The sequence below is a fragment of the Dipteris shenzhenensis genome, chromosome 17 (genome assembly GCF_047967505.1).
Source record: "Dipteris shenzhenensis isolate YYH24624 ecotype China chromosome 17, Dip_SZ_1.0, whole genome shotgun sequence".
NCBI classification, from domain to species: domain Eukaryota; kingdom Viridiplantae; phylum Streptophyta; class Polypodiopsida; order Gleicheniales; family Dipteridaceae; genus Dipteris; species Dipteris shenzhenensis.
This window is the reverse complement of record NC_141612.1, coordinates 48,819,943-48,892,031: the sequence shown is the minus strand read 5'-3', so window position 1 is coordinate 48,892,031 and position 72,089 is coordinate 48,819,943. Positions and strand designations below refer to the sequence as shown.

Here is a 72,089-nt window from a genome sequence, read left to right as displayed (position 1 = left end):
TAAAATTTGTTGATTCATTTAACTTCTCTTTGTTATGGCAACATTGGTTGCCTTCATATTGAAATTATGTAGAAATGCAATTGTTGAGTTTTAAAATGTAAATTGATCTATACAATCAAGGTTCACAGTCCGTGTAGCATTGGTTACAATCGGAGTGTGAACCTTGATTGTATGTCATTGTCATTCTACCACTAATCTAGATGACTAATGAAAGCAACAATATCACTCCAAAAGGCATTCATGACTATGAATTCATTGAGTTTCCACCCTCTAGCCAGTTGAACCATTCCAATGTCCACCCCTAGTGGAGGATCTAAATGTGTCTACTAGGAATCTAATGTTCAAGCTAGAAGTAGAAGTAGTGATACACTTTATCTTTGTTCTCTTTGGTGCTATCAAGATAGAGCCTTGTGAGTCCACTGATGCATGTGGGTGGGGTGTAATCACACTTCATCAAAAGATCGACGTTCGAACCCCTCGTCGACTTCCTCGAGCAAGCAGGGGAAGTAGTGAGAGTTCCTTTGCAATAATTCAGGCCAACATAGCTTTGATTCACAGGCATGGTAACATTCTCTTAGCCCTATGAAGATGTTATGGTGCATAGTGCGTAAAAGTGACGGCCAACTTAATCACTAATCATGGTGATTAGGTGAATCCATCATACGACCGAGGTAATGTCATTAGGCCTACTGGTAGTCTTACTTCAATTTTTGGGATTGGCAATACCAAACCATGTTTTTAAACAATTTAGGGCGTGAAAAGTGTCGTTCTCTAGATGGTGAATCACTTGACGCAGAATCAAGTTTGAAAGGTGCTTTCAATCAGTCAAAACATCTTCAATGCAAAGCATATTGATGTGTAAGAGCATTTGGTCAGACAAAGAGTGCTACTTGGTGGCACAATATAGCATTGTCATAGCAAGAATAATAGATCTTTTGGAGCAGCTAGTCCACCAGCAGCAGGAGCAGCATCAAGGCTACCTTTGAGTGTATAGTTAGGAGGAGAAAGAGACCTTGAAGTTGTAGACCTAGCTCATAGGAGGTTACCCACTTAGGCTGTTACCAGGTAGTAAGGTGGAGAAGAACATTCTAGATGGAAATTATGCAGATGCTCGAGGTGGAGCACGCGGGCTCGAGTGCTCGAGAGTCTAGAGATATCCGACAGATAGTAGAAGTACCTTGTGGTAAGATCAGAGGACCACATCATTGGTGGGATTCTAGATCTATCTCTTTTGTATTGTGTCCATAGCTTTGGAAGGAAATATATTATTTTAGTGTTTTATATATCTGGCTGAATTATTCTCTATTAATGAGTCTACACATCTATGTGGTGCACATCAAGTAAAGAAGGTTGTGATTCCACATGCTCAAAATTTCAAGATAATGTTGTAAATAACTTTACCAAAAGACTCAAAAAAGTGCTTTCAAGAAACATCAACAAGTCCTTGGTTTGCTCCCTTCTTTAAACCCCATATTTATTGTCATGAGGCGAAGGCCTATGTAATGATGTTGATCTTGTAGAAAGGTGTTTAGGAGCAATCTCAGCATCATGTGCAGATAAATATGTACTGAAACTTAGAAAACAATAAAATGGCACAAAGGGATAGCAAGGGTTTCCTATCCCCAACCCTAACCCTTAAAGGTAATGGGAAGCTATATTTATTTGTCCTTTTGAAACTAATTAGTGTATACATAGTCATTTGTGTGTGCACGTGCGCCCTAGCTATGCCCTCTCCCCTTTTGTGTATACTAATTGCTGTGTATACTTAGTCATTTGTGTGTGTACCCCCTAGCTACGCCCTCTCCCCTTTTGTGCCCTATCCTCCCTGTTATTTGTCGTAACTTTCATTCAAAAAAATTGATTTAAAAAACCCTAACATAATATAATTGTTAAAAGGAATTCGGGAGCAAAGTAATTGAACTAACTTGGATACATAAATTAGTTGTTAGCATTATCCAATTACATCCCAACTAGTATTTAGCCTTATTCAATTTTATGACTCATAATTCTGCCGCCAATTTGGCTAACCAGTTAGTTATCTTATGTAGTTGGCACAAAATTTCATAACTACTACTACTGCTCATGGCTTTGATAGGAATAAGTCATGGTTTTTGCTCATGTTTTAACAATCCATGGTTTTGTTTCATGTTTTGGATACATAGATCTGGAAATCCATGGTTTTCCATGTAACCAATCTAGATGAGCTGGATGGACTTAGCCAAGCTAGATGAACTTATTTCATGTAATTGTACTAGATCAACTAAACTACGTAAACTTAGTTACCATTCAACCGAAGTAGGTGAACTTAGCTCCATCATTAACAAAATAGATGGCCTTTGGTCCTATTGAACCAAATTAGGTGCTTGGTTCCCATCCAACTAAACTAGGTGCACGTAGTTATACCCAATTGAACTAAGTGGACTTAGTTTCATTGTAACAAATTGTTGGAAAGTAGTTCCCAAGGTCTAGGTTTCCCCAATCAAAGTCTCTAGTCTTTTTTTCATAACTAATGGTTTTCATTAAAGTTCAACTTTGCATTGATTATCCATTTAAATGTAATTATGTGAATTGTCAATGTTTACCATTTCTCATTTTTCTAAATAAACTAGTTACCATTTCTCCATTGGCAAAATAGGCTACTGGTGTAACCAAAGCCTTGGCACATAATTATTGTAGTATTAAACCAATTCTTTTCCTTCTAGACCTTGGCTAGGATTTGGCTTAATATCCTTAGAGAGCATATAGCTCTTAATATCAAATTGTCACCCTTACTGGGGCTATGGCCATTACCTATCTTTTCCTATGATATGGCATGTCCCAATGTGGGTGATGGAATATGATGAGCTAGAGTTTATATATATATATCTTCTCATTCTTTATATCTATTTAGGGCATATGGAAGAATTATAGGGTATCCAATATTCTTCAATGGGATATGCCCATCATCAAGAACCCATCATGGCATTTCATAGCAATATTCATGTTGCAGATATAGATGTCCACATTAGTTGAAAGTCCTGTAGTCTGGCAATTCAATGGATTAAGGACTATTTATCCAATTGAATTTATAGGAGATTATAGGGTATCCAATATAGATGTCCACATTAGTTGAAAGTCTTATAATCTAGCAATTCAATGGATTAAGGACTATTTATCCAATTGAATTTATAGAAGATTATAGGGTATCCAATATGGAAATGTTCCTGAATAATTTATGTTCTTGCATAGGAATTATGGCTATTAAAGTGGAAAATACTAAGACTTGGCAAATTTGAAAAGTTAGCACTTGGGTAAAAAGTGGGAGGTAATGTTATGTGAATGGCTCTTGCCTCCATGACCATACATTTACACCCCAATAAGGGTGAAAGCTACCCCTAACATGGAATTCATATGTAAATCTTAACCATGGGTCAAGTTATTATGATGAAAGTCAGATTAAGAATCTGTAATCCATTAAATTGCTAGCGTAATGGGACTAGCAACTAGTATGGGGATCTATATGTGCAATAGTCTTTAATCCATTTAATTGCTAGAATGATAGGACTTGCATATATATGTGCATAAGAATGTGGCATACTATGGGATTCCTCACGGGCTATGCTTATCATCAAGTATCCATCATGGCACTCATGCAACATTCCTATTGCACATATAGATGCCCATACTAATTGTTAGTCCTATCTTTCTAGAAATTCATTGGATTACTAGTTGCTAGTCCCATCATTCTAGAAATTCAATTGATTGGCTCTAATATTATTTCCATTATTGTAACGTAAACCATGGTTAAGATTTGCATATGAATTCCACACATAAAGGGTAACTCTAATCCTTATTGGGGGTAAATGCATGGTTATGGCACCATACATGTAACATTACCTATAAGTTTTGTATCAGTTTAGCCCAAGTGACAAGTCTTAGGATTTGGCAAGTCTTAGTATTTTCCACTTTAATAGTCAATAATTTATATGCACACACTCAATACCTTGGTAGGTCATCGTGTACAATATCTTACTAGCATCACTATGCTAAATCAATGGTTCTTACTACCTTTGTATCATAACCCTTCTTGGTTTTCTCATCACCTGCTACTTTTCCCTAATCAAAGATCATAGGATCTCATATGAACCTAATAGCTCATCTTGGGTCTACTATCGACCTTCTCACATTTCTCTTTGTGATTTATAATACTAGCAATTAGCTAGTTTATCTTGATGCTAAATGGGCATCTTAATCTGAGAGTGCTCTCAACAGAAGCAAGAACGGAAGAAGGAGAGAGAGAGACAGAGAGCCACACAAGTTTTGGTGGGTGCAGAACCACCCTAATCTTCTTTTTCATTCATTTATATATGTGTTTTGAGTATTGTACATAACCGGGGTAAAGGCACAGTGACCTTTAACCCCCACAACTCCCACTTAAAGGACAATGTGCCTTTAAGGGAGAACAACCAGTGAGCATACTATCCAATGCCCATCAATACATGACAATACTCAAACCGCTGACTAGGTAGACTCTTCATCAGCATATCTGCAGAGTTATCATCTGTATGAACCTTGACAAGCTCTATGCGCTTGTCCTCAAGTACCTCCCTGATGAAATGGTACCTGACCTCAATGTGTTTGGTCTTTGCATGAAAGACCGGATTTCGTACTAGTTGAATAGCACTCATGGAATCACTATGCAATGTCGGTACACCTATATGAATCCCCAAATCTCCCACTAGCTGATCAAGCCATATAGCCTCCTTGCAACCCTCTGTGGCTGCAACATACTCAGCCTCTGTGGTAGACAAAGCCACCCACTTCTGTGCACGAGACATCCACGACACTGCACCACCTGCAAAGGTGAACACATAACCAGAAGTGGATCTCCTACTATCCACATGCCCTATATAGTCTGAATCTGTGTACCCAAGTACACGCATGTCTCCTTTACCAAAGCAGATGCACATCTCCTTGGTACCCTTCATGTACCTCATGATGCAATTAACTGCCTCCCAATGCCTCTTTCCTGGATTAGCCATATACTGGCTAACAACTCCCACTGCAAATGCAATGTCTGGTCTAGTAGCTATCATAGCATACATAAGACTCCCAACTGCTGATGCATAAGGAACCTTGGCCATCGTGGCCCTTTCCTCATTTGATTTGGGACTATCTGTATGACTCAGTTTCACATATGGAGGCAATGGAGTACTCACTGCCTTCCCCCCCTCCATATTGAAACGCTACAATACTTTTGTAACATACTCTTTTTGTGATAGCCAAAGGAGTTTCCTACTCCGATCACGCGTGATGCACATACCAAGAATATGACCTGCAAGTCCCGAATCCTTCATATCAAAGGCCTCATGCAACTTGGCCTTTAATGCATCTAGCTCATAAGTATTCTTGCTAGCCAATAGCATATCATCCACATATAGTGCCAGGATTATCAGGCTACTATCCTTAGCCCTTTTAGTGTAGAGGCAGTGATCAATTTCACTCCTAAAACCCTGGGACTGAATGAAAGCATCAAACTTCTGATACCATTCTCTAGGCGCTTGCTTAAGACCATAGAGACTCTTCTTTAGCTTGCAAACTAAATGCTCTTTGCCCTTTTCTTCAAAGCCTTTCGGCTGCACCATGTAAATTTCCTCATGCAAATCCCCATGCAAGAAAGCTGTCTTGACATCCATCTGCATAAGCTCCATATCCTCTTATGCCACTAGTCCAAGCATGCATCTAAGTGTGGTCATCTTTACAACCGGAGAGAATATCTCATCAAAGTCCACACCCTTCTCTTGCTTGAACCCTTTAGCGACCAAACGGGCCTTGTACCTAGGCACATCATCACCTGTGACCTTCATTTTGTAGACCCATTTACATGGCAATGCTTTCTTTCCATGTGGCAATGAAACCAAGTCCCAAGTCTTATTCTTCATAAGTGGACTCATCTCTGATTGCATAGCATACTCCCACTTGCGTTGATCCTCGCACATCGTAGCCTCTTTGTAGCAAGAAGGCTCCCCGCAATCAGTAAGCATCACATAGTCTACCCCTGGAGCAAACTTATCAGGCGGTCTAGACACTCTAGAAGATCTTCTCAAGGGCATTTCAGCTTGCTGTCCCACCTGCATATCAGCCACATTTGGCTCATCGTTTCCACCAATAGATGATCCATCATCTACCCTTGATTGTATACCTGTGGGAGTACTTGGTGGCACCATTTCTTGCACATTTGGTGCATGGACAGCTTGCTGTCTATCAACATATGCAGGTGGATTCACATCCTGGAAAGTGATTCTCCTCATTTCCACATCCCTCATGGATGCCTTATGACATCATGGCTGCATATGATCTTCTTTGCTTTTGGATCCCAGAGACGATAGCCCATCTCTCCACTTTCACCATAACCCAGAAAGATGCATTTCCTAGACTTAGGATCTAGCTTCTTTCGAAGCTCTTTTGGCACATGTGCATATGCCTCACACCCAAATATACGTAAATGAGAGTAAGAGGGCTTCTTGCCACTCCATGCCTCTTTAGGAATACCACCATCCAAACTCTTACTAGGTGATCTATTGATCACATGCACTGCAGTCTTCATTGCCTCAGCCCAAAAACCACCAGAAAGACTTGCATTGGAAAGCATGCATTGCAACCTTTCTTGAATGGTACGGTTCATCTTTTCTGCAACTGGATTTTGCTCTGGAGTACGAGGGGATGTGAGCTCCCTCTTAATCCCACGTGTATCACAGAAATGCTGAAAGTCATGAGAGAGATACTCTCCACCATTGTCAGTCCATAGGCATTTAAGCATTCTACCTAACTGATTCTCAACCAAGGCCAGCCATTTCTGAAATACCTGGAACACATCACTCTTCCGAGCTATAGCATAAGCCCACACTTTCCTAGTTGCATCATCAATGAATGTCACATAGTATTCAGCCCTGCCTAATGACCGTGTAGGCATGGGACCACATATGTCTGAATGCACCAAATCAAGCATTTCAAACTCTTTCTTTCCCCTTCTTTTATGGGCTGATTTAGTCTGCTTCCCATAGAGACAATGCTTACAAAATTCAAAATCAGAGAAACTCAAATGCGGTACATAACCCAAACGGCATAAGAGTTTCATTCCATTCTAGCTCATGTGCCCAACCTGCAATGCCACAAAGAAGTGCTTGGCTGCTCGGTTATTGCAACAACATGATCAAATACCCCTGATACACGTAAGGGATACAAAGTCCCACACTTAGCACCCCTGGCCAAAAGCATAGAGCCTTTCTGAATTTTCCAACTCTGAAAGCCAAAAGTGGTGTGAAAACCAGCATCATCTAGCTGACCCACTGAAATAAGACTCTTGGTCAGCTTAGGCACATGTCTCACATGTTTCAAAACAAATGCAGACCCATTTGCAAAAGAAAACTTTATGTCACCTGCTCCCACTATGTCACATGCATAGTCATTTCCAAGATGCACACAACCTGTCTTTCCACTGTCATAAGTGGAGAACCATTCCCTATGGGGAGTAACATGGAATGAAGCACCAGAATCCAAAATCCAATCCTGGGAATATGCATCATCTGAAGTGGTAAGCAACTCTGCAGATAAACTAGACATGAAGAGGACATCATTGTCACTATCATGTGTGACTGCATTGATCTCCTCGATCTTCACTTTTCCTTTGTCCTCCCTTGGACTCTCTTCCTTTTGATTTGCACCCCAATTTGCATTCTTTTTCTTATCCTTTTGCTCTCTTTTCAGCTTGTAGCAATCCTTTTTCATATGGCCCTTCTTGCCACAATGGTAACACTCAATGTTCCGTGCCCTAGATTTGCTATGAGACTTCCCTCTTTCTTGGGACTTCCCCCTCAACTGTGATCTGCCCCTTTGCACATTTAAGGCTGCATCCTGCTTATTGCCATCCATAGACTTCTGTCTAATCTCCTCGGCCAACAAGCTACCCACAACATCATCAAATTTCAGTACTCCACCAGGTGCAGAGTTACTGACAGCTGTACGGAAGGTATCCCATAAGAATGGCAATGAACATAAGAGAAATATTGCCTTAGTCTCTGCATCAAAATTCATCTTCTGAGCCTGAAGCTGGCTGAAAATAATATTGAATTCATTCAAGTGAGAAGCAATGGAGATCCCTTCCTTCATCTGCAGCTCAAACAACCTCTTCATGAGGTAAACTTTATTAGAGGCAGTTTCCTTTTCATAAGTGGCACACAGTTTCTTCCACAAATCTTCCGTTGTCTGCTCATTTACTACTATGAAATAAACTGACTCTGCAAGATGAAGTCTAATGGTAGATTTTGCTAATGCATCCAACTCATTCCAATCATCCTCAGACATATTTGCAGGCTTAGCTTCAATCCCTGCCAAGGGTTTAATCTGCTCACACCTTGTTCATGGGATAGATTGACCTTGGTCATAGGTTCACATGCAGTAATACATGTAGTAGCATGTCAGGATATGTCAACAACATGTTAGGATGGATTGGAGCAGCTCTGGAGCAGTCACAGTCACAGTCACAGTCACATGGTTGTTGTCCATTGGAGCACAGGAGGTGCACAAGGTGATGCACATGAAAGTTGTGTCACCAATCCAACTCGCCACCAACTACTATCAATTTTGCATATGGAGTATAGAGAGAGTGTACATGCAGTACTTAAGTCAATGTCTCAAAGGGGTTTGCAAGTGGTAGAAGCCATCAAGAGGTGCGGTAGCAAAATGGCTAAAGAGACAAGAAGACAACCAATAGAAAGTAGGGAAGGGGATTTCCAACAAGAAGGAGCCACTATAGGTGATTGTTGTTGTGAAGAGGAGGTTAGGGGATGGGATTGGGGGCATTCAAGCATAGGAGAATTCGAGCATTCAATCATTGAGCATGAGTGGAGGGAGAGAGACTAGAGTCATGAACTTGCCTAGTGTATCTCCATTGGTTGTATTTGCTATTAGGTTGTATTTTCATCTTATATGCTATGCTCCCCTCCATCTCTATTCGTAGCTCCAACACCACTTCATTGTGTATTATCCTCCCTTCATCTTCCTTTACCTGCCTGGTATAGGACCATGTGTTATGTGGCTTGAGTCATTCAGCCTTGTCCATATTGAGGGCTGGCTCTTGTGAGTGTGTTCCACTTTCATGCTTGTCGTTGTTGACACTGCTCCACTTTGCACTTGTTCAGCATTGCGCATGCACCATCATATGTATCACAATCATTTGCACTATTGTGTGATCGATCGCATTAACATTCATGAGGAAGAAATTAGTAATTTAGCCTCAACACCCATTGTTACAATTGTTACGCACTCATTGCATCCCACGCCAATGGCCTTAAGCTCTAGTAACACCTTCAGCAACAATGATTGAACCTCCCCTTAAATAGGTTACGGTGGGATAGATTGGTGTTGTGTAGCAAGAGTGAAGTGGTATCCTAGCATCTTAGAGGAGAGAGGTCTTATGAAGAATAGTTTGGATACCCTTGAAGGAGCTAGTGAGAGAAATAAGATGTGCTTAAGGAGAGTATAGAGAAGGCTTCATGTAGACTAAACTCGATACAAGAAGCTTTTTGTGCAACAGAAGTTCCTGAAGTCCTCAGGACGAAACACAAAGTTAACTTATTGGAGCAGTAAACCAGAGCATGTAACTTCATCAAAACTCTCATTGATCTAGCTAGACCAACGGGCTCCTTGGTGGTCAGATCGTGACTCTGGAGAAGAAGAAGTGCAAAGCAGAGAGTAGGTGAAAGAGGAATGTACAAAGGAAAAGGGCTTGTCAAGGTCAAGACAACCCCCTTCTCCTCTTGACAATGTCTTCTTCAACAACCCCTTCTATGGGAGTGGTGAGTCCTCCTACATTAGACTCGACATCCACTGGTTAATCTACTATTTCATCTATTATGCATAATTCAGGTCTCCTGTCAAGCCTTGGGGTACTCATTTTGCCCGAGTCATGTCCTTACCTTCCATGAATGTTCCACTATTTCATCTACATCTATGCTACCGTTTTTACTATCTTTGTCCCGACGGTCATGTCCTTACCTTCCATGGATGTCCCACCTACTTTTTCGTCTACATGTATGTTGCCTTTTCCACTTTCCTTTTCATCTATGCTACCTTTTCCACTATCTCTGTCCTTCCTTATTGCCCACCCATCACCTATTTTTGGCCACCCTCATTATTCTTGGCCACTACTCCCCTTCTTCTCCTTGGCACCATCTCGACCTTTGTACCACTTGCTCGATCCAATCCACCATAAGCCCTTGGAATGCAACCCATGTGCCCCTCTTGGTGATGTACTAGTCTTGGTGCAATCCATGTGCCTTGCAATTCTTCCCTCCTTCCCATCGCAATCTTCCACCTCCATTTGTTCCCTCCTTTGGTGCAAATCTATCCCCTCCTTTCCATCGTAACCTACCCCCTCTTTTCCATCTCAATCCATCTCCCTTCACGATGCAATTTACCCCTCCCTCCCATCGCCATCTACCCTCTCCCCTTCAGCGCACATCTACACTCCTTCCCATCGCCATCTACCCCCCTCAGTGCAATCTTCCCCTCCTTCCATCGTAATATGCTTCTTGCTCCCATCCATATCAATATACACCCCCCTTCAACGTACATCTGCCCTCCTTCCCATTGCCATCTGCCCCCCCTGCAATTTTCCCCTCCTTCGATTGCAATCTGCCCTCTTCTTTTGACCATCAGAATCTACACTTCCCCTTTGGTGCAGATCTTCCCCCTTGCAACGTAATCTACCCCTAACAAAATGTACCCCTGCTTGTCTTGCAAATCTTCCCCTCACATGAGCATCTTCCTCACCTGGGATCTCCTCCCCCTCATCTTCAGATTGCATAGCTTCCCCATCCTCACTCGCCCCTATTTTGACTACTATTTCCCCTCTGTCCATGCTAGAGAAAAAGCACAAGTACATGCCTTGCCTACCCAAGGATAAACCCTTCACTCCTTTCTATGCCACCATGAATCCATAGGGAACCTTTACCTTAGTAGACACATGTTTCCATGCCAACAACAGAGTCCACAATGGTGACCGGTGTCCAAATCCACAACAGTGTCCACTCTAGTTGTGGTGTCCAAATCCACAAGGGTGTCGACTCCACTTGAGGTGTCCATGCCAACAACGCATCCCACAATTATGTCCACTCCACCTATGGTGTGCCTAGCAGCATAGAGGCCCAGACGACACAAGGTAGCAAACTCTTCCCCATCTAGCATAGAGGTGATGATTGTTTTAGATGGTGATACCCCGCAAGCTCGAGAGGAAGAGGCTTCTCCAAACTCCTCTAGTCAGTCTTCTAATCATGGTGGCTCTGACTATACTCCATGTACCCAGAGGGTAACATTAGCGGGATCATATAAGGCCATATCAAAGGTGGTGATTACTTCTTCACTCACTTCTACTCTGCATCAGGTCATTAGTTCCTTACAAAGGGTATCTGCCCTGCCTTGAATTTGCTCTTCACCATCACTCTCTATGACTTTGGCTTACTATTCTACTCAACCTTTTAGGGCATCGTATGCAACCGCACATGTAGGGAGTCACACACTTGCACATGTGGCACTGCCTCTTACTTTTTCTCCCTACCTTGGTATCGTCTCTTCTACTGTCTCCGCCACACCCATCCCTTTCACAATAGCCTCTCTGGGAGTCTCTATGGTCTCCGCATTCCTATATCTGCTTATCCCTCTACACCATAGGAATCCTCGAGGTGCTCTACTCAGGCACTCTCTCTTGTACCAACCTCTCACACCTCACCTTCGATTTTTATTCATGCAGAGTCAGGTTTTGAGGATTGTCTTTCTCAAGTCACTTTTGGGCCATGTTTCTTAGGTTTTCCTCGTGGAATGACATCAACCATTGTTTTCTTTGTGGTGGTTACTTTCACATATCCTCTCATATCATCTAGTTCAGAGGGCTACATTGGCACACATGTGTCATCATCATCACAGGATCCGTTGGGCATATCTATTGGAGCTGTTAGAGGAAACCTTATGTCTCTATGGGCTCATGGATCAGAGATAGGTAGTGAGCTCTTCTTTTAACTCTCAACCTAGGTTTGAGGAGGACATAGATAGGCGGTGAGCTCTTCTTTTGACTCTCAGCCCAATTTGGTACAGGGTTAAAGAGGGCACAGACTACTTGATCTAATCTTACTTTGGGGACTAATTTTGTGAGGAAGACACCTCTGAGGATATCTAGAAGACTGACACTCGACCCTGCCTTGCAAGGTACTTAGTAGGACCCCCAAGGTACTAGCTTGACCCATTGGACACCCGACCTAGTGACATCAACTTTGCAGGTGGCAAATTTCCCTTTGTTGTGGACTACTATCCTCCCTTATAGGAGAATGATATGCTTGACCCTTATTATGCTACATCATCAAGGCAACTTTCCCTTTGTTGTGGACTATCCTCCCTTATAGGAGAATGATATGCTTGACCCTTTAGGAGAATTGGGATAGGGTGGTTTTCAGAGGCAGCATTCCACACTTGACCACATCTTCACCCTATGGGCCATCATCGAGGAGGTGAGATCGAGATAACAAAATGTCCATGCTTGCTTTGTAGATTGTCAAAATCCTTTGACACAATCTCATAAGCACGTACGATATGGAGGATAGTGGAGCATAGTATACATGTAGAACTACTCATGGTGGCATACTAATACTCATCTCTCTCTCTCTCTCTCTCTCTCTCTCTCTCTCTCTCTCTCTCTATGTCTCTCTCTATTTCTTCAACATTTTCACTTTTAAATGAGAAACTGTTGCAAATTTATAGGCCTTATGGTTGTTCATTTGACAACCAGAGAAAATGTCTCATAATAATCAATAGCTTCTTCATGTTCAGGCCCCCCACAACTTATCTACCATTATACTTATCAATACTCCCCATTTGAATTGCACTCAGCTTTTGTAGATCCATTTTTCCCTTGTGGCAATCCCGCAAGATTCCATCTATTATATTTCATGATTTGATTATACTCTCCTTGCATAGCATTCACTTCAAAAATTTATTTGAAAGGGGGAGATAGTTTAACATCATAACCAAATGAATTCTATAAAGCTCTGGAATCTCAATAACAGGTTTGATTTTGTTGTTTTTTGGGGTTTAGCGGGTAATGTTTGTAAGTCTATAATATTATGGAACTTTATTGTTCTTACATCATCTAGTTGGTCATAATTTATCAATATTTTTTCTTGTGAGAGTTAATGCCATTTGCTTGCTTCTACTTCAAGGTCATGTGAGATGGTCCTCATCATGCATATGAGGCATCACAAAACCTAACATTCTCTCTTTGACTAGTCTTCTACCACCGATGTACCACATGGGGTTGATGTCTCTTTTGTAACATGGCATCTTCTCTCTTTCCTCATGCCAAATCTTATCCAAAATCTTCTTTTGTGTGACTGTCAAGAGTATCCAATCCATTTGTCCTCTTGAATAGAAGATTGTTTTTTGGCTTAATTATTGGTATGCACTCGTGAAGAAGCCTATGTTTAAGTACTCATAGATTAAATAATGGGTAATGATACATGGAGAGAAAAGGATAACATATATCCTTGAGCTTGGCTCCATTATGTAGTACATCCTTTGAGCTAATATATCATGTTTTTTAGTGGTAAGTCAACTTTGAGATTAGTCATCTACGAAGTGAGCTCTACGTAGAAAGTCATGCATCGCTATAAGAGAGTTATGCAAAGCCTCGGAAGACAAAAGTGGTTGTGGATGATCACAAGCACCATGTAGAATTTATGTCCACTTTAATGCCATGCAAAAGTCCTAGAGCTTTAGTACAATATTCACAAGACTAGATAAAATAATTTGGGGGACTGCACATATACACAAATAGGAGGAAGTAACCATAGACTGATGATATCAAAGTCTGAAAATATTTATAAGGTACTATTTCAATGAACAAAGTTGTATTTCATACTTTTATTCAATTGGGTTTTTGGCAAATAGCTCAAGTGAAGCCCATGTAGTTTTCTTATCCTTTTTGGCTCACTTTAAGTATTTTGTTGTGCACGTGTTCAACCCTTGATGATGTTGTTTGTGCATTACTACTTTTTAATGTTACCCTCTAGAGAAGTTGATCTGCAAGTCGCATTGGAGGTTATCACACTGTTGACGTAGAAATCATGTCATAGAATAAGGCTAAATCAAGTTAATGGAACTTATCCTCAAGTAAGTCTTAAGCTACTTGAACAAAGATCGAAGAGAAGACAAGATGGGAGCATGATTTGAAAGAGAAATGCATGATGGACACGATGAGAGCTTGAGCAAGCAATATCTTTCATTAGGTGATGCCCCCATATATAGACAAGGTTACATTTCCACACAAGTGCATTTGTTACCATCTCATTGTTGCAATATACCGCATCCAATCAACTATTTTTCTCTCCCTACTATTCTACTCTAGCTCTATCTGCATATAATATGCGCTTTAGCATCACATCTCCAACACCCCCCTTGATACTAACATGCCTATTACCTAGATCATGTCATCCAAGGTGTAGCGATTACAATTTTGGTTGTCCCCTCTTGGTGCCAGCATGGCCTATTACCCAGAGAGCTATCATTCAAGATGTAGAACCCCCCCCCCCCCCCCTTAATGTCTGCCTTGCCTCTAGCATAGACATGCAATTTTTACAACATGTGCCCTAAATTAAAGGCTCTAAATTTGCCACCCTTCTCAATGATGCCCACAATGATGCCAAGATCCTTAATTCACATTTCTCGTGAAATGTTGTAGCATTGAAGCCATCGATACACGCCTTGTAACAACACTTCAATTCTCGATCGGCTAAGAATGTGTCTGCTAGGAGAGCATCGGGAAATGGAACAGCGACATCAAGGTAGAAGTAAGCTTGAGGGAGTTGGTCTTTTGATTGCACGTCAGCTTATTACTCCCTTCCACAAGAAGTTTTGGAGTAGCCTGAGCGTAGAGATTGAGAATGCAAATAGCATGAACAATTCGATAGCCTGCAAGATTTTCTAAGAGCCTAGCGGCAGCAGGAAAAATAGAAGTCTATGGAGGCTCAAATGCTAACAAAGCTTGAAGAGAAGACATGATGGAAGCATGACTTGAAACAAAAATGCATGATGGACATAATGAGAGCTTGAGCAAGGCGATGCCTCCATATGTACACAAGGTCACATTTTCTCCCCATCCACACAAGTACATATGTCACCATCCCATTGTTGCAATCTACTCCATCCAATCAGCTATCTTTCTCTCCATGTTTGATGAACCAGAGCTTGTTGTTGCAATCGTGCAAAAGACTGACATTGAAAGTAGAGTCCTCACTACAATGATCTCACGTACATAGAAAGCCTTCTCTCCTCCCCATTTTATTAGAGAATAAAAGACGAGCAGACTCTGCCTACAAGAAATCAACTTTTTGCTTCAACCCCAAAAACAATTACTCTCACACGCTTTGCACAACATACACAGGAGTATCGCTTTCACCCCGTTGGTCTTGCACTAATCCAACCTTTTGACATGTTGGGGAAGCTTAGCACAAGAGAAACCTTTGCATTTACTCTCTATCTAGGTTGTCTTCCACTCATGGACCTCCGCTCCATGTGTTAAACCAATCTCAATTATGAGTAAGTCTTAAGACAGCCTATGTAGACAACAACTTTATCTAAGACCGATGTCTCAAGTGTAATAAGGATCTTCCTAATGCTGACTCATGCCCTACACCTAAATGAAATAGCCATATCTAACAAATAAATTTTTTGAGATACATCACTAACAAACATCTCATTAAAGAAACAATCAAGCACCACAAATTAGAAACACACAATGGAACAATGACTATAGCTGGTTTTGCAAAAAGATTACAGTCTTCGTTATTAGGTCAGCCAATGGGCTGTCAAACAATCCGTTCAGGCTACTCAGATCCTTAAGAGAAGCATCTACATGAAATTTTCCATATCACAATGTTGATGTCCTGACATCATATCTGTATACTAAATGGGCATACTGATTGATACATTGCTCAAACTAAAAACATTGAATGCGTATGCCCATCCCTAGAAATGAAAATTTCTACATTCCAAAGGAAGACACGTAACTAAGAGAAATGAAAATTTCTACATTCCAAAGGAAGACACGTAACTAAGAAGAACGATGAAGCTTAAATAACTATCATGATAGAAATTAACCGGTCAATAGGGGTCAAGTCTTACAAGGTGCAAAAGTGCTTCATATATCAATTTTAAAAATATAGAAATTAATGATTGCCAGCCAGACATAAGTGGGATTTAGCACTATGTGAGCAGACCAGAAACACAATGAATCCTTGGTGTGCTTGAGCATTAGTCCATATCTTATGGTATATTGCATTTGGAGCTGCTACATAAGGGCCTTCAGAAAGAGTAATAACAATGCAGAGAAACTGCTGTAAAGTTCTCAAAAGTGAAAGCTGGCCCAAGAAAAGCCTCAGCTCAAGTAGTTTTTATTATTATTCCTGTTTATTTTTTATATTTTTTAATCTAAGATTCATCAAAGTTGGAACAACCCATAACTTACATGTAGGGTATGCTTCAAGAGAATAAATCACTTTGTGGACATCAAGACTTGCTCTGATACATCTGATCCCTTTAGAAACAAATCAGAACAAGTAAAGAAATAATGCATATGTACAATTGCCTTCACAACCTCTACGACGCCTGCACAAGACTTTTCAGTTTGTCACAATCAATCTATTTACACCTGGGGTCGAATAATATACAGACTGGGATATTTCATTCTGCACTTACAGGACAAAGCTCATGGGAAGAAATTTGTGTGGAATCTTATATAATAATGACATGCATTACTATGGCATTGCATTTGCCTTCTTCATGTCGTGCCAGACCATAAAACCATCTGTACAGGTGGAGCCCACAATCCTTTGAACTGTATTTGCAGTCTCTTTTTTACTGAATCCGCACCACAGTAAGATTTGGAAGTGAGGAAGCCTGGAGCTTCTCCACAGCAGGCCATGTTACTTTGCATGATTGCAGAGAAAGAGAGGTTAAATTACGAAGTGGCCTCAAATGTTGAAGACCCGAATTTGTGATCCTTGAATTCGAGACATTAAGAGAAACAAGGCCAGTCATCCCTGCATTCTGAAATGTTAGCTCTCTCTCTCTCTCTCTCTCTCTCTCTCTCTCTCTCTCTCTCTTTCTCCAACTGTGCTCCTCTGTGTGTGTGTGTGTGTGTGTGTGCATGCATGCACGTGCGTGGCGTGTGTGTGCGTGTATGTGAAAGGAAACATGCACCTGTAAGTGTGAGTGGACATCTAAGACGGTATTTGTGTTAGAGTGTGTGCGAGTAGGTGAGTGAGAATGTGAAACCAGCCTTCAGCTAGCTGAAGGGCAATAAACTGTAACTAACTCAGCATTCACAACCACATTGCATATCTTTCAGCCACTTCATTAAGCACAAAACCACTTAGAAACAACTTTGAAAAGGAAAACTGGATGGAAGCTAGAGTGCCCATGCTCAATGGAACCAAACACGAGACACCACACTGGCCCCAAATACCTTGGCGCCCCTTTCAGTATTTGTTTCATTCCTTTGGCAATGGAAAATAGTGTTATTACAACAAGGGCTCACCCTTGCAATCTGCTACACTAGCAGTCCACTGCACAAGCCAACACTTGGCTTCAAAATGCATCGAATTCCAGTGCACCCCCTAACACCCAACTGCCACGCAAGGCTAAGGCATTTTCTCACAATCATGCTTGGGCAACTCAACAAATGCTTGAAAAAAGGGCTGATTAAATTATTCCCAAGAAACATTTGTGTGAGTCTTTTGAGGCCCATTAAACCCATGCCTGTCATCTATAAGCTCGTTGCTAAGATGATAGTCAATCATATCAAAGGCTATTTGCATGAGGGTTTACACCCAACCCAATATGGGTTCATTCTCCGCAGACATATTACGGATAATATCGCCAATGCTTGTATCAGGATTAAATATGCCAAATAGACTAAGCAAGATGTTCTCTTATTGCAGGTGGATATTGCTAAATCCTTTGATAATGTATAGAGGGCTTTCATCTCACAGACTAGGAAATCTTTGGGGTTTGTTCCCAAATGTAGTCTGTCCTTTTTTTGTTATATCAAGACAGCAAAGCTGTTGGCATACTCATAGGTGACATTATTGATGAATGGCCTCTTTCTCATTCAGTCCATCAAGGCTTCCCTCTCAGTGCATCGTTCTATGTAATAGCTACTCATCCCGTGCTTTGATACATGGATCATTTAGTCGCTACAGGTGACTTGCATGGACTGTAGATACATGACAACACATCGCTCATCGTGCAAGCGTATACTGATGACTCCTTTTTCATGCCCTTGAACACTAAAAGGGATCTTTCATGCCTTATGCTTTCATTATCATTATATTGTTTGGTAGCTGGATTACACGTCCAAGTCTAAGCTTCTTCCTTTGCATGTCAAAGATTGGCATCATATTTTATAGCCGGACAGGGGACTGTTTTACCCGCACAGCTTGTGCATCATCTTGGTTACCCTTTGGGGTGGACAATCACTCATCACTAGCAATTGTACTCGGTGCTTGCCAAGTTGCGGAAGAGATTGGAAGACTGGAAGTTAGCTACATGGCCCTTACATGTCCATTTTCACATTGTCCAATCCATTCTTGTTTGCCTACATATAGTTTTATTTGCCTCTTGGGATAGCGGCCCTAAGGCACTTATTGTTATAGATGCTCCATGATTTTCACTAGTACATCGTCTTGAGATTTTAGGCTATCTCAAAGATAGGGCTCTTCAATCTCATGATCCTTATTGTCACTTGCTACAGGTAGCTAATGTCACGGTTGCATCCTTCTATAAGTGCTGGGACAGCCCCGCAAGTTAGCATCGAGGAAAAAATAAGTATCTCAAGAAGAACCACCACCATGTACTAAATATACAACTGACCTCGATCTAACATCGTTGCATACCTAAGTTAGCATCAAGGAAAAATAAGTATCTCAAGAAGAACCACCTCCATGTACAAATATACTACTGGCCTAGATCTATCATCCACGTTTCATCAATTCAAGAATAGTCTCTAGCATCGTTGCATACCTAAAAATGGGCTGCTCCAGCAGATCTAGGCTAGACTCCTTGCTCTAACCAAAGCTCTCTCTCTCTCTCTCTCTCTCTCTCTCTCTCTCTCTCTCTCTCTCCAGGTGTAAGTCTCTTTTCTCACACAAAGCTAATAGGGGCATCCAAATAGGGGCATCCACTCAGCCTTTAATCAAGATTGACTTGATATAAATATGCAATTGACAACTAATTGAGCAAACTTTGCTACTGGTGCCCTAATTTTCTATCTGGCTAAGCACAACAACAGATCTCACTAAACTTTGCCTTCTGGCTAGACGCTGTGGGTAAAAACAGATGTTATAAGCATGCAGCTTTATGCTTCTCAACCTAAAATTTTTGAAAAGCAATACAACCTCTGTCATTCCTCTCACTTGTGCCTCCAAAATTTCAAGAAACCCACAGATTTCCCGAGTATTGAACGGGTCTTAAATCAATCTTACAAAATTAAAACAAAAGGAGATACAACTCACCACTTAGAAACTCAAGGGCATGGTCGGTAAGGTGACAATTTTGTGACAGATTTAAAGAGGTCATAGCTGTGAGATCTTTGATGTTTCTGACACCAAAGTCTGTTATGCCGCCTCCACAAAGCTCTAGAGACTGCAGATTCTTAAAAGCTGCACGGAAGACTCAAAGATCAGATACACTGCGCTTCATTTAGGAGGGACAAAACAAAGAGGATGTCACACAAATTTCCAGCATTACAAAAGTATGTAGGGCAGAGGAAATACACTTCAGGCAAGCTGTGCCATGATTTGTAATCCTGGCTCCAAAGAGATCCAACTGCTGGAGATTAGTCAAACCTTCAAAGACAAATAGGTTGGACAATATTAAATTCACCAGATATTCAGACTTGCAGCTATTTTATTTGAAATCCTCATCATTGAGAAAAGTGGACAATAAGATGAGCAACAAATTTAAACAATCTTACTTGTAAGAACAGCAAGTCCTGTATCTGTCACTTGACGCGTGTCAAGATTGAGGGAAGTAAGCGACGTTAGCCCTGCTATCCTTCGCAGACCACTATCAGTCACATTGGTAAATGACAAATTAAGACATCTTAAATTTGTTAGGCCTGCGAAACAGCAATGCAGAGGAATAACCAGTTATTAATCCACGGAATTACTATATACAAATCATTTCTTTGTACTGGTATCCTTACCCTGGAACACACACAGAAGATGTACTTTGAAAAACAGCATAATTAATATTTAAAAAAGATACGGGAGAGCGCACCGGATAAATAACGGAGACCATTGCTGCCCACTTCAGAGTCTGAAAGATCTAAGCTCCTCAAATTCACAAGACCTGCGCCCAATAAGAATGTTAGACAGACCAAAATATAACCACTGTCTATCTTAGTCTATTACTGAGATTACTAATCTCAAATGGTTCAAGTACCTATTATGTAATCTGTACATGAATTTACAATAGAAAATAGTGGAAAATGAGGTATAGTTTGTCCACTTATGTAGCCAGCACCTTCTGGTAAAAGGAAGAAACTTTGAGAATATTGGAATAGGAGACTTTGGTGGGATTTTAATCTAAGTACAAAGAGGGATTACTTTTGAAAAGTAACAGCAGACACAGCTTCAAGAAGATATTAATGCTATAGATGATGTTTGATGGACAGGGAAGATAACTCAAGAGATAATGACAAAACCCAAAAACCAGTGAGACATAAAGCAAGAAATAAGGTTCAAATCAAGTCACAAAAGGAAGGAGGAAGAAAGAGGGGGCGGGGGGGGGAGGGGGGGGGGGGGGGGAGGGTTGTAATAAATAAATCTCATGCCATATCCATGAGAATATAGGGAAAAAGTGCTTCCACAGGATACAACTTCCTCAAAATACAAGATTTTCTTAAGGCTGATCCTGAGCTGCCATCCAAGTACGAACACCTTGAAAGAGGATCGATAGTAAACTTAATGCCTACTTTGAGCAAACTGAGCCTGAGGTGTCATCCACGCACCAACAAGATCATTGCTATTTGCAGATAGGTATATCCACTACCACCACATCCTGGATAACATCTTCACCTTCTAAGAGGTCACTTGGTATGCTTAGGAGACCAATGGTGGGGCGGTGGTACTCTTCAATTTTAAATAGAGTCGAAAGCCCCATGCTTCACCTACGATTTTAGTGAGCAGTGGATCGAAAGACTACCATCTTGTACAGCCATTCTTATTACAAATTATTGATGGGAGGGGATAAGCGTTCCGGAAACCGGCCTCTAGCAAGCTAAAGGGCAGTAAACCATAACTAACCTCACATCCAATGTACATTAATCATAGCCACAATGCATCATTTCCAGCCACTTCCATTAGTTAAATACCACTGAGAAACAAACTTTAAAAACACTGAAAGGGAGGCTAGAGTGCCCCTCCTCATAAACCATACACTAGAGATGCAAATTGGCCCCAAATGCTTTGGCGTCCCTTTCAGTACTTATTTATTGCTTCTGTCAATGGAATTTGCTTTTACAACAAGGGCTCATCCTTGCACTTTGCTTCACTGGCAAATCCACTCCATTTTTGAAGCTTGTTGTTGCTCTATTGTTGTTCGAAGTTCTCTCTTGGCCATTCAGGCTGTGGACAAACATCCAGACACAGAGGGTGTGCCTAGATTGGTGCCAGAGGGACAATGTTGTGGATTTCTTCCTGCCTTGAGGTCACTTGTGTAGTTTGGGATTTGTGTTGTTGCATTGTCGTTCTCTCACCTATACTCTATCCAGGCCCCCAGCAGTGCACAGAGGACCTTCAATCACAAGCAAATGAAGGAACAGTAGCAAATGAGATCAAACCAGCTCCAAATGGCATCGAAACGGCTCCCAGGTGCTCTATTCCAGGCTAGAGCACCTCCAGATGACAGCAGATCCACAAAGCAAGAGGCAACAGGAGAAATGGGTAGCTTAGAGAGTGAGAGAAAAGAGTAGTGGTCGGTGTAGAGATGATCACAGGCAGGAGAGGGAGATCCATACAGCCAATTAGTGCGCCTTGGAATGCGTACAACAGGTCCATATGATCAAAAAATAGCCAGATCCATACTTCAACCAAATACCTTGAGATGCGTGCAAATAGGGTGTACAACCAGCAATTAGCCTAGAAATGCGTGCCATTCGATCCATATGACTGACAATCTGTCTCGTTAAGCGTGCAACAACGTGGAAATGTTTATGGGCTAGCAAAAATGAGCCGTGCAGCAATTATGGCACCTTACGATGCATGGAAACAGCCGTACAACTTTGGAATACATGCAGCAAGCCTCAAAATGCGTGCAATCAGATCCGTACAGATGATCACGGGGGAAAGAAGAATCTCGTACATCACATGAGCAGCCTCAAAGTCCAAGGTAGAGAGAGAAAGCCACACATGCCATCACATGCAAACAAATGACTGCCACGTGGTTCATTAAAGCCTCTAACCAACTCACCAAGGACACACTTATGCCTTCCCTTGGGCCCAACTTTTTGAGCCCTCTTTTCCTTGCCTTGGCCTAACACTTGAGCCTAGTAGGTGCACCTAGGGATTGGATCAACTTCTAACATCAAATCTTAGGGGCTTTTAGTATCATCCACGGTCTTATTTGCACATAAAAATCATGTCCCTGCGCCGTGACACTTCCTTTTGTGATCAGTAGACTAGTCAAACACGTATGTCATTTAGATCCATATTTTTTTCTCTTCATGGAGAAGACTTTGGGCTAGCTTTTACATTAAAGAAGTCAGGGCTCATTAGGCATTTCACTTATATATCAAAAGAGATGATGAGCTTCTAGATTCAGGTTTTACTTATTTACTCAATGGGGTGACGTGGCTACTTTGGAATAGGTAAGAGCCGTAATAAATGGCAAAAGAGGAAAAGATCTCTTATTAGCTCAAAAGAGGAAACTATAGCTTGGTTGCTCGCTTGGTTCCCTAGACGTTTTACACATCTATTTGGGATTTCAAGCAGGCCTTGAAAGTGGGCTTTGTCTCTCTACCAAATCCTACCACAAACACCAAGATTCTTGTTCCATCTTTGATCCTCAAAGCATTAAGCAAGGCCCACAATCTTCTTAGGACTTGAAGACAAGGGACAACACTTATTCTAATCGATTCAAAGCTACGATTAACTTCATTTTTCATGAGTTGGCATTGGAGCTAGGATTGAAAAGGAAGAACAAGGAAAAGACGTTGAAGCAAGAAATGGTCCCAACACTACTTGCTTCCGATGCACATTCAAGATACCTTGACTATTTAGCATCCATGGTCTCTCAATTGAGGCAATAATGTCATTATGCCTTTGTATAAGCTGCTAAATCCCAGAGTGGATTACCAAAGCATGTGATTGCAGTACAATAAAGAGGCCCATTACAATGTTTCAGCTAGAGTCGCAAGAGACACCATGGCACCTCAAAGATAGGCCCCTCAATCAAGTGTATGATGTTAGTGATTTGGGAGGTTTGGGCGAGCTCGCCCACGCAGATCGCAGAGGTAGGAAGGCCTTGTAGCCCTTTGTGATCCATATAGGTGTCGATTGGCTACGTGGCAACCCAAACCCAATTGTGGGGACCCCGTGATTGAGAGATCATGGAGGCTTTCAGTGGTGAGGCAACCCACAATCGGCCATGGGTAGCCCTAAAGCTTCGAGGAATGGTTCATGTGTTGGAAGTCAACATCTCCTGATGTCATTGTATAGAGAGAGGGCCTTTGTTGTGGGTGCCGCCCAGAGAGAGGGGGGTAAGAGGAAAGGCCTTTGCTTGTGGGTCTACTCGCCCCTGTGAGGGTAATCTAGGGTAGGGCACATATGCTGTTGGGTGGTGTGGCCATCCTGGGCTCTTTCCTGGTCCATCTGCTATCTCATAGCAACCCTCATCTGCTTGTTAGCCAGAGAGGCCTCCATGGCCATGTGTATGCTGCAGCCCTAGCCCCTATGGGCCCTTTATAAGCTGAGGTGGACCAACCTCCTGGTCAGCCAGCTAGGCTTGCTGGCCAGGGCATAGGGAGGGGGAGCAGCTCCCTTATGTAGGGCTGGGGCTGCCTAGCAGCCCCTATTCATAGAGGAAGAGGTCGGCTCCATGAGCAGGTGGGTTGGCCCACACATGCCGCTGGTTGGCTAGCTCATACAGCCGACTAGGGATGGGGAGCCAGGCTATATATAGGCCTCCCTCCCTAAGTGGTTTGCATCTCAGTGTGTCCTATCTATAGAACAGGGTCTTTCCCACCGGATGGGGGTTTTTCCTGAGATCACTTGCGGTTCTCTCATCTCATTCTCTCCTTTCCAGTTTTTTTTGTGTGAGGTTTGAGGTTTTCAGGAGGGATATGGCTTTGGCCCACTCTCATGACTGATCCACTTCCAGGACCAGGTCTGCATTGGGCTCTACCTGATGGAGATGTGATGACACAGGGAGATACTACTACAACATATTAGAGAGTAGGAGGATGGGACCACCGCACCACAAGGTACCGAGGTAGACCGAGCACAGAGACAGGTCGTAGATTTCTATGCATTTGACTCGGCCCCAGGGCACTCTGGGCCAGAGGAGGAGGAGCTAGTCGACATGAGAGATATATGGATCAGAGGAGGTAGCCGACACAGCACTGCCAGATGAGGGACACAGAGACCGTACACGACGCGACAGACGACCAGGGCACACACGATCGAGGTTCGACCTATCTCAGCTCTCCTTAGGGGTGATCGACTGAGGCGAGGCATCACTCTTGACATAGCCCATCGGATCCAAAGATCGAGGAGACCATGTCCTCCACCACCATGGGAGACATCCCGACAAATGCAGATACATGAGCTCTTTGCATCTCATCAGAGAGCCATCATGGAGCCTAGATACGTAGGGCCGGTCCACACACTTGGGACTCTAGCTCTGAGCACTTGATATCTTCATGTCACTCTCATTTTGCATTTTTACTTTGCTATTTTGTACTAGTACTTAGCAAGGGCCTTAGTGAACCCTTTGCCCCAGCCCACAGTGGTCTGTATGAGCTACTTGATTCCGTACTTTGTCCCATAGGCCCGCGAGGCCTCCCGCTGACGTTAATCTCTCTCTCTCTCTCTCTCTCTCTCTCTCTCTCTCTTCATTTCAGTTCAGTTCCGTTGCACTTCTCACATGGTTCAGAGTGACACCCGGAGTGAGGAGGAAGTGGTGAGCCAGCAAACAGGAGGAGTTTTAGGGCGATGGTTGGGAAGTGTTCGTAAGGAGCATTGTGCTATGGACTGTTTGGGAGTCAAGAAAGGTATGCAAACTTTAAAAGGTGCTCTCAGATTCGAAGGGAGGTTTTCTCAAGGGTGGGACAGCGAGGTGTAAAGGTCTTGTGGGCATATCGCCTCTTCATCACCATATCCATCTCCTTCTCTCCTTCTATCCAATCCACCCTCTCTGTTCGATTTCATTCCCTCTTCACTCCGACATGTCGACCTCACAGAGATGATGGAGAGCAAGGCCAAAATTCCAGTTTTGCCGACCTTCCCGATAGACCATCAATTGGATGGACTCAATTACAGTGTTTGGCGGGTCATGATGGAGTCTGTGCTATAGTTATATGATCTGGCGGACTTCATTTTGGTGGGTGTTGCCAGGCTTAATCCCCTTGTGTCAAACCTTGGCATCTTGGAGCAAAAGGAGGCTTTGGGACCGTGTCAATGCAAGGGTAGGGTTGTTTATCTTTCTTAATTGTACTCCTGAAAGGACAGAAGAAGTTGACAAACTAAGGAATGGGAAGCCCTCAAGGCACCACGTACATGTAACTGATGTGGATAGAAGGATCATTATTGGCTGCACTGTCATGGTGAGGGGACTAGTAACCAGCAAGATGGTGTTACCGCCGCTACGGCTTTTATTCCAGCCTTCTAGTATCACACGGTAGGATGCGTTGCCAACAACAGGCTTGTTGAATCCAAGAGGAGGATTGATTGCTTGTTTGTGGCAGCGTTACCTGCCAAACAGGTGCAGTGGCGATGTAGTCTTTGACTTTCAGGTAGGACCTCGAGCCACGAGGAGTTGTTCACGCTGACTCAGGGGACAATAAGTCAACAGTATGTATCTTGCTTGTATGTTCAGACTTGGCACATCCAGAGGGGGTTTCCTTGTATTCTGTTGCAGCGATTGTGTGATGAGCTGCACGAGATCCGGATGGGTCAGAAGATTTCTAGTGTGGGAATCTAGACACAGTTGATTGATCCTTGTGAGCAGACGGAGGACCATTGTTTCTAAAGCCTAGAGGTTCATTGATATGGCATCAGAACACCAGTTTGGACCTGAGAGGGGGCTTTAGAGGGGGCTATCCAGCTCTGAGACACAGGTGCCCAGGCAGGAAAGCAGACCTTGCACAGGCGGCAGTATCAGTTGGATTATTGCATCAATACGTTCTGTTGGAGTGATGTATCAGTACCAGCAGTTGGATTGCTGTACCAATTGTACCAGATGACTTAATGTACCACTACCGGACCAGAGGAGCGTATCTAGCACCTGTGGCCTGGGAGCAACAGTTCCAGGTTTCCAATGATAGTGCTGAGGCAATTCTTGCCAAGAGTGGGCTTCGTCAACGGTACCTGTGGTGGTCTTCAGCAATGGAGCATCACACAACAAATTCTTCTGTTGTGGGTGTGCCCGCCCAGAGAGAGGTTAGGTTTAGGTTCAGAGAGAGGACCTTTGCCTATGGGTGTGCCCGGCCCCATGAGAGTAGTCTAGGGTAGGGCAGATATGTTGTTGGGTTGTGTGGCCATCCTGGGCCCCTTGCTTGTCCATCTGATGTCTCATGGCAGCCCTCATGGAGGCGCACCTTGCTGGTCAACCAGAGAGGCTTGCATGGCCATGTGTATGCTACAGCCCCATGGAACCGCACCCTCCTGGTCAGCGGAGGCCTGCATGGCCATGTGTATGCTGCAACCCTAGCCCCTATGGGCCTTTTATAGGCTGAGGTGGACCGACCTGCTGGTCAAGGCATAGGAAGGGGGGAGCAGCCCTCTTAGCCCTTGTGGAGGGCTTGAGACAGCCGGCCCTAGAGCCCTGCTAGTCGGGCTGGAGGGCAGGGGGTTAGCCCCTTATAGGGCTGCCTAGTAGGCCCTATTCATACAGGAGGGGGTCGGCCTCCTGAGCAGGTGGGTCGGCCCAGCACATGCTGCTCGTCGGCCAGCTCATACAGCCGACTAGGGAGAGGGAGCTAGGCTATATATAGGCTCCCTTCCCTCAGTGGTTTGCATCTCAGTGTGGAGCTCGGTTCCTATCTATAGAGCAAGGTTTTCCCCAGGGGACGGGGCTTTTTCCTTAGATCACTTGCAGTTCTCTCATCTCTTTCTCTCCTTTCCAGTTTTTTGTGTGTGACATTTACTCTCTCTCTTTTCATTTCCGTTAAGTTCCACTGCACTTCTCACATCATGGCTGGCCATAAGATTGGGTCAGCAAGTCGCAGAGCAATTGTGTGAGCTCTGTTCACTGACTTGGTTTGTGACGTTTTCAATGTCTGTATTGATCACTCCATAGATTTATGTGTTGTTGATGGTGCTAGGGAAACACAATCGGAGAGTGGTTGGACATCGTTGTGCCAGCCAAGCTGCTACTTAAAACTAGCATGGTGGTCTCGTAGCTTTTTTTATAGCTACTTTTGGTGCAAAGAAGTAAATCAACCACTATTTTATCTTATGATGTAAACTGAGCCTAGGGAATCTCAAAATAAGGGACCAACAACCAACGGTGGGGGGCTATACAACCAACGGATGCCTTGATCCGTGAATAGGTAGAATACACTAAGAAGCCAAGCCTTGCAAAAACATGCATGCTTTGGCAATCGTCTGAGGGTCCATCGTCCCTCACTCCGATATGGTGCGCAAGGGATAGATGATATCCTATCAAATGGAAACAAGGGTGGCCGCAGGAGGTACTTGATGGCCTCCCATCACCAGAGTGCAACACGTGATCATATATTCTAAGCAGTAATGTTGCACCCATCTCCCAAACACTATCCTTGGATGGGGTACAGGCCTCTGAGGGGATGGAGGAACCCCACCTCTTGACATTATGACACGCAGACATCACATCTAAGGATGGGTTTCTTGGACTAGTGGATTCGGTCTACCCTATTTATAGGGAGTTCCAATCAGATCCTTATAAAAAGTCATATAGGAGAGGCCTTTCTCTTTCTTGCTTAGTGCGCCAAGGCGTCCCTCTAGCCTCTATCTTATTCCTTTGTGCCAAAGACTTGGGCTATTTTCTCTGGTCTAAAGCCGCATGCCTCATAGGGATCTGCGGCAAGAGGAGTTACTTGACGCAAAGTTTGCCAATGCTACGGCCCTTGGAACATTTTTTTGAGGTGGTTCAATCATACAAACACCTACTAGTCTAGATCATACAAACAACTACAAATGGAATGTATGTGTGGAGATAAGAAAAGCCCTATACCACACATTGGTAAAAACGGAAATTCTCTATGGATGCCAAGGTTGGGCTCTAGGACTTGCTAGGGAGCATTGGAGAAAGTTGAGAGAGTGCAGAAAAATTTCGAAATAGTAGAGTTGGAGACTAAGGTTCAGACCCCCTACCCCATTCTACTAGCAAAGACAGGCATGCGTCTTGGAGGTCATTGCGATCAAAATGATGTAAGAAGTTCCCAATTCTAAGAAATTCATATTTTTGGCTCTCTAGTGGACACAAATAAACTTCCCCTCAAGGTAATGGATGCAACAAAAGATGGGTGTAACTCAGAAATTCCTAACAAGGTATGGCTCAAACCAAAGAAAATATGCCTTCTACAACAAAAAAATTAATCCCATGCTCATTTAAGACAGCAATATCTCAATGACAACATCTATTTCTTCAAAAGATGGCTCATATACATAATGAGAACCAGCTTCCATGAGCTTGAAGAGAGGATAGCGTTTGCAAAATATGCTCCTCATGATGAGAACCATACTCTTCTCTTATGTCTGCTTATCAGCACATCCGGAAGAAATACCAGATACAAATTCTCTTTCCCATGAGCTTGCACAGCCTCTTGGACAGCCAGCAAAAATGGTAGGATCCTACATAAAAGAAGCCTTGGAGCTACCATAGTAGGGACTTGGGCTGGGCAGATACCTTGGCCGGATTGATCATGAGCACAAAGACATGAAAAATATAAGCTACTAACAACTCTCTCAAATGCTGGAACTTTGTAATTTTATACAAGACCAACCTTTTTCCCATAGATCTTGTTGCGTCTCCAGAGTGGACATTAATAATACCATATGATATGCACTCCCCCACCCCCCCCCCCTCTCTCTCTCTCTCTCACTCACACACACACACGCGCGCGCATGCGCATATGCCATGCACATGCATACACACACCCATAGATCCTGTTGCATCTCCAAAGTGGACGTTGTGTGTGTGTGTGTGTGTGAGAGAGAAAGATATAAGATTTCACTAAAAAAGTGTGTGTGTGTGTGAAAGAGAGAGAGAGAGAGAGAGAGAGAGAGAGAGAGAGAGAGAGACCTTTCAAATGTTCTAACCCATCGTCACCAATTTTACAAGAGTCCATGTTAAGATACTCCATATTTGTCAAACCTTTGTCAATAGTGCAACAAAAAAGTCAACAATTTATATATGATTAAAATACTCATGGACAGAAAGACTTTGTGCATATGCAAGTCCATGAAGGTGGGTGAGGGTGAAAACAATAACTAATGCGTCCATGAAGGTGGGTGAGGGTGAAAACAATAACTAAAGAATGTAAGAAAAAAGAGATGGAAGGAAACAAGTATTGATCTACAGCCTAAACAATGCACCACATATAATTCAAATCAGCAACCGGAGACGTGGCCCATTTGGGCAACCCTATCATATCCCACTTGCTTTGTCATTGGTTTTCATACGTGTTCTAAACTTTTGCAAATTTCCTTTATTATTGCTTAGGTGAACGCAAGTGAACTTCTATATAGGGTGCACCCTTTGGCATGGGCTATAACGGTGAGTCAAAACCCTTTGGGATTTAACTTGACACACGTATCAGTGACTTGCCGATGCAGATGTGGGCCTTAGTTTGACCAAATCACACCCACCTACTACTGAAAATATCATGCACATGAGACTGAAACTGTCTATCACATGCTCTTTCCAAGACATTATTATTGATGGCCTTTGGTGAGACCACTAGGACTATGTCCCAAGTGATAAATAAGTGAAATGCAAATCTAGGTGGCTTTTATGTTCAGTTGGAACCTCCAAGTTCAGATTGCAATAGTGCTTCAAAGCACGCCTTACACATCTTAGAGTCACCAAGCTAGTGATGAAAGTGAGTTTACATCTCCAAAAAATATAAAACTTTCTATGCTAATCAATGTGGATTAGTCAAGAGAAGAACGTTGGATAGGGAGGAAAAAGGTTAATAGGTTATTACCTAGGGGTAAAGAGGGATTACAAAAATTAAAGAGTAGGGAGAGTCAAGGAACATTAGAAACTCTAGTCCCTAAGGTATAAGGATTAACCTAGGTCTTAGGGAGAATTGAAAGGGCACATCTAATGAGGTGCACCACTCGTGTTGTCACATCCCATCTTCCGACCCTTCTATTCAAAGGATGCTCCTCTCTCATACGGGGGAGTAGTATCCGACTAAGAGAGCACCTAGGATATGTCCTACACACATAGTTCGTCAGCCTAGAGTAGGAAATGAATAGGATAGGGAAAGAAACACCAGATGCTATAGGAGGCCTTGGTAAGCAACCGTAGGTCCTAGTTTAGATAAAGCTCAGGATAGTTGGAGATTCTAGTTCATTACATACACATCTTCTCAACACAAATATGAATAAATCCTTAAAACCCCATACGCTTAAATCTACAACCTCATATTCATTAGTTCCACAAAAATCAATTAACATCCAAATTTACTTCACGTCTGAATTGAAGCATTTGAAAGTATGTTTCCTCATAGAGGATTCTAGATGATGTAGTGTGAAAGTGTATACTCTCATAGTGGACAAAATATATGTTTGGATGGACATGCTGTGTCAAGCTGAGACGCATCTCGATAGGGTTCCACCCTGTAATGCCTCTCTCTAATGGCCAAACTGTCTAAATAATGATCAGGTCAAGACATGCCCAATTACTAATGAATTTCCACACTCCAAAGCCAACTTCATGATGTCTGGGAGTCTGAAAATCAAACTAGATGATGTAGACTCCATGGTGATTTGTGCTGGTATGAAACATCATAGATACTATGCCAGGATGTATAAAATTCTTGTCCTTTAAGTCATGGAATTTGTGACATACCAATGGGCCATAGATCAAGGTTTTATGCAGCACATAGCTGACATAATTTAAAGTGATCATAGGTGAAGGAAAAGGAATCCTTCACAAGGGCTTGGCCATTGTAAAGTTGATCCCTTGGGCCTTTACACTGTCCAAACACTTGAAAACTTGTATGGTAAGATTCCTTGGGAATTACAATTGTGACATTTAAGAGAATGGATGGTAAAATGTTCCTGGAAGGAAAGCTGCTGCGGATGCCTTCCTATTCAGTTCAATGGTAGAGACGGCCAAATGATGTTTTTTATGCTTTACATTCCTCACTCCTATTGTCTTGATTGGAATAGGAGACGTCACATGCCAATACATGCATGGATTGATAGATTTTATGCTAACAATTGGGCATTGGGCAGGATTCCCTCACGGGTCTCCACTTCGGATCACTTTTCGGTAGTCTTGACAGTTTTCTGAGCCATGGCTGCATGCCTGTCACGATTTCAGATTTGGGTGTCTCATGTACAGGGTGGTGTGCCTTCACCTTCAGATGTGGCAGCAGCCCTCAATGGTATTTGTGATTTTTATCAGGAGACATGAGATTGGTATGCATCAACAACTAGCAGTCCTACAAAAGTGGCCTAAGGATGCTTAGATTCAAGAGCACCTTACGATAGCAAGGGTTCAACAACACACACCTTTGGATCAGAGAGATGAGTATGCTTTTCATGCATGGGACTCTTTTTGGATTCAGACAAGTGGGAGAGTCAATAAACACTTTTCTCTACTCTTGGCCCCACACAGGCAGAGAAATTATTTCTCAGCTGGTTGATTCTGAGGAGTTTTACAGTCAGATCTTGATGCTGTCATGTTTACCACTTCAAAATTTTTTGCGTCCCTTATTACTGCAGACCCATTGTTAGGTAGAGGGTCCGGCAGGTTATTGGTGAAAGCGGATACAAGGGCTCTACTCGAAGCACCTACCTTCCACCAATCAACCCCTCTTCTTGCCCTTCACAAGTGCAAATATTCTAGTTCATATGGCTAGCACCCTCTTTCTTTATTACTTTATGAGGCATGATTGGTGATCATATCACCGTAGCTTAGTAGAGCATTTAGGAATCAGAATCTGGTGCTATGCCTGATTCACACAGAAACGGCCTCATTCATCTTATCCCAAATGCAGAAACTCGATTACCCAATGGAGGCCCATTACTCTCTTGGGCCGATTTATAAATAAAATATCATGCCCCTTCTAACTAGCAGCTCATGTACCTAAGATCTTGGCAAAGGCGCTCAGCTTGCATTGGAGCCCATTCTCCTAGATCTTCTCCATGATATGCAAATTGGTTTTGTGAAGGTTGAAGCAAGTTTGATAATATGTTTTCCTCTTTGCAGTCTTCAGAGTGGGCTATGCATAGCAGCCATAGCGTTTGACTATTCTACTCTTGAATTTCGAGAAAGCATATGACAAAGTAGACTGTTGTTTCTTGGAGGTTACCCTGCTGTGCTTTGGTTTTTCAGACACTTGGATCCTTGTACAGATCGACATTCAAGTGCTAATCAAAGGACTCCCATGCTCCAATGCCACATATCCTGCAAGGCATGAGGCCACTCAGCCCTTTAGTCTCAAATTTTCCATTATTTCACTTAGTCTAGGGTACCAATGAGGGAGTGTTAAGACCACATGAGGCCATATTTCAACAACCCTCCTTGGTCCTACCACCTTGACTTGACCAAGGTGAACACCAATCACAGAGCATTGATCAATTTGAATTCACACAGTGCAGACCAGTCACATGCAACCAATCACAGAGGGCCACCGCCATGCAGATACCATGACAGCGCAGACATGAGCTGCCACCTTCCACGCATGCGGCCACCCAAAGCGAATGCATGCGTGGATCGTCCCAGCACGTAGTCGCATGCATTCATTGCATGCTTCAGCACACACAATGCAGATTGTAGCAAGCACCGCCACCAGCCGCCGACCACTGCAGTTCACACAGGTCAGGTCACAGAGAATTGCCGCACAATCGCCACGTGTTGTCACCACCAAGTCCCACGGGATTCACCCGCTCTGATACCAGTTGTTTAGTGTATTATTCCTTATGCCTCTCCTTATAGACTCCCACATGTTCCGCTGGAGATCTGAGTCAGCATTTCAGCCTGGTATATCTAGAGATACTAATGCACAGAGGCACTTGATGATTCCCATGTCCACCCTTATCACACCATGGCCAATATTTGGATAGACATTGTGCACGGTCATTTGGTCAAATATTCAAGCGTCTTCCAAGGCTGCCTGGGGAATGGAGAGGTAGTACCTTCCTGTCGAAGGTGATTGCAAACTTTTATATAATTTTGAGCAAGTTCATTTTGGAATACCCTGTCTCCTCTTATCTAAGAGACTCTCACATTAAGAGATTGATAATTGCAAGTGCCTTCTTTTACCTTCCAAAGGCTATTATTTCTTTAGCACCCTATCTCTAACTTTTTTTCTGTGCCATCCATAATTTCTCAGAAGCAGTTTTTCTTTTGGGCAAAAAATGCACCTCTATCAACTGTGACCAAAATAAATAGAAGTACGAGCAAAATACTTCTACATGCTTAAAAATCTAGAAAAGCCTCAAAAGATGTTATTTTAAACCTTGTACTTCTAGATATGCTAGTTGGATGATGACTAGAACTTGTACACATCACTAAGCATCTAGGCAAGTCATATTCACATCAAAACTTGAACAAACTATAAGAAAAAATGAGGTACATAATCTGCAATTATCTTCACACACCATAAATGGAGCCATTTGTTGATGATCTTAAAATGCACCAGCCCCAATTTTTTACAATAATTTTTGCAATTTCAGTGAATTTAACTCTAAATTTCCTCTTGGTGTTGATGATGGACCTCAAGAAACAGGTGAAGCACTTTATGGGGCTCCACCGCTGGTCTTACAAAGTCAGTGGGACACATGCTGTCAGACTGTTAGAAGTAGAGCAATGGCATTCCTCTAAGTACAACACAAAATATGGTTCGAGGTAGCATCACAATATGCCATATTTGGCTGTTTCTGCATAGAGGTCAGGACTACAGGCCCATCCAACCTTGCATGAAAGATCCAAGAATTGAAAAATTATAACCTAGAATTGAAAAAGACACAATTACATCACACAGAGAGGCACCATTGGACTTGCTAACCATTCCACCAGTCATAACTTATTTTTCTTCAAAGCTGTCAAGTTGAAAGTGGACTTGCTTTTACTAGCAACAGCCAATTCTTATTAGCAGATATAGAACACCCAAGTCAGAAGGAAAAGTTCAAGTCGGTAAAAGAAATGACTTGAAGACATGGACTAACATTTGCTGTTGATCAGATTACAATCTGGAATAATATATGCCTTGGTTTCTTTGTATGTCCAGGAAGCAGTCATGCTAGAGCATTTATTATGCCAATGTTGAAAGGTCCTTGCTTTCCAAAATTGATTGCAAAAATGAATCAACTTTACAGTGACTCTGAATCTCGATGATATCATAAAAAATTGCAGTCCATGAGGCGGATACCGTTTGGCACACAATCTGTCATGGCAGTGTAATCTCTGAGTCTGATCTATACCAATGAAGACAGACAGGGCTATGTTAAGGGAGGCAAAGGTTGCAGACAGCTAACACCCAGCATCAGAATCAAAGCAGACAGATAGAAGTTCATGGCAAACAATTCTGCAATTAATTGCGACAGTTCTCAGTTCAGGATGATCTTTCTTCTACATATTTTTTGAGCACTTTATTCCTCGTGCAATGACAATGTTTCCAAAGCAGAGGTGAAGGTTGCAGACAGTTAACACCCAGCATCAAAATCAAAGCAGATTAAAGTTCCTTTATTCCTCAGATATAAGTTCAGGCAGGCTTTGCCAATCGTGAACCCATAGATTCCATCATAAATATACTTCAAAGCAGCAGCATCGCAAACAACTCAGGATGATCTTTCTTCTACAGGAGGAAAGCAGCAGCATCGCAAACAACTCAGGATGATCTACTAGTCCAAGCAAGATGTCTTGTTAGTTCAGGCCGTGTAGGTCAGAATGGTGTAGGTCATAAGAAGGGAAGGTTAACCAAAGAACAGTCCAAGTAATTTGAATTCAGATATCTCGTTAAAAAGTAGAGAGTAACCAAAAAAGAGTTAAGTTGGATTGATCAAGACGATGTGGTTTTAATATAGGCAGCGCGTTCATCCTAAAAGTGGTGATTTATCTTATAAAGTTGGCACGGCAAGTATAATCTAAGTGCAAGCAAGCAAGAGAATTTTGTTGCGTTCTGAGTTTCCCCTGGCGTACATTTCAGAGTTTCCACTCCTTTACTGCATGACTTAGAACCACCACAGTACAAAGGTTTGTGGTTTCAACTTGTAGAGATTCTAATAGTGTGATGTTGTTAGTTATAATGGTCTTCTTCTATGCCAAGTCTATAAGGAGTAATGAATTCTTCAATTATAAGTTTGCCACCACAAATCTCGAAAGTGCTTATGCTGAGATTTTCAAAATGTCCCCCCCTTCCCCTCCCCCCCCCGCCCCCAAATAAAAGGGCAAGATAACAAGAGACCATGCACAGCTGACAGATACCTTTGAGGTAAAGCATCCCTGCATCTGTTATGTCATTATAGGCAATGTTCAGACTCTGTAAGTTCACAAGTCCTGCGAGTAAGCCAAAAATCTTCTTAGATATATACCCCACAGAATAACAAGTTTAAAACAAAGAACACCCACTAACCAGCACAAGAAAGAGAAAAAATAAAATGTTAAAAATTACCTGGACAGCAATATCTAGTAGCGAAGAATGCACAAAAGTCACCTTGTAGACCAAAAAGGTAGCCAGGACACCGAGGCTGCAGCGATACTTCACTTGGAGGATAGTTATGTGGATGACAATCACGCCTTCTCCATCAACCCCCTTCTCCAGCTTACAAGATCTAGGGTATGCGAGTCTTCCGGATTGAGGCATAGGACGTGAACCCTCACTCCCACCACCAGCGCTCTATGCTATCACCAAAAGACAGCTTGTATCCACAGCATCACTGCTTGCAACATCTGAGTTGCCCACTACAGCTTAGTAATGGGAGGCCACTAGTTGCCATCTGCTCTACACCCTATGCACCATATGGGAGCAAGGGACCTCATCATCTCAGACAACCGCTGAGAGGCAGGTGCGTTTATGTATACTCCTTTTCTAGCATTTTTCCACATCAGCGCCTCACGGATGACCGATATGTATGGTTGTTTCTTAAGCATTAACAGAAATATGTATCCTCTGGAACAAAAGAAGAGGATTGATGCTACAATTTTGAGTTCTATACTCACATCCCATTCATTGGCTAACTTTTGGCATCGTACATCGGCTATCTATGGTTCTACTTGCCCCTTGGTTTTCCTAGGAAATCCTTATCATGCAAGGCAGCCCCCCTCTATCTTCCACCATGAGTGGGAAGAGTGGTTTCTTAGCGAGAGGTCTACGAGTGTAACCAAACCTTAACATACTTGAAAATACTTTAGCAATAAAATCACTGCTATTATGACACTTTTGAGCAGTTTGCAACACACAAAACAGCTTCTGGAACAAATCACAATATGGCTCTACTCCTTGGAATAGCTCGTAGAGGATCTTGGGCACCCTTAGACCAAATTGCAGCAGTGCTAGGCTCCTTGGAATCAATTTGCAGCAGGTCTGGGTTCTTTGGAGTCTGGGCACTAGGTAGGGCTGGAACCCTAATCGCAGCAAGTAGATGATCTTCCAGAAGGCTGGGAACTGGATCGCTGCAGCTGCACTCTTTCTGGGCAATTGTACGCATCAGAGAGTCGAAGATATGATGCTGGAATGAATCGCTACTCAGTCTGGGAGGAGTAGAAGTGAATTGCAACAATAGAAAGAGGGGTCTGGGAGAGACAAAGAATACAAGACACCACACTAGGACCTAGAAATCAGGATTGGACCCCCCCGAAGGTCTTTATTGCAATAGAATAATCTTTGTACAACTGGCTCATGAAAGAGCATAAGTTGAGTACAATCTTCAATGAATCTGGGAGGCCAGGGGCCTTTCTTTTATAGACTAGGCCTAGCAAAAAGCTAGGGCCTGTTTTCTAAAAGCTACTTTTACAAAAGCTTTAGTCTTTTTCCTTCTAAATCTGGTGCTCTGGAGCTTTTAGGCGCTTTTTAATCTTGTGGGCCCTCCTTTTAATGCTTGTCTTTACTTTTTGAGCCTTGTGGGACCTGCTTTTTCCACTTTTCTCCCCACTCTTGGTTCCTTTTTGCACTCTCTTAGGTCCTACACATGGCACAAACAAATTCCAACACTTTAATCCATTAAAGGTTAGCCAAATGCATGCATTCCTAGTTCTTAATCTAATCCTAGTCCCTTGTGGGTGTCCCCACAGTTCTCTTTACAAATGCCAAGCAAAAGTAGTAAAACTTATTCTAGTGAACCAAAGTCAATTTTCTTTTACTATAGTCAATCCGATAAAGACTCTTCTTTATTTCGTGGGAGAGATACCAATTGGTGACATCCCCTCAGCTTATAATCAGTTGTCCTCAACTAAAAAGCTTCTTGATACAGCTATAAAACTTGGGGATACCTCCTCTCTTGGCATCAATTGCCTAATAGTTCTGGTACTTGACAAGATACCCGCGGATAAACTTGCCTTTGTGTGCTTTTCTTCTTTGTGCAGTACATAGTCTGTTTTTGTTGGAGGGTCTCCTCCATCTCTTCCATGTAAAGTGAATCTTGGAATCTGGTAACTTCCGATCATTCGCTTAGATCAATCTTGTGGCATTCTTTGCTCCTTTTGGCCGACTAGCCTTCTAGGGCACTAGGCAGCCACACGCCCCTCTTTCTACATCTAAAACACTTGCTTTCCACATAAAGATTCTTGCTTTTCTTTGGCATTTCCTGGTCTTTAAGAGCACTGGGCAGCCATAGGCCCTTCTTTTTCTTGGCATTTCCTGCTCTTTAAGAGCACTGGCAGCCATAGGCCCTTTTTTTTACTTGGCGTTTCTTGCTCTTTAAGAGCACTGGGCAGCCATAAGCCCTTCTTGCTGATTCTGGATTGATTATTCCATCCAGGCATTTTCCATGCCACTGCTATGCAATAATCCTCTTACTATGATCAACCCCACTGAGTCCTTTCGACCTGGTGCCATTCTCAATCATATCAATATTCTTGGTCCAAATTCTTTGGAATGACAAAGCTCTTGACATCTCTGTTTCTAAGAATCAACATAATGTCTGTAGATACATTCAGAGAAGTTCCCCATCCAGTACTCATAATGTCCTTCATTCTTGGCAAATCCATGCCCATTCACTTGGAGTTGACTGCTGCTTCTTTGACTTTCACAAGCTGGACTAGAGATAGTTCTGAAATGATTGATTCTTCCAAGGGCTCTATATTCCCCTCGGCTTCTTTGGCTGCAACTCCATCTTTAAATCCGAATAAAAAGGAAGCAATAAATCACATGGCCAATATTTGGGCATATCACACTCATTGACTTCTCATTCATGAGAGATGTCTTCCTGAAACAAATTCAAGAAAACGGTCCACTTTTCTCCTTGCATTGCCATACAAGGGTTAGATCTTCATAAGGTAAACTTTATAAAGGAGATACTTAGCCTTAATAAAACTGTTTCTTGGAATCTTTCCATATCCTCTTTCTTTGAGAATCCTCGCAAATCTTTCTGAATGAAGTGATAATCCCCATACCGATACTCATGCTCGTCACACACAAACTTGGAGGGTTCTCAAACTTTCCAAAACTGATAGATGAACTGTAAAAATTCTTCGCTTTGGCCATAATAATCCATGAGAAACCATAAGAGTTCTTGTATTAAAAAAATCCCAATGGAAACTATTGAATAATAGAATCCTAAAGAAAATACTGGGTCAATACTGACCATAAAAATTTGCCATATTGAGGGCTGGTACTTGAGCATGTCATGCTCCATAACAAGAAAACAACAAAACTGAATATCATAACTGAAACTCCTCTGAAACTGAGATAATATAACTTGAAACTGAAATACTTGGTCAATAATGACCACATGGAATTCCGCCATAAAGGATCGGATGCTTGATCATCTCATCATCCACAAGAACATAACTGATGATCATGACTAGCTATCATAACTCAATTCCCTAATTGAAGATCATAAAATCAGTCGCATGACTATCAACTTGCCAACCTTGATTATACTACCCTCAAATAGGGTCTAATCTTGAATCTGTCATGAATCTAACTCTTCAATTCATAAAAGATATACAAGTAGTCTCTGACATTTCTCCTCTTTAGCTAGCCTGCTCAAAACCATAATCTGGATTTAATAACTTTGAGATTCTTTTGTCTTGGTACTATGTATACAAAAGTTTGATAAAACCAAACAAATAGTCCATAGCCTTGGCCACATAAGTCAGATTAGTCCAAGAACTAGGAATGCATGCATTTTGCTAAGCTTTAATGGGTTAAAGTGTTGGAGTTTGTTTGTGCCATGTGTAGGACCTAAGAGAGTGCAAAAAGGGCCCATGAGTGGGGAGAAAAGTGTAAAAAGCTATAAAAGAAAGCCCCCTGGCCTCCCAAACTCATTGAAGATTGTACTTAGACTTATGCTCTTTCATGAGCGAGTTGTAATTATTCTATTGCAGTAAAGACCTTCGAGGGGTCCAGCCCTTATTTCTGGGCCTAGTGTGGTGTCTTGTATTCTCTCTCTCTGATGCTGCGAATTGACTCCAAAGCACCCAGACTTGCTGCGAATTGATTCCAAGGAGCCTAGCAGTGCTGCAATTTGGTCTAAGGGTGCCTAGGATCCTCTACAGGCTATTCCAGTGAGTAGAACCATATTGTGATTTGTTCTAGAAGCTGTTTTGTGTGTTGCAAACTGCTCAAAAGTGTCACAATAGTAGTGATTTTATTGCTAAAGTATTTTCAAGTATCTTAAGGTTTGGTTACAGTGGTATCATAGCATAGGATTCTCACTTTCCTTGGTGGAAACAGTCCAAGGCTAGCACGCAGCTATGAATCAAGGTGAGGCACACCCGTTTTTGTATTAGTTCGAGTGCTGGAGGCTGAGGCGCAACGATTGTGACATGATTTCTTGCTCGAGAACATGGGATGCTCCTGTTTGTGAACTAATACACATCCAAGAAGGTGGGGCACTCCCGTTTGGAGGCTCGTCACTAGGAGCTGAGGTGCATCTTTCAAGAGGCACAAATTCTTCTTGGCTAGACGTTTGTTCTCTCTCTATGGCCCTATCTCTTGGGGCTATTTTCTTCTCTTCTTTGTGATCTATCGAGTAGGAAAGACGTTCATCCTATCGTCATCCTTCGTGATGTGCTTCCGATCTCTTGCTTAGAATTCTCACAGCAAAAAGCACTTGCTTCTCACAAAAAGCATCTGCTTCTCTTAAACAAAGCACCAGCTTTTCACAAAAAGCAACCGCTTTTTATGCATACGCGGCCTTCTTTTCTCCAAAGCGGCATAAAAGAAGCAATAAAAGCAGCATAAAGCAACGAAAAGCAATAGTTGCTATTTTGTTTTTCTCATCATGGACGTGGCCTCTCAGCCCTCACAAGTACAAACACCTGAGCAAGATTGCGAGATGAAGGGGAGAAGGTCCCAGGATGAGGATTCCCATAGAGAACTATTGGCTCAATTGACAAAATCAAGAGATAATCACTTCTTAGTTGAAGCTTGTCCTTGGACAAAGTGGCTTCAGAGATGTTATGGGACATCTAAAGATAAGTATTTCTTTCATGTTTATTAAGCTTGCCTTATTCTGATTTAAAGATCTAACCCTTGTATCTTATTACGAGGACAAAGTGGCTTCAGAGATGTTATGGGACATCTAAAGATAAGTATTTCTTTCATGTTTATTAAGCTTGCCTTATTCTGATTTAAAGATCTAACCCTTGTATCTTATTCGTGCTCAGCCCCACTAGTGGCAAAGAGGAGTTCGAGCGTCAATCCCTCGTTTGGCACTCGGAGATCAGGGATCAAGATGGACGTATGACGGACAACGAACTCACATTGGTTGGGCACAGTGGGACAGTGGACCGCCGACCAGCTCCTTTAACAGATGGAGCAGATTACCCATGGAGGCAGAGGCGAGGCTTGGCGCCATAGCGCATTTGCGAAGGGCAGGGCCGCGGATGAGGGAGATTGACGTAGCCATCCCTAAGTCCTGGTGGGAGGGACTTCGCGTGTGGATGGACAGTAGATGGTTGGGTCAGTTTTCTCGGTCTGAAGTCCCCTTGACGATGATGATGCAACGAGCAGCAGAGCAAATGCAGGTGGAGGGGCAATGTCATTGTTGCTCTACTGGATTTCTGGAGAGGATCCCTCACTGCCTCTGGAGCTATCGTAGCGCAGCAAGGATTTGGACGGGAGCCCTCAGGATTATGACCCGTATGCACAGCCTTCAGAGGGACTACACATAGGGGATGGTGACCTGGTTGACTGAGGGAGGACATGCGTTCCAGATTGATGAGGTCTCCCCAGCTTACTGGATACAGGGTCAGAGCATTCAGAGGATAGAGCTCCATGAGGCGGTCCCTCCTGATAGCCCCGATCCTCATTCACCCTCCGTTCCACCTAGAAGCGTGGGACCCCAAGCTTTAGGCCGATTGTCGCAAGGTGGGCTTGCAAAGCTTGGCCTGCAAGAGTTTTGTTACATATTCACTCCGCGATGGATTCACTCGTTGTATAGTCCCCCCACCTGGCTGTTGGGTTTCTCAAGAACAGGCCACGTTTTTTTACCTTCTTTCAGCCTTTTTCCAGTTTTTTCCATACTCAGCACCTTCGGGGCTGTTGTTGTTTTGTATGAATCCTTTCAAGCATTAATAGAAGGTTCCTTTTGGGCGTAGTGGGACAGTGGACTAACCAGCTCCTTTAACAGATGGAGCAGATTACCCATGGAGGCAGAGGCGAGGCTTGGCGCCTTAGCGCATTTGCGAAGGGCAGGGCCGCGGATGAGGGAGATTAACGTAGCCATCCCTAAGTCCTGGTGGGAGGGACTTCGCGTGTGGATGGACAGTAGATGGTTGGGTTAGTTTTCTCGGACTGGAGTCCCCTTGAGGATGATGATGCAGCGAGCAGCACACAGCCGGGTTTTTTCCGAGTAGGACCTAGAGGCCTACTTTAGACACTCACTGAGAGAGACCCAGAGATGGATGGGAGTCTGGATGGGATTCATTGGCAGATGATCATAATGGTGGGATGATTGGGGAAGGAGTGGCACATTGATCCTCCCAGTATCCCAGAGCAGGATGCCCCCAGATGGCACTTCTGGATTTGGGAGGGTAGGCCCTTCAGGGAGGTCCAGTGGGATCCGGGAGAGTGGTTTTGGCCCTCCAGGGGGCGGCCTTGCCGAGCAAGTGGACGAGGTGCCCTTCTTTTTCCTACACCACACGGATTGGCAAGAGGCTTTAGATGAACTCTTCGATTTGAACCCCTTCGAGGGAGAGGCATTGGGTGGCCCAGAGAGTGCCTCAGGAGCTCCGTTCCAGGTTTTGGAAGAGGTTATGGTCCAGTTTGCGGCCGAGGAAGATCTCCTACTTCTTTTGGCTGGCCGCCCACGGAAGCTTGCCCATTGGCCCATGGTTGGAGCAAATGCAGGTGGAGGGGCAATGTCATTGTTGCTCTACTGGATTTCTGGAGACGATCCCTCACTGCCTTTGGAGCTATCGTAGCGCAGCAAGGATTTGGACGGGAGCCCTCAGGATTATGACCCGTATGCACAACCTTCAGAGGGACTACACATAGGGGATGGTGACCTCGTTGACTAAGGGAGGACATGCGTTCCAAATTGATGAGGTCTCCCCAGCTTACTGGATACAGGGTCAGAGCATTCAGAGGATAGAGCTCCCTGAGGCGGTCCCTCCTGATAGCCTCGATCCTCATTCACCCTCCGTTCCACCTAGAAGCGTGGGACCCCAAGCTTTAGGCTGATTGTCGCAAGGTGGGCTTGCAAAGCTTGGCCTGCAAGAGTTTTGTTACATATTCACTCTGTGATGGATTCGCTCGTTGTATAGTCCCCCCACCTAGCTGTTGGGTTTCTCGAGAACAGGCCACGTTTTTTTACCTTCTTTCAGCCTTTTTCCAGTTTTTTCCATACTCAGCACCTTCGGGGCTGTTGTTGTTTTGTATGAAGCCTTTCAAGCATTAATAGAAGGTTCCTTTCTTTGCAAATATATATATATATATGAAAAGGCTCCAGATATGAGCAAAGGGTTTCACCCTTGAGGGACAGATGAAAATAACAGCACATGGCAATTAGGGATGCCAAGAGATGGCTGGAAATGAGATTTACAGCAAGAGTAAGTGCCCCCACGAGAACAAGAACATCTCGAAATGAGAGGAGGGTGATCCAATGGAGAGAAACTCGCAGCCTGAGGCAAGGTAAAGACAAATGAGAAGGAAAGGGCTCAAGGAGAGGCCTCCGGATCACTTCAGCAAGCTCCCAATTTCTTCAAACACTGGCACGCAGCACGAGACAGCAAGAAACAGCTCCAAATCGCTGGAAAAAGCTTCGAACAAGCTAGCACGAACCTCGAGGCAGGCCAAGACAGCAGCAAATGCTTCGAATGAGGCCCGTACAGCATTAAATGCTGGTGCAGCAGGTCCGTAGTGTCATAAATGCACTGTATAGAATCCATACAACATTAATTGCAGCGCTGACAGGTCTGTACAGGTTCCAAAATGCATTAAATGCAGGCACCAATTTCCGTACATCATTAAATGATGTTTTGACAGGTCCGTACAGTCCGTACGGTTGTACGGATCCACACGTGTGAGGAAAATACAGCAGAAAATGCTCCGAATGCGCCTTCCTTCGTGGTAGCTGCTCCAAAATGCGGTCTTCTTGCGTCAAAATCAGGGTTTTCGTGACAGAAGTGCTTGGAGAGGCCACAAATGCTCATAGCTGTGTAGAAAACCAACAGACCAGAAAGAATGAGGGCTCCAAAGGCTGCCAAACAGGTTGGAAAAGCTGTCAATGGCTGAGGGAATGGATTCCCAAGCTGCTCTGATACCACTGTAGGCTAGGGCAATGGAAGCTCAAAAATGAAGGAGAGAAGACAAAAAACGAGATGCTGTAATGAATTGCTGCAAAACTAAGAGTGGAGAATCAAGAGATAGCCAACATAACAAAACCCTAGGACTAAATGGGCTAACTGGACTAAGTGTCCTAACTGTCCTAAGTGGTACATGTACTAATTGTACCAACTGACCTAACTGATTGTAACTAGGCCGACAAGGCACATACCAAAGAATGAGTGGCACCTATGGATAGCCCATAGAATGGCCTACAGCTGAAATGCCACGAAGGGGGTTGAGATGCCTGCGACAGCAGGCGGAGGGGGCGGGGGGGGGGGGGGGGGGGGAAGAGGAAGGGAGGGGGCTGAGGGGGAGGGGGCTGAGGTGAAGGGGGAGGGGGACTCAAAAACCCCTGGCAGAGGCACTAGGGCTACGAGACCCCTGTGGGTCGCGTCCCAACACTGAACATGGAGCAGATGTCTCCAAGTGTAATTTGCATGTCAATCCTCTATCGGGTGTGTCACGTTGTTGGCTCCGGGTCCCACCCGTGTCGGATGCCCATGGGTTGAGAACCTGTGTGGTCCGACTGTAAAAGCTCTGTGATCATACTCTGAAAAGAGTCTGTCACTGCAACCCGTCCCTGTCTCTATGATTTGAGTAGCGCTCTCGATGTCTAACTACCTCATGGATGAAGGCGGCCAGACATCTTTGGTCTGGGAAGGCGCGAGAGAGAGAGAGAGAGAGAGAGAGAGAGAGAGAGAGAGAGAGAGACGCTCAACCTTATTCAAAATTTGGAAAACTCAATGAAGGTATGTACTAGTTAGGCTTGAAAGATATCAGGAGCAAACTTTCAGTCCAACATGCTATAAAGATGTCTAATGCTCGATCTTTGGTCAGGAGCAGTACATCACAAATACAGGACAGTAAGTTGACAACATCAAAACCAACATGTCTCAAAAACACATTCAATCCCTTTCAGCTTTAACTTTATATTCAAATGAGACAAAGTTAGTGCTCTTTTTTTTCGTAAAGCAACAGAGCCAAATAAATGCAACGAAATCCCTCTTACCGAATTGACCTCAAGCATGCCTTACCATACCTTCCATCTTTTGGCATCCTAGATCTGGTAAACCGCAGGACTTGATGTTAAGGGTTGTCAATGACACCAGACCTGTTACAAGTTTCTGGTATCAAATACAGAAAAGCAACAGCAACATCTTCATGTTTGAGTTCATTTTTCTCTTTCATTTGTTTGGTGGTTCATTTGCATTTTATTTAAAAGAATTCTAGTTGGATACAAAGTGAATCAGATAAAAGTAACACACCTGAAATGGTTTGCATACAAGCCAAGGTCACATGGCATCCCTCCATTTGCAGGACACGAAGTTGCTTCAGGCCTATATGATCTTTACAAAGTGAGGACACATTTCCCGTTTGCAAGGCTGCTGTGTCTCTTTAAGCCAAGCATAAAATCAAGACCAACCCTCTCTGCCTATTGAGGATGACAATGCACGAAGACCTATGTGACCTTACTGCTTATGAATCACTTGTGAAAGAAAAGCTTAGCAACAAAATCTATGCTCCCCTCTGGCAAGGCATTAATTACATAACGAATAGCGTGCAATTTGTATAGCAAATCTAAGAGGATCTGGGAGAAATATGCCCAAACTCATCATATCAACACAAAAAGACTGGTGGATTTTCTTTACTCATGCTAGCCACTGACAAATTAACAAACAATCAACTCTATCATGCATGGAAAGGAGCACTCCACCACCCAATTCTGTCATGCAGCACATCATGGGCAGAAGAAAATGACATAAGAACAGCAGCAGCGGCAACATGGACAGCGAGGAATAACACAGGAATGCAGCCTTGTTGAGACCAGCATGGACAGCCAGATGCGGCAAAGAGGGAGGAAGCAGGATGGAGGGCAGCAGCACCCAACATTAATGAAGTTAAGGCAAGTTTTGATTATTGATTCATGCACTTGAAATCCTGCAGAAGGACAAAGTGAAGAGAATGATGATGCCCAGCTGCCAGCAGGAGGCAAATGATCAAACAACTGATAGGTAGATGATGGATTATCTTTGAAGGTGGCCAAATGCCAAGGAAGACTGTCCTCCGATCCATGCCAACAGCACGCTTTCCAGCAGAGCTTTGTTAAATTTTATCCCAAGATAGAGGAGACCAATATGTGTGATGAATTGAGCCGATGTGTTACCTGCGAGCTGTCATTGTCAGCAATTCATGTTCTTGTGCTTGGATGTTGTCACACCATGTGCACAAACTAAACTTCTTGCTAGTGGGCTTTAAGCACCAATTAAACCTCCAGGAGATTAAGACCCCCCACCTCAAACACTTGGTCCAATGTAAATCTTTTCAAGCATCTAGATGCAATCGCTCTCAACCATGGTATTCAAACTCCTGGTTGAATAAATGAGTGTGCAAGCATTTGAGCTTGAAAACTACCACACAACACATACATTGTATAGTTTAGCCTATCCGTTGTACCCCGCAGATGGATTTTCTAGAATGGGAGACTTTGAAACAAGATCGAGGGATGGCATCAATTATCCCATGTGGTTGCACTCAGTATGCCACGTGTCAAGTCTAGTAAACGGTCATTGGCTGCTGAGCTCCCCGTCCTGCTTCTCCCTGCTTCCCTCCGTCCTGCACCCCTCTCCCCTCCCTCCCAGCCCTTCCCTTCCCCTCCCTCCTCTCCCTGCCAGCCCCTCCTCCCAGGCTGCTGCCCCCTCCTCCCGCTGCTGCCTCTCCCTCTCCCTTTCCCATCTGTTTAGAGATGCAAAGAAATGCATAAAGAACGAGGGAATGAGAATGCACATTGAAATAGTCACAATAGCAAGGAAACAGCAAAAATCACAAACGAGTAGGGAGCTAACACTAAACTGAACTGATCATGTGGCACAGGACTAGTTATAAACTAGTCGCCAAGGGGTAATATCCATCAAGCACCTAGCAGCACAAGCACTCTAATTGAACATGTTGAACTTGCACGAGGATAGAGGAACCTATGGGAATACAAGAAAATTGAAAAGAACTCTCTTCAATGAAATTACCTTGAAAGGAAACAAAATCCTTATGGTCGGCAATGGCAGACATAGGGAGGGCACCAGGTTTGTTTGGAGGATGTAAGAAACACACTGAAAGCATAGAGATCTTGAATAGCCTAGCTTGGCTCAATGTGACTTTTGCTAATGCCAGCGAAGTTAATCTTGACTGTTTTCAAGAAATCTTGCAAAAAACTCAGACCTTAGATTAGGAAAGAACATCATTAAGTGATGCACAAAATGGAGACATTTTGTTCATTCGACTGAGATCCAAGACTGAGAGGATACCATTGTCTTACAACTTCCAGTCTCAGCAGCTTCCTTGCAGAAATCGCTTCTTCCTACTGCTTGCTAGCTTCTATCTTGGACATTTCACAAGCAAGGACAAATTTGAAGCGGCAATTTACCCCTAGGCAGCTCCCGGATGCAACATATGTCACCTGGACCTGTTAGAAACTGTCAAGGCTCTATGCTGTTTTTGAATCCAATCAGTTCATCCTTGTAAAATCGTTACTCTCTACAGCCTCCTGGACAAGCATCATCACACGTACCTGTAAATTCCACCAGCCACTATAGCTACTTGCAGTTTCTCATGAAAACATTACCTAGATGCTTTCCCAGCTAACAATTTCATCTTCGACCTACTTCTGTAACTCCAGCCAACCACTTCCAACCAGAAAGAAACCTTTCTATTCAATGCAGCCTTCAGATGAGCTCTTATATTGATCACTTTGAGACAATTTGAATTCTGACACATGGTTCTAAACCTTCTGGAGTGTTTGCCAGCTTCTTCTCATTGGATTGGGTTTTGTTGATATTGAAGAAATCCCAATAGTTGAGAAACTCAAGAATTCCTATGCATTTGTCAAAGTTCTGTCCATAGCTATTGTCAAAGAATTAGGTGTACATTTTGTCAGTCAATTACCTGAAGAAACTACGTGTCTTCCATTCAAAAGTAGATCCCCCATACGGGAAGTGCTGTCCTCATACTCTGTCATACGCACTATGCAGATGGTAATTTAGAGTGAACTCCTTTAAGTTTGTGATAAATTGTAAATCTGATAACGCGCACATGCATTGTGCTGATCTTACACATTGGATCAAATTTTTCTTCGTCCTTGGGCTACATGAGGCCTATTCTTATTAATATTTTCCTTTCTGGCCTTACCTTACCATTGAGCTGAGAGTCTTCCCTTTTCCAAACCCTTCTAAGGTTAGCTCCCTTCTAAGGTTAAAAAGATAGATTTAGCAATCGGTTATTAGATGCCATCTTTAAAAGCACTCAACCAAAGAGCTCAGCATCTAAGAAACCTCTACATGCTTCCCTATAGTTCACACCTAGAGAGAACGTCCAAAACTATGCCTTCTGCACATGCATCATCCAACTTATATCAAGCAATTCCAGAAGGCTCCAAGACTTGGACAAGTGGCCAAATGGCACATCTCCCAAGCCCAAAGCCACTTTATCACGTGGAGGCTACTCCTGAATTTAGTTTGTAGTATGTAGTATAATAACAAGTGGGCTAAGTTGTCCTAGGTGCATACACAATTTTTATGTCTTCACGGAGTTGGTTTCATTGTTCTTGAGGGGTCATGACTGGAGGGTCTAAAACATGAGAAGACATCTGACTTGGCTTTCATGCCATAAATCCACGTGAACCTAGTGAAGTCATCCACGAATGTGGAAAAGCATAGCCTTACGCAAGACAATATTAAAGCCTGTAACTCATGCAGCTTCAAAAATGGCCTCATTTTTTACCAAAAGCAGCAACAAGCGGACAAAGCAATTTAAACTTTCTTTCCCCCAAATTGATATTCTGTACACGGTCAAATTGTTGACTGTGAGTTGAATAATATTTGAAAACCTATCCTTGAGATTTCCAAAATTTCCGAGCTTGAGGTCCCTTGAGGCATATCCTTCGATTAGCCGTCACTTTCGCTTCCATTGAGAATTCTACTTCGTGTGACAAGTAGGAGAATTTATTAATTCAAGTATGGCCACATTGATAGATATCAATTTGAACAAGCTGGCTTCTTAGCCTATTTAAATTAAATATGGAGGAATTTTACAATTATCTACTAAAATCGAAGTCCTAACAGACACATTTTGCTCAGGCATCAGAAGTAGACCGGAATTCTAAGGTTAAGGAGCACAGGTTGGAGAGATTATTCAAAGCCCAATCTCAAAGCATATGAAATAGCCATCTAAAGGAATGTGTAGAAGCTGGCTCATCAAGCCAAGGTGCAATGCAGGAAATGGGAAGAATGAGGAAAGTATCAATGAGCAAACTAGGCAATGATGAGCTCACTCAGTTACTCCCGGAGTCATTGTCTCAGAAGATAGAACTCCTCCCCAAATACAAAACCAATACCTTAAGTACTTGTAACATCATCTACCTGAGGATACGAGTGTTTCCAAACCCAAAACAAAGAATCCAAAATAACCCAAAGTGCACAGCACCTTTTCAACTTCTGTGCTTGTGCATTACTTTGATGTACTACAATACACTTATAAGACCAAACTTATAATAAACCATTTCTGAATAACCCAGAGAACACATCATTTCCTATCTTGCGACAGAAAATTCAACAGTCAAAAAGGCAATACCTTTAAGAAAAGAGATCCCAGAATCTGTAACTTTGCTTCGGGATATTTGCAATTCTCGCAGATTCACCAAACCTGCATTGATCATAATGCACTGCCAGTGAGCACTATATCAAGAGCAAAACATCGCAATAAAGCCTGAAAAGGTGGGAAATTTCTCAAATACTTCCTTTATCCTTTCCTTCAGCAAAGGCACACGAAATGGATGGTAAGACAGGGATACTCAACCAAACTTTAGAGGATATGCTCAGAGCATATGTATCATTGAGGCAACATACATGGGACACGGTCCGGCAGGCAAAGCAGGTCTGGAGCTATGGACCAGCAGAGACTATGGACATGGAGTGTTCTGAGATACATATGAGGCAACATACATGGGACACGGTCTTGCAGGCAAAGCAGGACTATATGTACCTCAAATCCACTCTTCATAGGCCTATTTGATTCCCTTGTGCAAACATAAATACAAGGGGTAAAAGGTCAGATTGCTAGTACAGCCTATTTTTGTAAGCTGGTGATGCTGATCTTGATGAGCACAGTGGGATGAATGTATTTGTAGATCTCAACATGATACAAGAGAGAAGGATGATCATGAGATAGAAGAACCTGATATTTAGGCCATTACCCACGAGGACGAGCCAGGTCCTAGTTTGGACACTAGATGGGGGCCATGCGTGGCCTGATGGCTGGACGGAGTTGGCGCACTGCTCCTACACTGTTTGATTGTCTCATCAGGGCTCACCGCTCGAGATTGTTGATGCGGAAGCAAGCTCTTTACGGAGCTGTAACATCTCCTGACTAAGGCTATGGATAAACCTATCCTACTCCACCTCTGGTGCATGTAGGTGATGAACCTCCATGGCAAGATGCTCCCAGGCCTTGAGTGGAATCTAATGTGACTGATATGGATAGGTATGAAGTGGGGCTGAGTGAGTGGGATAGAGGGGGTAGGGGCAAAGGGGTGGAGATGATAGAAGACTGAGAGGGGTGTGGAGACAATGCTAGTGCCAATGATGATGATGATGATGATGCAAAGGATGATGACAATGGTGATGCTGACACTGAAGCTAGGGCTGATTCTAAGGCTGTTGTGGCGGCAAGCTTTTGGTGTGATTGTTGATGTCATTGACCGCTGGCTAACCTTTTGACCGTTGTTTGAGTTGTTTTTTTGGCTTCTCTTTCTTTCTCCTTCATCCCATTTTGCGAGTCATGCTGCTCTTTTTGTTCCACATTTTTTGCAGTTATCCCTAGTTACGAGGGGAGAGGGGCTCATTGCCCTTCGTCCCCATCAATACTGCTGAGGCTACACTGGCCGGGGAATTATTGGGCTGAAAGAATGGAAAGGGGGCCTTTCTAGGGGCAGAATGGCGAGTGGGAAAAATGGGAATGGGGGATGGGAAACAAAATGGCCAAGAGGGGGTCCAAAAATGTCCACAGGGGGGCTGCGAGAGGCCGAATGGCCAGGGGATGAGAGAAATGGGAATGTCCAGGGGGTGGGTGTGCGAGGTGCAGGCTAGGAATAGGGTAGAATGGAGAGGAGGGGAATGCAGAAGTGGGGAGGGAAGAGGCAGAGGCGCAAAAGCATAATGCAGAGGCGGGAAGCGGCGCAATGCACGCTGGGAGGAGGCTGAAGGAATGCGAGAACAGTGTTGACATTTAGACATCAGGATGATAAGAGCAGTTAAAATCTGCATTCATATGATTGGGGGATGTATAGGTATGATGAGGACTTGGTTCCTGCATGATGGGTGGTCACCCCCCTAATATGGTGTAGATCACTCTAGCCTTCTTGTAGATGAAGGTGATAGTTAGCATGATCTTGACATGTTGACTTCTACTTTTGTGGTTTCTTTACCCTGTGCACTCATCTAGTTTCTAATAGGGTATCAAAGCTCTAGGCTCTTCTCCCACCTCTATCTCTTGCCATTTTTGAAACTTTTCACATTCCTCTTCTTGCCTCCTTTGTATTCTACTAGTCTGCCACCTATTACGTAACACTCTTGCTGCTTGAAGCATTTTATACTTGCAAATAGCAAGGTAGGGTAGTGGTACTGTCAACTACAAAGGTTTTGCGTGATGACTTGTAGTGAAATCAGCAGGTTCTATGTTGTGCTTGTGGTTTGCCGAAGATAACTGCTGAAAATTCTATTTCCTAGTTCTCCAAGTTGTTGTAGCTGTCCTCTTTATATATATACCTAGATGACCCAGGAACATTCCCCAACTCATCCTCTAAAAACACAACATAGTGCAGTTTCAATCTCACGATAGTCACTAATAAGATTGAAAACCATAAACTCCATCACACATAGCAGGGACTAGCTACTATAACATGCCCACTGACGTCATCAATGCCCAACAGTGGGGGTAGACCATAGTATAAAAATATGCTCTCACACATACAAATCCACTCACCCACACATACTTGAGCATCCTTTTATACAAAGTCTTCGTACTGAGTTTCTGTCGGCACTCTGAAGGTGAAGGGCAGACTCAACCATGATGAAGGCTAGCACTAAAGGAGAAGGCTAATCAAAAAGTAGTCCAAAATCTCTTCATTCAAGCTACAACTGCTTGTGAAGTCTAAACGATTTCATTTTAGTCTCTCCCAAACGAGCATCTAAATCTAGTTGATAGGGCAACGCACCATTTAAGATAGAAAGAATTATCGCAATACCAGCAGGCCGCAACTTGAATGAAAACTTCACAAGGTGAAATTTGCATGCCCGCTAATATACGTAGATGAATCCAGGAACATTCCCAAACTCATCCTCTAAAAACACAACATAGTGCAGTTTCAATCTCACGATAGTCACTAATAAGATTGAAAACCATAAACTCCATCACGCATAGCAAGGACTAGCTACTCTGACATCCCCACTGACGTCATCACCGCCCAACGGTGGGGGTAGACCATAGTATAAAAATATACTCTCACACATACAAATCCACACACCCACACATACTTGAGCATCCTTTTATACAAAGTCTTCGTATTGAGATCCTGTCAGCACTCCAGAGGTGAAGGGTAGACTCAGCCATGATGAAGGCTAGCACTAAAGGAGAAGGCTAATCAAAACATAGTCCAAAATCTCTTCATTCAAGCTACAACTGCTTGTGAAGTCTAAACGATTTCATTTTAGTCTCTCCCAAACGAGCATCTAAATCTAGTTGTTGATAGGGCAATGCACCATTCAAGATAGAAAGAACCTTTCGTTGTTGAGTTCTTTCTTCCTCTTGGAGAGCATTGATGATACCCTCAAGAGAAGGATTATTATGATACTTGAAGGTAGTGACAAGAGTATCATAGGAGTCAGGTAAGCTTTTAAGAAGCACAGCAATAGCAATATCTTCGGAGATGGGAGACTTGACTGACGCAAGCTGAACCATAAGACTGCGAAGATAATTGACATGAGAGGCTATAGTAGCTCCTTCCTGCATATGTAGATCAAAGAATGAGATCATAAGTGCAATCTTAGAGTTTTTAGATCGGGCTCCAAAAAGAGTATCCAGAGAGATCCATGCTTGAGGAGCAGACTGTATGTCGGAGATGTGATGAATGTAATCATCTCCAAGGCCGAGCAATATGATAGCATAGGCTTTGTCGTTTTTGGCAGCGACAGCTTGCTCAGATGGACCTTCGGGAGCATCACGGTGAACAATGTCCCAAAGGCCTTCTTTCATAAGATGGCACTTGATTTTGATCTGCCAAGTATGAAAGTTGGACCCATTGAATTTGTCGATAGATATGAGAGAATGAGAGGAAGATGCCATGTGGGAAGGTCTTACCTCTTGCTAGGATGCAAGGGCAGTGTCTATTCCCTTACAATATTGCAGAAATAAATGAGAGGAAGGGATCCCAGAAGCCGGTTCTCTCACCACTTTGTCAAGACCATAGCATATGACAGCCCATCGAAGCAGGAGGAACCAGCAAAAAAGGAGAGACTGTTCAGCAAACTGAAAGAGGCAAAAGCTTAGTACCTTAATCCCGGGCAGAAGTAGAAGTGTAAAAAGGATGTAGATCTCCGTGAAGATGGAGCTGGAGAAGTCGTCAGCCTGTGCAGGTACGGATTCCGTACAGTCATACGGACTGTACGGACAGCTGTACGGACGACGGCGAGCAGAGTACGGACGACGGCGCATAGTACGGACGTACGGACGACGGCGAGCAGAGTGCGGACGACGGCGCAGAGCTGTACGGATAGCAGGCGCACAGCAAAGAGTTGCGCAGATCTGGCATGACAGCAGATCTGGCGCTCAAATCTGTGGCTGAGCTGCACAGATCTGAAGCGCAGATCTGGCGCAGAGACTTGGAGCAGGCGGAGCAGGCGTACATGCAGCAGAATCGAGCAGATCTGGAGCGCAATGGCGGGGCAGAAAGAGGGCAGATCTCGAAGAAGAGGGCGGTGCAGAGGTAGAGGTGCCACGAGAGGCTGAAGAGAGAGATGCCGGAGGGAGAGGTAAACTGAAAGGAGAAGACGAAGCTATGGCTACAGCAGAGTGAGAGGAGAGGAGAGGGGATCAACATGCTCTGATACCATGTTGGAATATGGAAGAAAGAACTAGAACTAGAAACTAGAAATGAGATGACAAGACTGAAAGATAAGAAATACCTTGAGAAGAGTGTAGACAAGACACAAGCTAGACTGATAGATTACAATGATGTGACCCATTGAATATTGGGCCAAAGTACAAGACATGAAGCAAGAGTGCTTATGGGATAATTGTAGAAGTGCCACATGGCACACACTCAAGACATAAAGACTAGACTTAGACTTAGACAAATGTAGACTAGGAAATAGTACACTTAGTGTGCACTTATCTCCAACAAACTCATCCTCTAAAAACACAACATAGTGCAGTTTCAATCTCACGATAGTCACACATAAGATTGAAAACCATAAACTCCATCACGCATAGCAAGGACTAGCTACTATGACATCCCCACTGACGTCATCAGCGCCCAACAGTGGGGGTAGACAATATGCTCTCACACATACAAATCCACACACCTACACATACTTGAGCATCCTTTTATACAAAGTCTTCGTACTGAGTTTCTGTCGGCACTCCGGAGGTGAAGGGCAAACTCAGCCATGTTGAAGGCTAGCACTAAAGGAGAAGGCTAATCAAAAAGTAGTCCAAAATCTCTTCAGCCAAGCTACAACTACTTGTGAAGTCTAAATGATTTCATTTTAGTCTCTCCCAAACGAGCATCTAAATCTAGCTGATAGGACAATGCACCATTTAAGATAGAAAGAATTATCGCAATACCAGCAGGGCGCAACTTGGACAAATGTTTGAAGAGTGTTTCAAGCATTTTTCCATTTGTGGGCAGTCCCAAAAGTGTCGCCTATTGCCTCGCGTACACTCAGTTCTTAAGGGTGATTGTATCTTTCCGACCCATTTCTTTGAGAAGAACGTTTCTCAAGGGTCAGTTGGAAGGCGTGTCCTTGTTTACTAACTGAAGAGTTTTTGTTGGAGGCTACTGATAGTCGTGGCTCATTGTATTTCTCAAAGGCTTTAAGCCTTAATTCAGCCTTTGGCACTTTTTTCCAAGATATTCAGCTCAACAACAATCCATTGCGATTCTCTAAAGGATACAGTCCGAAGAGCTAATATTCCTTCTATTGTTGTATTCTTATTTCTCCGGATGTTCCATCCGTTTCTAAACCGCCGCTACGCGCTCTACCTTGACAATAGATCTCTGAGCTATTCCTTCTCCAAGGTTCTTCAAAAACTGCACGACATATCATCATTTTCTCCTTCACCTTTACCCTCCGATTGACAGATTAATGAGCATCTCCTTAAATCCCTTTCTTAAGATTCAACATTAGTTTACTAACTTAATGCAAGTCAACTAAAAGGTTGACTTGGCAATTTTTATGCCTTTGGGGGTTGTTTTTCTGTCATATTTTATTGGCTACTTCTTGAACTTCAACATCTTGATTCCAAGGTTATTCTTTAAGGAGTTTTCCTTTTGCAGCAATTGTCTATTATTTCTTGAGCGTCAATGGCCAAAAAAACTTTCCATTGGCAAGATTATTTCACATATGGCAAACCATCATCCATCTCTTTAGAATCAAGAGTCGTTTTTGCCATATCTTCGTGGGAGAAGAATGATCGGGAGGGTGCATATTCAAGCTAACATTTTCACCTTATCGCGCATTTTTTGGGCAACGTCTCATTGGAGAGGTCACTTTCATAGTGACACATTTTTCCCAACTATACGCTTTTATCGCCATTTTTATGGCCATTTATCTCCACATGCACATTACTTGGTCATTGAGCCAGGACGATCAAGGCATAATGCACAAGGAGTTCAAGAAGGACAAGCAACATTACAGAGTCACATTTACCAACACACTACTCTCTTTATGTTGTGAGTTGTGTCAGTTAACACCATGTCTTCATAATAATCCAAACCTTATAATAAAGGCCATTATTAATAAAGGATTTTCCCAATTTATATCACCTGATGATTATACAATACGTCACCCTGTTTGTATTGAGGGGGACTGTTGACATTTAGACATCAGGATGATTAGAGGGGTTAAAATCTACATTCATACGATTGGTGGATGTGGACATAGGATAGAATTTGGAATAGAGGATGAGGGACTTGGTTCCCACATAATGGATGGTCGCTTCTATGGATCACTCAGGCATTCTTTTGATGAAGGTGATAGTTAACATGATCTTGATATGTTGAGTCCTACTTGTGTGGTCCTCGATGTTCTCCATCGCTCCTCTCTTGTGTTGAGCACTTCCTTCACCTTGTGCACTCATCTAATTTCTAACGTGCAGGTCGGGAGGAGAGCAGGCTGGGAGGGGGCTAGGGAGCATGTGCAAGCGAGGGAGGAGGTGCAGCAAGGTGTGGAAGGAGGCACAATCAAGCAGGGAGAGAACGCAGCAAGGCGGGAGGAGGTCCACCGGCAAGGTGACGGTTGGGGTGAAGCAAGCACACCATGAGGAGAGCTTGGCGAGAGAGAGAGAGAGAGAGAGAGAGAGAGAGAGAGAGAGGCAAAGAAGGGTGGTTTGGGGGGGGGGGTTGGGGCTTCATACACCCCACTTTCAAATAGAGCTTGTTATGGCTAAATCAATACATAAATAGTCAGTTTCGTCATCAACTGTTCTAAGTATAATAATTGAATTAGCATTGAGATAGATACACTAATCATTAAGAAGTACATTTGAAGGAATAAGGAATGATAATTGACTAGACCAGGAATAGGTTTTTAAGTTGATATGCTTATATTAAGGATAATTTGATGCTCTTATAAAACAAGTCTCATTTATTCTTTATGCGTCTAGACCTCTTGATTAAAATAAGTCTCATTTATTCTTTACACAGACCTCGAACATTAATACTGTAAATTGACAGTGCTATTTGTGGGGAATGTGATGTTCATGATGAAAGCTGTAGTACATTTCCTATTTGGGGCCAAGACTCTATTAAATCTGACTACTTCATTGAGGAATAGCCTTCTGGATGGTTTATATGGTCAGTCTGCTGACCTTCATTTTATTGTTTCTAGGTATGATAAACATTGACATCGATGAGTGTAGAATAAAGAACAAACATGTATTATGTCAAAGACGCAACCATATGCACCTAGGAAGTTGGTATTTGGTAACCAGTGTTGCATGCATCGGTTCTCAGGAAGCAAGTGCATGTCTTCTATCATATTAATGTGTGGATCTCAATGAAATGTAAGATCTGTAATTTCTGCTAACATATACAAGGATGTTTGGATAAGAATCTTTAGCCTACTACAGCACAAGAATCTACAAGTAATCAAAAATAAAACACAGAGATAGTGAAGGTCAATCTCTAGGTCATAGGGGAAAAATATCAAACATATGCAAATGGACCAAACAAAAGAAAGCACGTTCTGGATTCACTACTTAATCAAGCCTTATGGTCTCTGTGTACTAAAAAAGAAATACATTATAAGCATCCAAAAAAGAAAGCATATTATAAGTTTGCATCATCAAATACTCGCCTTACCTACCTTACTCTCACCAAATCAATCATAGCAGCAAAAATTAGAAGTCAATTTACCAGCAACTGATTTTATATCATAATTCTTGATGCAATTGCACCATCCCATATTCAGACGTTCCAGCTTTGTCAAACCTGGTTGTTGCAAAAGGAAAAAGGGAAATCATTTTCTATTCATCATAAAATATCAACCAAAATCCATGCTGACCTTTTCAACTAGAATCTATGATCACACATAAGTGTAGAAATTTCTAGACCGTTTTCATTATGCTTGAAAAACTTATATGAAAAAGAATGAAGCCCACAAATTCCATCCAATCCAACCATGTAGACCATAACAAACTAACTAATTGCAAACAGCAATCTTTCCTGCATGCTTGTTATCGTGAAAGTGCATAGAATAGTCATGTGCATGGATCGTATCTGACGTGTGCTTAGGCACACAAGACCAGCTTTGATAGCTTTGATAGCTAGGGGCTAGGCAGGTGATTCTCAAGTTGGGTTGCAAGGGCAACAGAAGAGTTACGGTTCTAGCTATTTTTAGCAGCACTGAGATAGAGCCTATATAAGGGGCCCAGGGGTTCAGTTTTCAGCCCCGCAAGTCAGAGCCTAACCCAACACCTTCCAAGTGCAAAATCGATGTGAGCAAGCACACCCATTGATGTGCAACAAGACTAGACAATGTAGATCTCTCTAAGCAGGGCCTCAACAAATATGCTCCTGTGAAAGGGCTTCCATGTCACCACATTCCTCTAAGTATTCTGAACGAGACTGTGCTGGAGTAGGGGCTTACAATGTTCAGAGCCTAGGGGGGGCTCTATACAATAAACTTGTCCAAGAGGGCTCTCCTTTGCATCTCTAGATCAATGCCCAATCCCCCCTTAGATTGGAGAAGAACAATTTCCTACCACGCGTAGGGGTAACCCTAGTTGGTGTGTTGTGGACGCCATCCAATACTAACTATAGAAGTTAAGAATGCCATACTAACTATAGAAGTTGAGAACATTTCTTCGGAATTGTCGCATGCATCCTTGATGGAGCCACTAGCAGGATGCATGTACCAACACAATCAAACCTCTAGTGTAACAACTTACTATGAACACTCTCAGCTGGTGCCTCTTGCTACTCAACAGAGATGTAAATCCTCACTTGGCATCCCAAGTATCGTGCCATCTACCCCGTAGGAGTCCAACAAAACCCACGGCCCCTCCACAAGTGACATGGCTCTTGGTTTTTATGAAAAACCCAACTTATCTTATGATATTGATCCAAGCACCTAAGGCTATGTAGTAGCCTTATGTAGTAATGTTCCAAGAAGAGCCTTGACTGTCTCTAGACCAACAACTGACCCCTGCCTACATACAATTTTGAGATACCTTTGATCTAATTTGTTGAGAATCCTAGCCTCCTCATGGTACCCTCCATGGTTGAGGGTACCATTGTGTTGAGAATCCTAGCCTCCTCATGCTACCCTCCATGAAAGCCCAATCTACCCTATCGCAAGCCTTCTTGAAATTGAGAAGGAATATGAGAGAGGATGAGACTTAATAATCTATTGTGTTGAGAATCCTAGCCTCCTCATGGTACCCTCCATGAAGGCCCAATCTACCACCTTCTTAACATTGAGGAGGAAGATGTGAGAAGAGGATGAAACTCCTATCGAACACGGTCGACGCCTCCAAAAAGGTAAAGATGGTATCCATGATGCGACGGTCCTAAACAAAATCAATGTGACAATTATGGATAGGAGTGGTCGTAGAAGCACACTCCCTCTCTCGCCTAAGATCTTTGGGGCTATGTCTAGGAGAGAAATCAATTGCCATTTCTAGACGTCGAGCTTGTCCCTCCATCTAGGGATGAGGCATATCCAGCCTTGACAAATGGTAGCAGGCATCTAAGATCTCTTGGAATGTGTGTAGCAATGCGCAAACTAAATCCCAAACCTAATAGAAGAACATGGGGGAGGAGAGTCCAACCTTTCTCGAACATTTCTACCTAGGTTAGGCCATTAAGGAGTCAAGCACCTTGACGTCTATAAAGCTTGCCTCCAACCGGGATTATCATTGCCTAAAAACAGCCCATATCTAGTATCATCTAAGGTGTACATTGGTTATAGAGAAAGCTAGTCATATCAAGGGTCTCCAGCAGGTGAGTCTAGTGATCGTCTCAATATCAGAGTCCCCGAGGCATCCCCTACACACCTACCACTGTTTCAGCCACCACTTTGGAAAAGCCGCAAAGAGCCCAAGCTTAAGAACTCTTCTTTATGTGTCCTATGCTTCCCATTGTTGGATTTTGATTGATTCGAATTTCCTCAACTTGCCTAGATGTGCTTGCTTGCCTATCCTCTTGAAATAAGACAATCAAATAGCTTCGATTGCCTTTGTTGCTATTTTGAAGGCCAATCTAGCTTGTCTTATTCTCACTCGTACATTTGAGACCAGATTCAAGGCTGATTAACTTAAGGCCGTGCAGTTGGATCATTCTCAGACATGCCTTTTCGAAAAGGCTTGAAAATGTCTATGGAATGACTCATCCACTTTATGCCAAGCACCACTATGGTAATTGGTAGCAATTCCCTATAGAAGGGACTTACTACACCAGGTGCCATAGAATCTATGCTGTTTTCAACACGGACTGAGTTCCATGAGGCATTTGAGGAGGTTTGTGAAATCCCATAATATTTGTGAAGGTTAATAAAACAGGAAAGAGTGGGCCACCACATGAGAGCAACCACCGCAAATTCCTAAGGTGACACCAGATCATATTGGCATTTTCATTAACTATATCCAAGCAAACTGAAGTAAGACATTGGTTTAAGTGCCAGCTCAAAGACTCCCGAACCTCAGAAGGTTGAGACCCCAAGATAGGGGGTTTCCATTTTCCGAGCGAAAATCCCCGAGCAATGAGCGAACAAAAGGTGGGAGGGGTCAAAATATATAACTCAAGTCATTTTTACGGAGCACAAAATTCCACATTCTTTCAAGGAATATGTGAATACATATGAAATATTGATCTGTTTGCTGTCCCTCAATGTGCCTAGTATATAATTTCCATATATAATGTCCAAATGGTGACTTATTTTATGACTTTCAAATTCCTTTTTTCCTTTCATCATTGGATAAATCATGAAATTTTAAGCAAATCTCCTCTTTACAGTTCCTCAGGTTGAGCTAAGAAAAAGATATAAATCTTTTTAATAGACCCTCCCAGTGGATTTTGCCAAATGAAAATGGTTTGAAGAGCTTGCCCCAACCCTATTTCGTTGGCATAAAACCCTTGGAGGGCCTACAAAGAAGGGACCATAACTTTCTCCCCTTAGCTCGGATTGAGGAGCTGTTAAAAGGAAAAATGTTCAAAAAAAATTAATCTCCCTAATTCATATTATTGTAGGAAGGAGTAACTCAAAATGCCAAAAAAATTTACAACAAGGCTGCACTGAACATGTAACAACATCTGCATAAAAAGAAGTAACCAAAAACTTTTCACCTCTAATATGAAATAGCCCTCCATGTATCTTTGAACATCTCTCCAGATCCAATTCCCTTAGATTTACAAGCTCTGCTAAATGCTGCATTCCTGCTGCACTGATTGCATTGCTCCTTTTAAAGCTTAAGCTTGTCAAATTTCTGAAACCTAAAGTCCATACGAAACCCCATCTGCCATCAGATTCAGATTCACTCCATATGTGAAATTTTAACCTTGTGAACCTATTAAGGCTCGATTTTCTTTAAAAACTATATGCCAGAAAATGTTTCCAAGAACTACGAACTTACAAATTCCAAAGAAGGAAAAACAAAAGACACATATAGTAGCCCTGTATATGACATAAATAAATAAATACATGAACATGCCCACTTATCACACCCAAACTAATAAACTGGAGTCCCCATCTTCTCTATTCACCTAAACATAACTCTCTAAGAGATACAGAAATCTTTACATGCCTGAATAAAGAGACCAAAGTAAATTCTCCTGTGGAAATCAAGCTCACCTTGTAAACAATCAAACCCTGTCTCAGTCACGTTATCACAATAGTTCAAATTCAAAGTCTGCAAGTTTCCACACTGCTGAAGATGTGCAAGACCTGAATCCGACACTGTAGAGCTCGATAAATCCAAAACAAAAAGAGATTGCCCCTGAGAACCAATGACTTCCAACCAACTGTCTTCGACCCCGGGGTAATCCCCAAGAAGTACATCCTGCAAAGCCAAGAAAAGAGGTTGTGACTTTGGTTCTTGAGGTCCTCTTTTAACCCTGAAAAACCAGATCCTTCTTCCCAAATTCTGCAACTGCCCAAACCACTGTTACAACTAGTCCTTTGCCAATCATGGCTGAAAAGCATACCAGCTTGTACATGAAATTATAACTATGAAAATATCTGCAAGATTAGAAACAATTTTGCAAACATTGTTGAGATGTGACCTGCACACCACAATTCTGGAAAGCTTTAAGAGCACATAGATTTAAGGAGTGGCTGCGGATCATTTCATTGAAAATCTGTTGACTTAGGTCTCTCGGAAGCACAGACAGAGGGCCATACCTTCCAATTCTCTGTCAATTTAAAAAGGATAAAAAGCAATGTCATTTTCTGTCAGTATAGAAAAAATAAATAAAGCAAACCTGTATTTAAGAAAACAGTACGATATAAGCATCTACATCAAACATTCTCACTTACCTGGCAGACCTCCAGAACTGATAACTCTAAGAGAGTTGGAATTTCCCCAGTGAATATAAGTTCAGATTTTATATTATTACATAAAGGTGGCTTCAGAGGCCATCTAAAACTGATGCTTCTACTGGACCTTGATGAGCCAACCCTTTGATAGTCATCACCATCATTTTCTTGCTCGTTGCTTCTTCTGGAACAAGCTCCTCCCATGAGAAGGATACTGTTTAAAAAGCTGCCTGAAATCACGAGCCTCCCTCCTTTGTTTTTATAGGAAACCTGTAGACAAGAAATGGTGTAACTCATCAAAATCTGATTCCCTTGTACGTAAATCAAATGGTGTAACTCATCAAAATCTGATTCCCTTGTACGTAAATCCAAGGTTCCATGTCTTTTTCAAATTATCAATCCATAAATTGAGTATTCGCAAACTAAGTATCACAAATGAAATGTAAGTCCGATCAAAACCTTGTAGCCTTGATCAACTTCACCTCCACATAATGAACTACATCCCTATGTTGTCCCACTTGCTACATTTCAACCTCAAAGTATGTAAGACAGAATTTATCAAACAGGTCACAGGGCTTTAATGGAGATTTCAAGTATACAATAGTTTTGATTGATTCACTGTGTAATGGAGCATCTAGGCTGCAAGAAGTGCAGATGGAACATCAAATGAAGAGCATCCACAACAAAAAATCTGGTTTTTCTCTGTCCATAATAGCTGCAAATGCTCAATATTATGTTGGGATGAATGGATATAGGAACCTGGAAGTGATAGCCCAGAAGATACAGACAACAATGAGTCTCTTAACCACAGTGCTCCGTTTCTTAACAGCTCTCTACTCAAAAAGAGGTGCTTTTACTAACATCTACCCTTAAAAGCACTCATAGCAATAATCTAGGGAAACTCAACTAGTCCATTATAGGTATTCAAACAGGGCGCTACCTCTAAGCTCAGGCTGGTGCCAGTTATCACCGTGTGATGGGGAAGTGGCTGCAAATATGGCATGACTGAGGTGATGCCTTGCCCAAATGGGCAGAATCGAATTTCTTCACAGAGAGCGAAAAAGTGATTTCTTTGCTTTGAAAATGGGCCTTGAATGACACGACCACCGCCAGAGAACTCAATGCTTCTGCCTTGAGCAGTGGCAGAAGCGACAGACAGCAGGCCGTTGCATAAGTTAGGCACTAAATAGACATCAGAAACTATGGCTTTAACACTGTTGATCAGTTGAATGAGCACTTTGCTAGTGCCAAGAGCATGAAGGCAGCTATCATCCCCAGATACACAAAATTTGTTTGAAACCAATAAACCAAAGCTTCTTGGAGGTCATATGCTGAAACGCCAAGTGTTGAGATACCAAGAGTCATGTAAGATGAGGAAGGGTCACAATGTACATCTGGGTAGGAGGATCAACTGTGGAGACATTAGCTTGATCAATTTGTTCTTGCTTGGGCCAGTTTTGCTTTTGGTGACCATGATTTCCCTGATTGCAGTTGAACTGGTGTCGATTATTGAATCTATTTGAATTTCTGGGAAATTTCTAAGTAGGGGCCAGGAGTAGTGCCAAAACATTTTTACAGTGTGGCTGAAGGGGAATTGCGGTACGGTTCAATGACGATCCTTCAGTTGCATGGTCAGGTGTCTTCTTGAAGGATCTTGCCAATCAGTGTGGGCAATGTTAGAGTCATGAGACCACTGTGGTAACATGCACGTCACAATGCACAAAGGGCAGACATATGCATCGTTTTTGGCAACATGCTTGTCACAATGCACAAAGGGCTATGCATCGCATTTGGAGACCAGCACCGACAGTGTCATCGTGTGTGGCTGCCAACGATCAAGGAAACTGATGCCTCGTGAAGATTAGGGAGAGTGATTCCCGGGTTTGCTGAATTGCCAATAATGATGTTACAAAGCTCGGAAAGTATCAGGCGCATCTCAATTTTTATGGATCGAATACGATAATTTGTTGGAGAGTTTCATCATCTGGTACATGCGCCTGACGTCAATACTGGTTGATGCCATGAATCTTATGAAGAGATTCAACATGCCCACTTGATCGGAAGGGCAATGCCATAATGTAGTAGAAGGTTGATGATCTCAACCAAGCTTCTTCGAAATATGGGGCAAAAGCATCAAGATCAACGAGCAAATCCGCAAGAGAGGACGGTGGGCCTTGACGCGACATCAAATAGAAGAAAGCCAATGAGTGAGCGATCCCTCCCGGGCACAAGCTGTCCTGAGGGTTATTTGATACCATGTGAGAAAAGAGAGTGAGATAAGAAGAATGCGCATGCATATGTGAAGGAATTGAATAATGTCAATCATATAGATCAGGTTACAAGTGGTTATTGACTTGACGTGATCCCATGTGGATGTCTTATTAATCTAGGTAGACTCTACCTAGGACATAGATTAAACTTCCAGGCCTAGAATGCCGCCAACTGAATGCGTGGAAGCACTGAATCTGTTGAAAATGCCTCGCCTCACTGTCTCTGAGCACCCACTCTCTGACATAGTTTGGAACAGCCTTGACAACCTTGCCTGTGGCATCCATCTAATCCTTGTACTTAGACTCCACTCCTTGAGCCCTCTCCCATGGCTCCAAACCTTTATCTTCCAGATCGGATAGTTGGCCCCATCCAATATTATTGCCTCGCCAAGATTTGGAATCAGCATGTCACGACATCTAAAACCTGAAAGAGTTTTCCAGCCACTAAATGGCACACCTGAATAATCTGACACCTTCCCCTCTTCAAGCAAAAGCCTTCTTCCTCAATAGATTATTAATGCGGAACTTGTAGGCTCTGAGTTATAGGACTGTCACTTCCCTTGCTGTGATGTCATGTTATGATAATCCAATAAAACAGACAGAGCTTTGATACCATGTTACAGGCTAGCTTGCTAAAGCCTAACCCCTGCAGCAGAACAATGTTCCCAGGATTACCAAGACACGAGTATACTAAAAGAATACACAAATCTGGATGAGTTCGTACTTCCAATACACAGCCAAAATACCATGCATATATGATGCTCCCAACAGGATAAATCTTACTATCAGAGCTACCTCACACCTGCAGCACACTGCTCCTACAATGATCCCTTTCTCTGCTGCCCACCTCAGCTCTGTTCGGGCTTATGGATACCTGCTCCATAACAGTCCCCTGTGGGCAGCTCCAGCCCTGATCGGGGCTTCAACAAAGATGGATGCTCCCTCTGCTGCCCATGCGACTGCCAATCGTCCACGTCAGCATATGGCACACGTGGCAGCAACCCCAGCCTCTAGATCTGCCCATCTGGCAGTCTTCTCTGCATTGCATCTGAAGCCTCTCAAGCCCCAGTTTGTCGCAGGTGTCCTGCCCACATATCCTCCTCATTTCGCGGATCACATGTGGCTCAGTAACCCTTCTAACCCAACAGGAAAAAAAGGGACCTTGAGTCATCTCTATCTCGATGGTAATAAAATTCGTTATCTCCCAAACCTTTGCATTGCCTTTTTGACGCAAACAATTGCCTTTCAGTTTTTGAGCATCTCAAGGCTCAATTCTGGGTTACTATAGTTACTTGATTTACTTTGTTGTCCTTTGATTGAACTAAATTTTGTACAGCATGCTACGTGACTCTATTTGCAAGGCCATATATTTCAGTACGAAAGTCCAATTTATAGTCGTTTTATAAGTCCATGCATTCACAAGGCTAATTTCTTCAAACGTTACTAATTAATCCTTGAAACATCCAGTTGTCTATTATTTTAAACTCGAGCCCTCCTACGATTGTCTTTGCTTTCTCTCTACCACTATTGTTAACAAATTTAATGATAAATCCTTCGACAGTTGAATCGCATCATCTCTAAGTCCTTCGATCAAAACTAGTCATTGAAGTCATTACAAGAAACTGGAGACAAACGAATTTGAGATTGCGCAGATGGATATCTTTTGTATATCATGTCCGGGGCCGAACTGATATGAAGCGGCGGAAAACCAGCAGTTTTCCCCAAAATGAAATATTTAAGGCCCGACAAATCGTGGCCTTGTCGTTGATTAGAAATTAGAAAGCGGGGCCTATTAAAGCCCAAAGTCTTAAGATAGCGACGTTGCTCGCCAAATTGGTCTCCAAAGACAAAGTTAAGACGGAGCATAGACCTGGACTAGAAAAAAGAGAAGTAACAGTTCTCCCAGCTGAAATTGGGACGGGAAGCGCGGGGGATTCTTGATGGTAAGAGGAGCTGCAGATATAGTGAGGGGTACCTGGAGGAAGGTAATGGGGCGCCATAGCCAGGAGCAGGAGCAGGAGCTGGTGAGGCCGGCAAATTGTCACAAACAGCAACAACAACAAACAACGGAGGCTGATGACCAACAAACTCAATACGCCAGCTCCGCACGTGAACTATGACGTCACCCAGCTGCTATTCTAAAATCCTCTCTATCTATAGCACTTCTCTCGCGGCAATCCACAAAAGCATACGCTTTGCGTACATCTAGATTCTATGCCGTCGCTCGAATTGTTCCCCCCGCAGAGCCCGTTGTGCCAAAGAACCTTAAAAAGAGAGGTCTCCATTGGCACCTCGATCAGATTTGCAGCTCCACCATCGGCGTTTGCAGGAGCATGGCGCAGCAAGCAAGGCGGAGGGACGGATGCTTGTCAATGCTCCCCGGTCTTTTGCAAGTATTGCAAGGAAGGCAAGAGACAACCTCTAGAAACAAAAATTCAATCTATCAATGAAAGATGGAGTAGTGTGGGCTATGGAGAGGTAGTGCAAATTTACTAAATACTTTTGGTATGCTTTTTGTCATTCATTTGTGGCTTTAACCTTCTTTTAGCTTTTTCTCTAGATTTCTAACAAGATATTTTCAATGGTTTTTATGTTTATCAGTGCTGAAATTTTCCAAAACTGTTCCCATATGAATATGAAAAAGGAGAAAGTAAAGCGAGGATACAAAGCAAGCTTAAGTGACCATCTTAAACAAAGAAAATATACTCATTTTTAGGTGAATTTGGATCGATTTCTCTTGAGTCAATTAGTGCCAAGGAAGTCCTAGAGGAACCCATAGTCTTCTCTTTCAAAGGGAGAGGCCCACTAAGAAGATGGAGGGGGGACTTTTTGAGGACCCACCCACTAAAAGGAGGGACTATGGTTTACCCCCTCCAAAATAATACCAAAAGAAAATGTTATTCCTCAAAGACTTAATACTTTCACTCTCTAACTACAAGAATACATGTGACCATTTTAATAAGCCTACCTCTAGTGGTTTGCTACCCTTGTGGGAGTGCTTCGGCAAGGATAAGGGGTGGGGACGCTTCAATTCATTTGATGTATCAAGCCCTCCTAAAAGCCAATAACTCTAGCATCACTTTATAATGCTTCTTGTTGATGACATGTATAATTGTATCACCAATAGATTTGTATATAATGGAATAACTATCAAAAAATACTCCTCCATCCTTGTTATAATGGAATATGTGTGTGTGTGTGTGTGTTATATGATATCATATTCCTCCATCCTTGTTATGATGGCCATATTCTCTTTTTCTTTTCAAATTTCTTCCCTTCTTTTATGTTTCCCTTCTCTACCTAATAGAGACTCATATAGAAAAACATGTCATTGGCTACTCTTATATAAATGGTAGGTCCCCTTAATCAAGAATCAAAGTTCATATGTATGAGAACTTTGATGGATGGGTGGAATTAATGAATGTAGTAACGCTTATATGTTTGCATTCCTAATAGATTTACATGATTTAAGATTAAAAATGTACCTTTATATTGGGAAACATTTAAAAAAGACATTTTCAAAAGAAAGGACTTAAAAAGAGGGGAAGCCGTAAGAAAGAGGAAAGGCAATCATTATAACACCCTCACTCCCACATCAAATTAGGCTTGAAATGCATGGTCCTATTGTACTAGCTTCTTTTTTGAGTGATTGTATCCAAATGAAGATCTAGTACATTGAATGCTACTTCTTGGACAATGAATATATTAAAATTTTATATTGGGTCCTTCAATCATTGTAACATAACCATTCTTATATCAAATTAGACTTAAAGGAGCAATCCCATTTTAATATCTTATTTTTTGAATGGAACGTATACAAGTGGGAACCTAAGTAAGCTTGAAATTGCAAGTCTCCAAAGCTCATAACGTTTTCTCAATAAAAAGTATAATGCTCAACATAAATGATATTTCTTAGAAAATAAGTTTATTACTACAAGGACAAAGCTTGTTTAGAACTTCAAACATGAATAGAATAAATCCTAGTACCCCATAAATCATCACTCAATTCTATCCTTTCACTCTATTTGCAATGAGTTAAACTAATACGTATTAATAAAAGCATTAAAATGCCTCTTTTGAATCTCAAGCCTTCCCTACAATTTTTTCTTATAAACTATCACAATCCTTGTTTACTAGATCCGTCATTTTTATTGCACTCAGTGATTGGATTTTTGTCATGCTTGGCTTCATTATAAAACCGAAAAGTACCCATAAGTAGAACATGGGTCCACCTTATTCTATGAGTCCCCATTTACCTAGACATAAATTTTCAAGTAGGTCATGCCAAATAAAGTGAATGTGTCCTTATCTAATCATCCTACTTGAGGAAATTTTTAATAAAGCACTCTCACAACATATTCATTTCTCTTATGAGGCACCCAACTTATCAACTATGATTTTGTGAAACTAGTATTCAATTACTCTCTTGGGTAGGGGAGGGGTTAGTTAGTAGTTTCCAATGTGTGTAATGCTCTTGCATGAGGATGCTCTGAAAGTCACATATGATAGGCCCTTTTTAGCATCTATTGGGATACAAAAATATTCCATGCCAAGGGTGTGGAGTTAGTATCGAGTCACTCTCTTAGGTAGGGGAGGGGCTAGTTAGAACTCAATAGTTCTGAATATGTCTAACACCCTTGTACGAGATGTTCCAAAGGGTACATATGATGGGTCCTTCTTCTTTTTTTGTGTAGAAAATTGACTTGTAACATGAGATTTGTACAATGACCATATATAGCCATCCCATGGGATTCTCAGCAAGAGAGATCCTTTGAACAAAAATATGTAACATAAAAAACGGATGTCTGTGAAATAGACTGAAGAAGTAGACTAGCAGTAGACCACATTTCAGAGAGTCTCATCTTTGGTAGGAAACCTAGGGGGTATGTCTTGAATTTGTAGGCACTTAATAAGCACTTTGCAATTGTTAAATGCTTTATGGTGCTCCTCCACCTCTTCTTGTAGATGGGCAAGAGCTTCAATGTAGTTGAAGATTTCTTTGTCAATTACCTGAACCAAAAATATGTAGGAAAATTAGTAAATAAAAGCTTTACAAAGGAGGTGAATTTTTGCCAATTCCCATGTCTTGCAAAGACTGAATTCAATCTATTCAAGATCAACCTTTAGAAAGAAAATAGTCTAGTGTGTCTCTTTACCATACTCACAACCTTCCCAAATATTAATAATTGCTTGAAGAAGATGCCTTCCTTTAATAAACCCTTTTTGCTCTTGATGTATCCATTTCTCTATTATGTTCTAAAGTCTCAAAGCTAATGCTTTGGCTAAAATCTTAGAACTGCAATTGAACATTGTAAGAGGCCTCCAATTTTTTAGCTCAATTTTATCCCCATCCTTTAGAATGAGTTTTATGACCACACCATTTAAGTTAAAAGGGAGTAGTTCCAAGGCAATGCTTTCATATCATACTTTGAGTAGACAAGGGCCTGCAACTCACACTTTCGTCTCACCAAGTGTCTTCTCATCAGCCATAGAAAAGATTGCATCTTTTAGTTCCTATAGGGACAAGTCCTTGTCCAGCTACACTCTATCATACCTTTGTAATGTAACCTTTCTGGCCTGATTGCATTGTCTCCTTGCCTCAATAATTCCATCATTGACCTTTGAAGTTATACTTAGTATGCCTTGGAATTGTTGCAGTATGATATCCAAATTTTCTTCATTTGAAGCAACTGCTATTTCATTTCCTTTTTTGAGTAAATGGATGTCCTCCTAAAGCCCTTTTCTTCTAATAAGCTTAAAATTTTCTCTCGTAGACCCATCAATCTTTCGTGCCCACCAATCTCTAAAATAGATTTTAGCCTCACTGATCTTTATCTACTCTTGTTTTCATATTTCTCTCCTTTTTTCCAAGAGGCTCACTTGGGCTTGATATCCTGTTGCCTGGCTTTTTGCTGTAACTCTTCCAGCTTTTTGCTGAGTCTATCCATCCTTCTGGTCCATATGATTGCCCTATTTTTCATGGCATCCTTTACTACTTTTTGTGTGTTGGATACCGCTAATTGCCAAGCCTTTGAAGCATGAGTCTCAAAAGAGAAGGCATGAACCTAGCTTTGGTAATGTCTAGTTGAATTGCATGTAAATTAAAGAGCTTTGGGTCAGCCTTGAGGGGCTTTTGGTCCCTATTCCCAAATCAAGAGTGGCCAGCACGGTCTTGTGTTCAGAGAGAGTTAAAGAGGACAAAACAATAGATTTGTGGACAATAGTCTACCCTAATAAACTTTGAAAGACATAAATTCTATCTAGTCTTGTTTCCCTCCTAAACTCACCTAATTTTCTATTACACTAAGTAAAAAACCCAGGGGGTTGTAGGTTTTCTTTAAGTCCTCCCAATCATGGAGTTGTGAACATCTCAGAATGGAACCATTTCTTAGCCATATGTCTTGTGGTAATTCAACCATGTTGAAGTCTCCAAGAAAACCAATGTTCACTCGTCACAGCAATGCATCCCAAGTACATCATCGTCTTGATTGTGAGCTAGTGGAGGCATATATTGAGGCAACAGTGAGAGAGACATTTTTTACCTTACACCTAACTACTACCCATCTGCCATCTCAATTAGACTGGCCATCCACAATTACCTTCTTTGAAATGAGATAGCATCCCCAAAGCTATGCCACCTCTACCATCCTCATGCTTAGGAACAAAGACTCTTCTCCTATCAACTGTCATCAACCTTTATTCTAGAATATCTTCAGTAAGTTTAATTTCTTGAAGAGCAAGAGAGGTAGGGGAGAGAGCATTTTCTCTTAGTTAGCTAGAAAGTTCTTAAACCTCTCATATGATAGTAAGACCACACACATTTAGAGTGAGAAAGGAAATGGGTTTACTTACCATTTTTATTCTTCCCCTTTTTAGGATTGGGGGAAGGGCCCTTGGGGGGAGCTCTCTAGCTCTTGATCAGATACATTCTTATCTTGTTTTGGATAGTATCTTGAGCTTTACCTTTCGGAGTGAAGTCTTTCTCAATTGACTCAACAAGTGGGGGTAGCTCCTCCATCTGCTTCACTATCACTCATGATAGTATACTACTAGTTTTTTTTTGGG

The 72,089-nt window shown here is 42.6% G+C and overlaps 1 protein-coding gene across 2 annotated transcripts; it reads right to left on the bottom strand.

The window, feature by feature from the left end:
- Window positions 1-16,328: 16,328 nt before the first annotated feature.
- On the bottom strand, window positions 16,329-67,089 carry LOC147892223 (uncharacterized). 2 transcript variants are annotated; one of them, XM_087388082.1, is made up of 16 exons: window positions 67,000-67,089; window positions 62,755-63,024; window positions 62,502-62,630; window positions 62,071-62,278; window positions 61,566-61,712; window positions 58,137-58,211; window positions 50,078-50,149; window positions 45,724-45,795; window positions 45,498-45,569; window positions 35,950-36,021; window positions 29,587-29,658; window positions 20,362-20,433; window positions 20,057-20,200; window positions 19,857-19,928; window positions 19,596-19,742; window positions 16,330-17,123 (listed from the first exon to the last, which is right to left on the bottom strand). In XM_087388082.1, exons 2-16 carry the CDS (start codon window positions 62,956-62,958, stop codon window positions 16,939-16,941), a joined length of 1,743 nt encoding a protein of 580 aa, XP_087244208.1. In that variant the 5' UTR covers window positions 62,959-63,024; window positions 67,000-67,089; the 3' UTR covers window positions 16,330-16,938. The 2 variants fall into 2 exon arrangements, with proteins under 2 accessions (XP_087244209.1, XP_087244208.1); XM_087388083.1 differs by lacking the exon at window positions 29,587-29,658 and having other exon boundaries at window positions 16,329-17,123.
- Between the last annotated feature and the right edge of the window lie 5,000 nt (window positions 67,090-72,089).

What these genes read in the sequence shown, in the direction of transcription:
- LOC147892223 (XM_087388082.1), bottom strand. Translation starts at nt 62,958, where the DNA reads ATGGGAGGAGCTTGTTCCAGAAGAAGCAACGAGCAAGAAAATGATGGT. An exon ending in TGATATAAAATCAGTTGCTG is followed by an intron (nt 50,150 to 58,136) that starts GTAAATTGACTT and finishes TGATCAATGCAG; the next exon opens with GTTTGGTGAATCTGCGAGAA. An exon ending in TGGCACAGCTTGCCTGAAGT is followed by an intron (nt 19,743 to 19,856) that starts GTATTTCCTCTG and finishes TCTTCCGTGCAG; the next exon opens with CTTTTAAGAATCTGCAGTCT.